The sequence below is a fragment of the Cebus imitator genome, unplaced genomic scaffold (assembly GCF_001604975.1).
Source record: "Cebus imitator isolate Cc_AM_T3 unplaced genomic scaffold, Cebus_imitator-1.0 Scaffold42, whole genome shotgun sequence".
NCBI classification, from domain to species: Eukaryota; Metazoa; Chordata; class Mammalia; order Primates; family Cebidae; genus Cebus; species Cebus imitator.
The window spans coordinates 13728632-13800349 of record NW_016107357.1 but is presented as its reverse complement, the minus strand read 5'-3'; the positions used below and the strand labels follow the sequence as shown (position 1 = coordinate 13800349).

The window sequence follows — 71718 nt, the reverse complement described above, 5'->3', positions numbered from 1 at the left end:
TCACATTCTCTTTTAAAGAACAAAAACAAAATTCAACTCTTCTGGCTCTTGGGCACCGTGTGTCACTCAAGTGATGTGGTCCACCAAAGAAATAGTACTCATGCCACACTGCTCTTATGAATTTCATCAGCCACCTTCAAATCACCTAACTCGGTGGCCATTGCACAGATGTCTGCTTTCACAGCACCTGGGTAGATGATTAAAATAACCAGCTCTTTTGTTGGATCAATTTGAAATGTTTTATAAACTTCAAATTACAAATATTATTTCAGTTCATATCTAAGACATTTCCAAAGGCTTTTTCAGTCTTGTTCTTTGTGTAGCTTGTTCAGATGTTCCTGATCCAGGTGTTTCTTGCTTGGTCTGCTTTATTTCTTTTTCTTTACTAAACGCCATGCTTACCAGCTGCTTTTTTGGTGTTTAGCACTATGGGCTGTGGCCCTGAACTCCACCTGCCGACTGGAATCACCTTGATGAGTGGTTCTCAACCCCACGTGCACATTAAGATCTCCTGTCAGGCTTTTAAATATTCTGATGCCCAGGATATTTAATCAATTCCATCAGCACCTCTGTGGTGGAACCTCAGATCCCAAGTTTCAAAAGCTCCCAAGGCGAATTCAGTGGGCAGCCTAGCTTGAGAACCACACAAACCTAGAGAGCTTGGAGGAGAAAGGGTGCCTCTCCTTAGCCTGCCCCTCTGGGTTTTCTTCCACTTGGACTTGCTTCATTGTGTCTATATTATATTATTGAGGATGCACTGTGGAAGGGGTTCTTTTGATACTGAATTGAGTGAGTTTTGTGTGGTTAGGTTGGATTTTAAACTCATTAAGGGCAAAACCCACCTGTCTATTTGTTTAGCAACCTTCAGAGTTCTGGGGTGTCAGGTAAACAAGCCCAGGGAGATTTGTTGACTGTGTTTCTGAATGTCCTTCTTGAAAGGGACAGCTGTGAGTCTACTCTGGTGGCAAGTGGCTGGGAGGTATCATCAAGTAAGAGTTGTGAATTGATAAAGGGTAAAGCGTTGTGGCTAGCAGCACTTTCCATTTCCCTCCGGAGGTCTCCGAGCACCCAGAGTCACCTGAGGGACTGGAGTCACCAGGAGGGACAGGCAGGAACCAAAGGTAGTTAGAATTTGTGACATCAACTATTCTTTCAACCCCCACATCTCAGAATTTCATGATCTCTTTTACATGTGAGAAATGCCAAAAGCCTGACCCTTAAAGTCTCATGTTAATGCCTGTTTTAGGCCAATCTTCTGGGAGGGAGCTGGCTGGCCTGCAGTCTCTCCCCGTCCTCCCTGACCCAGTCTCACACTGGATTCAGGGAATTCTCTCTGTGGCCATCTGGGAGTAAGCTTGATGATTGTTGCAGGTCTAACAGAAGACTCCTCTGTGGGATTCATAAAACATTATGATGTGGACCCTAAGAGCAGGCTCCTTACTAAACTGTAAGCAGAGAGCAGCGCTTGAGAAGGGTCTCATAGGATCTTGCAGTTGAAATCACAAAATGACTCTTCAGATATTCGTAGCACCTGGGAAGATGAATAAAATAGCAAGCTATTTTGTTGGATCAATTTGAAATGTTTTATAAACTTCAAATTACAAATATTATTTCAGTTAATACCTAAGACATTTCCAAAGGCTTTTTCAGTCTTGTTCTTTGTGTAAGTTGTTCAGATGTCCCTGATCCAGGCCTTTCTTGCTTGGCCCACTTCATTTCTTTTTCTTTAATTAAATGCCATGCTTACCAGCTGCTTTTTAAAACTTTGTTTTGACGGAATTTCCTTTGTTTCAAATAGTTTCTCATACTCGATGTCAACTCTGCTTGTTGCAGACATGGTGATGAGATAACTCTGCAGAGAATCCTCTCAGTATTCTAGGGAAATACTTGATTATTTGGGACTGGTTCACTTCACTGAGCAGTTCCACGACATAGAAAGATCCTCTGAGGCGCTTTCATTTCAGTTTTTTCACTTACAAAAGGCAACTTCTTTTACATCCCACCCTAAGCCCATGGTGTGAAGTCCATGAAGTTCTGACCTGGTTGGATGTGCCTGGGGAGCGGCTTGGAGGGGAGGCTGTGGGAGGGGAGGCTGGAGCCTGGCACGGCTCCACCACTCTTCAACCCACAGCTGGGATTTCTATTTAAACTATTTATGGCGAGGGTTCCATAAATAGTTTGAATTGAAAAAAATAGTCTGCAGAGCTCAAGCAAATTTTACACATAATTTTTATAGATACTGTTTAGGGAAAAACTCTCAAACCATGTTTTTCCTCTGTTCTCACACAAAAACAACAGCCATCATCAACACTGACGACTTCTGTGGCCCCAGAATATGTGGGGATTTCTCCCTGTGAGAAAGCAGCTCTGCAGTGGACACTAGCTGGGTGTCTCCTAGTCCACTTCTGACACTACCCGGAGAGGGTGTCAGATCCTACACGTTGAAGGTTGAGGCCCACACGTCTGGGCTTCCCGAACTTCTGACCGACTGACTTCTACAGAGGTGCCGTGATTCCCTCTTTGGGGTCAATTAATTTACTAAAGCAGCTTACAGATTCCAGGGAAACATGTTTACTGTTGATTATGAAGGATATTTTAAAGGATACAAATAAACAGCCAGATGAAGAGATGCATAGGGCCAGGTCTGGAAAGGTCCTGAGCACAGGATCTTCCATCCCTGTGAAGTTGGGCTGTGCCATTCTCCAGGCATGTGGATGAATTCTTCTTCACCTTCCAATCTACCTCCACATGTTCAGCTCTCCAGAAGCTCTGTGAACTGTGTTCTCTGGGCCTTTTATAGAGCGTCATTGGTTGTCCATGATTGAAGCTTGGACAGCTGTGCAGAAATGTGACGGGTCAGAAAGGGCGTTATATAAACCTGGCAAGGCCTGTGTGCTCAGAGTCTTCTTGGCCTCTCTGTGTTGCATTCCATTCTCCAGAATATGGGACAGGAAGAGCCCTTTTTGGAATGAGGGTCTAATGACCCACAATCAGATTCGAGTCTTGCCTTGGCCAGGTGAAAGGAGGACAGGAGAAGGTCAGAGAGAGATTCTGTTTCATGAGACCTGCTTCTGAGGCTTGAAGTGCCTCAGCACTGCTACACACGTTATAGGAGTTATAAGCCTGAAATTGTGGATGAATATCTATCTATCTATCATCTATCTCTCTATCATCTATCATCTATCTATCATCTATCTATCATCTATCTATCAATCTATCATCTATCTATCAAGTCATATCATAAGTAATAAAATAATAAAATTTGAATATATTTAATATTTAAATGATAAAATAATATATATATGTAAAATCATAATATCAGATACAGTCAAATTGCTTTGCTTTCCAAAAAAAGCTGTTCCAATTTGCACTTTTAACAATACCGTTTTGCCACATGATCACTATTGCTGGGTCTTCCATTGTTTCTGATTTTTCTAGTCTCAGGGGTGAAAAAATTATATCTTGACCAGGCCTGGTGTCTCATGCCTGTAATCCCAGCACTTTGGGAGGCCAAGGTAGATGGATCACGAGGTCAAGAGATCAAGACCATCCTGGCCAAAATGGTGAAACCCCGTCTCTACTAAAAAATACAAAAATTAGCTGGGCATAGTGGCACACACCTGTAGTCCCAGCTACTTGAACCCAGGAGGTAGAGGCTGCAGTGAGCCAAGATCGCACCACTGTACTCTAGCCTGGTGACAGAGCGAGACTTCATCTCAAATAATAATAATAATATCTTGTTCTTATTTGAACTTACATTTCTATTAACAGTGAAGAATAAGAATCTTTTTTATGTTTATTGGTCATTTATATTTGGTATGTCATCATTAGTTAATTCGCAAAAATTAGCACTGACTTGAAATACCATTTTTGCCAGATACTGCATCTCCATACATAAATGGAGTACTTCTGGATTTGTCTGTTCTTACAGTGATACCATACTGTTTGGTGTCCTGGAGAGATACATTGTTCTGACATCTGAGAAGCCAAGTCCTCCTGTCTTTACTTTCTTCTTGTCTTTTATAGTTTTGTGTTGGCATGCTAGTCTTGCCCATTTTCTTTTCAGGTAAAGTTTTAAATCTCCATTGGAATTTTGATTGAGACTGTATTTAAGATACAGATTAATTTCAGAAAACAAAGTGAACCTTATTTAGTAATATGGTATATCTTTCTGATCGTTCAGTTTTTTTTTAATGTCCTTTGGTAACATTTTACCATTTTGTAAATTTCTTAATGAGGTTATTTCTAAGTATTTTATAGTTTTGTTGTGATTGTGAACAGAACCATTTCTTCTGTCAAATTTTCCAGTTGGTTACTTTCAGTGTACAGGAAGTTATTTTTTAAGATTTATCCCATTCTGGGCACTTCTACTGAACTCTGTTATTAACATAATAATATTTCAATTAATTATCTGATTTCCTGGTGGAAAGAAGGGACATATCTAAAAATTGTGACAGTTTTGACTTTTTTTCCCAATGTTTATAACTCCATTCTTTTATTTAGTGGACTGGCTGAACGTTACAGGTTGGCATCTGTATCAGCACCGCACTGCTGCTATAACAAATTACAACACACTTGGTGATTGAAAGCAGTATACATTCAGTATATTTCAGTCCCAGAGGTCAGGGGTCCTAAATGGACTTCAGCAGACTACAGTCATGGTGTCTTCAAGGCTGTGCTCCTGGAGGCTCTGAGGGGAGAATTTGTTCCTTTTCTAGAGGCTGCTTACATTCCTGTGGCCCCTTTCATCTTCAAAGCCAGCAGTCGTGCATCTTCAAATCTCTCTGACTTGATCACAGGGTTCTGCCTTCATCGTTCACGTTCTTTTGATTACATTGGACCCACCCAGATAATCTCCTCATTTTAAGATCCTCAATTTAATCACATCTACAGAATTCCTTTTGCCTTGGAAGGTAATCTACTCACAGGTTTCAGGGATTAGGACATGGGCATCTTTGAGGGCCATTATTCTGCCTACCACAGCATCCTCGGCTTAATTCAGGCATTAATTGGAATGAGTCTAATATTTTAGCATTGAAAATGGGATTTGGCACCATTGCACACGTTTACCTATATAACAAACCTGCACATCCTACACATGCACCATGGAACTTAAAATTAATTTTTAAAATGGGGTTTGGTTTAGGTTTCTATGAAACCACTATTATGAATGCAGGGGGTTTCCTTCTTTTCCTAGCTTGCTAATGCTTTATCAAGAAAGGATGCTGAATTTGTATAGAATTGGGGGGTCATAAATCAGATGATATTACTCTCCTTTAATCTATGAATGTTGTGTTACATTGGTAGATTTCCTCATGTTGAAACACCCTACAATTCCGAGATAAACTCTACTTGGTCATGATATATTACTATTTTTGTACAGTGATGGATTCAATTTGCTAATCTTTTACTTAGTATGATTATATTCATGTGCAAAGTAAGAATGGCTCATAATTGTGTGTGTTTGCCTATGTGCTCTATGGTTGTATAATTTTAAAATGAGGAGTATGCCCTTAGGTGTATTATAGGAGACCCAACAAGTCATTGTTACATAGTTAATGTTAAAGGACATCAGGTGATGGTGGACTCTGACTCTCCAGGTAGGTCTTAAAGATACGCTGCCTCAGGCCGGGCACAGTGGCTCACACCTGTAATCCCACCACTTTGAGAAGCCAAGTCGAGATCATGAAGTTGAGAGATCAAGACCATCCTAGCCAACGTGGTAAAACTACTAAAAATACGAAAGTTAGCTGGGCATGGTGGCGTGTGCCTGTAGTTCTAGCTACTCACTAGGCTGAAGCAAGAAAATCACTTGAAGCCAGGTGGCGAATGTTTCAGTGAACCGAGATTGCACCACTGCACTCCAGCCTGGCAACAGAGCAAGACTCTGTCTAAAAAAACAAAAAACAAAACAAAACAAAAACCCTTTACTTGATTGATTTTGGGGGGAAATATCTTAACTTTACAAAAAGTGACACAGATTTGATGGATAGTCTTCAAGAAAGAAAAATATATGCATGCAAAATTAGGGAGAATGAGTACGTGAAAATTATCTTAAATGAGATGCCAAATGCAAGTCAGCAACAGACTACCTTTATATAAATTGTCTGTAAATAAAATGTCGATATGTTATGGAGATGAAATGGGTTCACACGGATGTGACAAGAAAACACTAATTTTTTTAGATTTAAGGTTTGAGATATACCTTCTTGGAAGAACTGTGTCTCCCACTGAAGAAAGCCATCCAGATATAATGATATGTTTTAATGGAAAGTCAAAATAGTTTCACCGACTGCAAAGCTACAAGATGGCTTGATGACTGTCTTCAAATATGTGAACGGTGATGAGGCAGATCCTAGCTGATGTTCCATCCATAGAGGTTAGGAGAAGGTGGCTGCATTTTACAGAAGCAACAGGTTTGTTTGTAAAAGAAAATTTACTGACTCAGAGTAGTGTACACTTCCAAGAGGATAGAAAATTTAAAGCAAATTTGATCTTGAAAAGCGATAGGGAAACAAGCCAGACCGAAGTGTGCTCTGCCAAGCTCTGGCATGCTGCCTTGTGGCGGGAGGTCACTGTTGTGGTCTGAGGTCACTCCATCTACCATCGATCCACTCCTCCCACCCATGGCATGCTGAGGAAATATTCTCTTCCGAAATCCAAGACGTCATCCCAACTTTTCCTCCTGAGCTTCCACTGGAGATGAGGCCCCAGACTGGGGCCAGCTGTCATGTCACAGAGGATCATCTTGTAAAGGAAATTAAGGTCCATTTGCCAGACTGAGGAAACTCAGAAATCAGAATCTAAGGGAGAAATAAAGTAAAGAGGATGCAAGATCTGACCTAGGAGATTAAAATCAGGTTATCAAGCTAAAAATCACAATCTCAGAACATGAGAAAAAGACCTACACTTAAAGCATAGGGGTAAAAAAATGATAGCCTAGAAAAGGAGCAGAAGTTTCTGGGACCTTAAATTCTAATGCAGTGTGGCAAGGCCCCTCCCACCCGGGCCTGGTGTGTAGGCTGTCCTCCAGGTTCCAGCTCCCTCTTCTCTGAAATGTCTTAGCATCTTTAGGAGACCCCAGTTTCTCTGGTCCCTTGAGTCCAAACCTCAGAACCAAGAGAGCTTGATCAGAATATGGACCCCAAGCTCCATCACAAACCATGGGCTCTCTAGATCTTGGATTTGGAAATCTGTGATTTTGAACACAGAAAGAAATACCTAGTAAGACCCTTACCAAACCTCTAAATACACCTGGCAGTAGTTGATCTTATGAGTGAACACAGAAAGAAATTGATGATAATGAGGGCAAGAGACAAGTATCAGAGCCAAGATTTAAGCTTAGGTTTGGAACTTCTGGCTCCCCTCCCTCCAACCCTGTGGGGCCATATGCTGCCTCTCAGCGCAGCACCTGAACTCTAGAGGAAGTGAAGCGCCTTGGAGCTATTTGGGGGACATCATATGTTCTTAACCGAGTGTTCTTTCCTAATGTTCTTTACCAGGTAGGAGAGAGCTGGGATCCCAACCAGGGGTTGTCTTGATTTTAGAGCCAGTGGAGTAACTTCCTGGATGGAGAGTTCATGAAAAGCAGTATTAATATACTCTCAGTTCAGGATCTGTGCAGAGTATATACACCAATTAGAAGAGTGAGATGGGGGTGAGTTCAAGAACTATACTCACAGCATTTTCGGTATTGCTGCTCAACGGAAGCTTTCAAAGGAATAAATTCATTCTCACACAGCTCTGAGTAGGCCTTTAAGAAGATGGCTCCAGTTACACATTTTAAAAGCAACTCCATGTTTGCTAGAGACGTCTGGAGGCAGCTGTGGGTTTTCTCCTGGTTTTCTTCAGTGTGGCATAAAATACTGAGTATTTGTTCCCACTCATCTTATTCTCTTTCTCAACTTTTCTGGCCCATTTATTCTCATATGAAAGGGTTGTAATAATTACATCATGCGTCCATGAGAATGAGAGGAACCTGTGGAATGGAAAGCACGCAGTAACTCACAAGTCACTATTACAAATGTAGAGCGTCCCCAGGTGCGGTGGCCCACACCTATAATCCTAGCACTTTGGGAGGCCGAGGCGGGCAGATTGCCAGACCAGCCTGGGCAACATAGTGAAACCCTGTCTCTACTAAAATACAAAAAATTAGCTGGGCATGGTGGCATGTGCCTGTAGTCCCAGCCACTCAGAGGCTGAGCCAGGAGAATTGCTTGAACCCGGGAGTCAGAGGTTGCAGTGAGCCGAGATCGTGCCACTGCACTCAAGCCTGGGATACAGAGCAAGACTCCATCTCTAAAAAAATAAAAATAAAAATAAAGAAATAAATGTAAGGCGTCTCCTTCTGCTTCACTTTTAGTTGCTCAGAGATGGTGCTACTCATCTAGGACATTGTGGTGTTTTTTGACTTTGCGTGTGTGTGTGTGTGTGTGTGTAAGAGAACAGGGCATCTCTATGTTGCCCAAGCCAAAGGACAACATTAGTACAACAAAGTACAACTTACTTGAACTCCCCACATTAGCCTTCTGCATAGCAGAAACTATAGGCATGTGCCACTGTACACACCTTTGGATCATTATTTTTGTTTGGGGAACTGCAGCAGGAGAGTGTGATCAGGAGCATGGGACTGACCGTGAAGCCAGCATGTGGTTACGAGGTTCCACAGAGAGGAATAAGGCACACATGAAGAGAGCTTGCTGCAGTCCCCAAGGTGGAGATGCTGTCCGAGCCTGGGACAGTGGCTTAGGTAGATGGGCATACACACACTCACTGAGTATTTCTATTACTAATCAGTAAACACAGGAAACCCAGCCTGCAAATCACACTTAATTGTTTACATATGCTCTGCAAGCATTTCATTTATGGCGATGCACAGCAGCAGACGGCGCTTCACAATGCTAATCTGTATATAACATAGTATGTACAGGTCTGTTTGGAAATTAACTAAAATTAACAAATCAGTCTTTGTGCTGGGGATCCCCCGTGAGTCCTGCAGAAACTATCCCCACATTAAAGCTGTTTCTCTCTGAATCCTAAGGTTCATTAAGACACGATTCAAGATAAGGACCCCATTGTCCAATACATGAAGCCCTTCTCCTCCAGTGCTATTCTGCCTCCCTGAAAGAGCAGGGTTTCTCAGCAATAGCACAATAGACATTTTGAGCTATATGGTTCTTTGTGGTGGGGGCCGTCCTGGGCATGGTGGAAATGGCCCCAGCCTCCAGCTAGAGAACAGCTACTTCCAGGAAGACTGTAAACAACTGTGCTTCACACTGAGGCTCCAGCCTCCCCTCTACACGGACCACCACCAGCTATGTCACTTCATAGGAAGCTGCGTGAGGAATCAGAAGGACGGCGAGTGATGGATTCATTCTGTGCTGAGTAATGCGGTGATACATCCTACATCGTATACTCTCCAGCTTTCTCCAGTTAAAAAGGAAATGTACTCAAGCTCCTCCTCGTCATCTGAAAGCGTGACATTTTTCTAGCGCTGTTTTAATTTATTACAGTATTTAGCACTTCCATGGAGCCATGGAAGCTGGTGCCAGGTTATCTCAGTGCCATAGTCTTTGGTCTTCTATGTATGGACATGCTCCCCTAACACATGTTTACACATGTGCCAGCTTTCTTCAGGGCCCTGCCTGCACTCTGCCCCTATGTAATCCCACACCACTGACTTCCCAGCTGACTGACTATGATGGGATGACCTGCTTCATTTACATCCTCTGCAGGGGTGGGAGTGGGGGCTGTTTTAATACCCAGGAAGGCCAACCTTGAATGACTCAGATGCAACACTATTTCCCAGTAATAAAAGCCCAGCTCCAGCTGTTGGCCTGAGGGTGGGTGCTTGTCATTTCTCAATAGAGCCTTAAAAAGACGTAGCCCTGTGAAGCTCCAAAACAGAAATGTGCTGCAGGTGTCCTGCAGACCTCTGCTGTCCCTGCTTGGCTTGTCACAGCTCACCAGCTTCCTCATCTTCATTCTCTCCTGGGAAAAAAGCCAGGTAATGAAACACCTTTCTTTTAGGATGCCTTGATCTCTAAGGTGCTGGGGATAATATCGCCCCAATCTAGTGGAGTTCTAACTCAGACTTTATTTTCTACACTGAGAACCATTTCAATAATAGAACAGCATGAAGCACCACAATGTGTCATTTTCTCTGAAAATAGAAATGACAGGGAAATTGTCCATTGTTGGTGGCCTTGGATGGAACTCAAGCCTCTTAGAGAGGCTCCTGTGGAGGCTGCCTTCCTCCTGCTGGTAAGTGAGGGTTGGCATGCAGCTAGGCAAACACTAGGCTGATGCCTGTGATTCCTGGCTCTTCTCTTTTGTCTGCGGATGTTGCTCTGGGTATCTGGGTGTTCATCTCCCTTCTCCACTGTCCCCATCTCTACATCTGGAGAAAGCTTTTTCCCTTATGTTTATTTAAGGCCATTCTGCGCAAGTATCATGCCCCTCGGAATCCTTTCCTGAATAAATGCCACCCATTTTTCAGGAGTTAGCGCTCTCATTTTAGCACTTAGCTCCTATCTGATGCTGAGAACATTTCCAAATGTTTTCCACCGGGACCAGGTAGCACTTATTACCCATGTTTCGAAGCCTCCCCTCTCGAAATCAGCCTTTTTGCAGCCTAACTCTGCTGTCATAAAACAGCCCTCCTGGTGCCACCTAGGCAGTTGCTAAAGCTCACAGCCCCAGGAAGCTTTAGATAGCTTCTTGGATCCCTTTCTGGAAGGTTCCAGGGTCCTGTAGGCCACAGCACTCCGAACCCCACTTGACCAGCCCTTGGCTGCTCCCGTTTCCCATAGTCTGCTCTGACACCGTGAAGCCCCAGCGGCCTCTTTCTCAGGGGAGTCCTAGATATTAACGATAGTGGTACATTTCACATTGAAAGGCTAAAATAGCAATCAGTGGAACTATTTCCCTGATGTACAGGTCTAAAGCGCTGTGTTGAATCAGAAGCCTTGCTCAGTGAGCCAACTCATTAAATCCTTAGGAGCAGCAGTCCTCAGAGACTCCCTTCACACACATGCCCTGCTCATCCTGTCCCAGGCTGGCCCTGTCAGGGATGCTGGTTCTTGTACCTGCCTCGTAACTACCTCTCAGGGATGTGAGAGGCAGCTGCAAAAGAGAATATTTATAGAAAGAAAACAAAGGAAAGAAAGGACTGTTCTCCCTCTCCTCAGAATGCAGGATGAGTTGCTTTCCCAAAGCTACACCCCAGATTCATCCAAAATTTAAAGGCCCCAGGCTCTGGGAGATTTCCCTTGGGTGATACCACTATTCTCCGTCCCGGCAATGCTCAGTGACGTGTGGGAAATGGAAGAGAGGCAGGAAAACCTAGAAACGTGAACATTCGGATAATCTTGAAAGATCCTTTAAAATATATATACATATACATATATATATATATATATGTATGTATGTGTGTGTGTAGAACTATAACTTTTATATAATTGAGTGTTGGCCAGCTATGAAAGACAATGAAATTGAATTGTTTTATTGTAAATTGTACTTTAAGTTCTAGGATACATATGCAGAATGTGCAGATATTGCTACTTAGGTATACACGTGCCATGGTGGTTTGCTGCACCCATCAGCTCGCCATCTACATTAGGTATTTCTCGTAATGCTGTCCCTCTCCTGTGCCCCACTCCCTCACAGGCCCTGGTGTGTGGTATTTCTGTCCCTGTGTCCATGTGTTCTCATTGATCAACTCCCGCTTATGAATGAGAATATGCAGTGTCTGGTTTTCTGTTCCTGTGTTAGTTTGCTGAGAATGATGGTTTCCAGCTTCATCCATGTCCCTGCAAAGGACATGAACTCATCCTTTTTTATGGCTGCATAGTATTCCATGGTATGTACATGTGCAACATTTTCTTTATCCAGTCTATCATTGATGGGCATTTGGGTTGGTTTCAGGTTTTTGCTGTTGTAAATAGTGCTGCAGTAGACATACATGCGCATATGTCTTTATAGTAGAATGATTTATAATACTTTGGGTTTTTTCCCCAGTAATGGTGCTGGGTCAAATGGTATTTCTGGTTCTAGATCCTTGAGGGATTGCCACACTGTCTTCCACAAAGGTTGAACTAATTTACACTCCCACCAACAGTGTAAAAGCATTCCTATTTCTCCACATCCTCTCCAGTATCTGTTATTTCCTGACTTTTTAATGATCCCTATTCTAACTGGCGTGAGATGGTATCTCGATGTGGTTTTGATTTGCATTTCTCTAATGACCAGTGATGATGAGCATTTTTTCATGTTTGTTGACCACATAAATGTCTTCTTTTGAGAAGTGTCTGTTCATATCCTTCACCTACTTTTTGATAGGGGGAGGGTTTCTTGTAAATTTAAGTTCCTTATAGATTCTAGATATTAGCCCTTTGTTAGATGGATAGATTGCAAAAATTTTCTCCCATTCTGTAGGTTACCTCTTCACTCTGATAATAGCTTCTTTTGCTATACAGAAGCTCTTTTGTTTAATTAGATTCTATTTGTCAATTTCGGTTTTTGTTGCCATTGCTTTTGATGATTTAGTTATGAAGGCTTTGCCCATGCCTGTGTCCTGAATGGTATTGCCTAGGTTTTCTTCTAGAGATTTTAAGGTTTTAGGTCTTACATTTAAGTCTTTAATTAATCTTGAGTTAATTTTTGTATAAGGTGTAAGGAAGAAGCCCAGTTTCAATTATCTGCATATGGCTAGCCAGTTTCCCCAACACCATTTATTAAATAGGGAATCCTTCCCCCATTGCTTGTTTTTGTCAGGTTTGTCAAAGATCAGATGGTTGTAGATGTGTGGAGTTATTTCTGAGGCCTCTGTTTTGTTCCATTGGTCTACATCTCTGTTTTGGTACCAGTACTATGCTGTTTTGGTTACCGTAGCCTTGTAGCATAGTTTGAAGTCAGGTAGCGTGATGCCTCCAGCTTTGTTCTTTTTGCTTAGGATTGTCTTGGCTATACAGGCTCTTTTTTGGTTCCATATGAACTTTAAAGTAGTTTTTTTCTAATTCTATGAAGAAAGTCAACAGTAGCTTGATGAGGATAGCACTGAATCTGTAAATTACTTTGGGCAGTATGGCCATTTTCATGATATTGACTTTTCCTATCCATGAGCATGGAATGTTTTTCCATTTGTTTGTGTCCTCTCTTATTTCCTTGAGCAGTGGTTTATAGTTCTCCTTGAAGAGGTCCTTTACATCCCTTGTAAGTTGTATTCTTCTGTATTTTATTCTCTTTGTAGCAATTGTGAGTGGGAGTCACTTGTGATTTGGCTCTCTATTATTGGTGTATATGAATGCTTGTGATTTTCGCACATCAACTTTGTATCCTGAGACTTTGCTGAAGTTGCTTAATCTTTCATTTTATGCCTTTTCTGCCTCTTTCTCTCTTCATTAAAAAAAGGAAAATGCATGTTCTCTGAGAACCAAAGTGATCCATTTGATGTTTCATTTACTTTTATTTCCTCTCTTCATATTGTGGTTGAATCCAACTTTCCTTAGAAATAACACAGTCCCAAAATGATATACAGAAATACAAAGAAGAATAACAAAGACTCCTGCATTATTCCACAGTTAGCATCATCATCTCTGGAGAGCTGGTAGTCTCTGGGGGATTATTGGGGTAGATGAGCCTGTGTTTTAGCGCTCTTTCACTGGACACAAAGACCAATTCTGACCTGGAATTCTAGTGTCACATTCAGTGATCCAGTACTTCGGTGGCTCTTAAAATGGTTAAAGACAACTCCCATGCCATGACACTAAACAGTAGCACTTATGAGGGTCCAAACATGAGCTGTGGGGGCAGGCATTTGGTGTACTGGGGTAAGTCCCGTTATCTTCCTTTTCTTGCTCGATCAGCCTAAATATTAAGATAATTCTTGGACAAATTGGAGACTGAAACCTTTCTCACAATGACAGGATTCTGAACATTTGTTCAGTGTGAATTAATAGCAGTTAGGACTTTGTTTTGCAGCCTGGATTCTTTCCTATATGGCCTCCATGCCCTCTTCAAAGGTGACTTCAGAGTAACAGCACGTGATGAGTGGGTATTTGCTGACATGGACCTTCTGCATAAAGTTGTTGCTCCAGCTATCAGGATGTCCCTGAAACTTCACCAGGTAAAAATCTATTAAAAAAAAAGTATCACTCACTTACTCAGGAGGCTAAGGTGGGAGGATTGCTTGAGCCCAGGAGTTTAAGACTGCATTGAGCTCTGATTGGACCACTGTGCTCCAACCTGGGTGACAGAGCAAGACCCTGCATCTTGGGGGGAAAAAAGTATCAGCCTGAAACCTTAGGTGAAAAAATGGCCTTTGAAAACTGGTCTCTTTTCTCTGCACAGCACTGTAAGTGGGTTTATTACTTAGGTAACTAAGCATTGAGGCCGTCTAGTTATTCTTGATGTTGGCCACTGGTGATTTGCCCTCAAGAGCTGCCAGGAGGCAGTGATATGCCACTAGAAAGAAAGACAGGTATTGTGCAGAGTCAATGATGTGGCAAAAATGCCCAAGCTATATCTAAAACTATATCTAAAAGTCAGAGGAACCTAAGCCATGAAGCCCTTTTCTAGGCACATTCCATGGGTTAGGGCAACGAGATAGACATGTCCTCTGTGCCAAGCTCAGGATTTGGAAAAAGGACAGGAGAGAGGTAGATGAGAAAAAGGCTTAGCTTTGGAGGTCACTGGCCAGTTGCCATCTGCACGCTTCCTGGGGGTGAGATCCTCTGATCCTTGCCCAGTCCACACCCACACTTCTTCCCACCAGGACCAGTTCACTTGCCCGGACGAGTATGAAGACCCAGCGGTCCTCTATGAGGCCATCCAGTCCTTTGAGAAGAAGGTGGTCATCTGCCACGAGGGTGACCCGGCCTGGCGGGGTGCAGTGCTGTCCAATAAGGAGGAGCTCCTCACCCTGCGGCATGTGGTGGATGAGGGCGCCGATGAGTACAAGGTCCTCATGCTCCACAGAAGCTTCCTGAGCTTCAAGGTGATCAAGGTATGGCGGCCACATTCTCTGGGTCTCCACTAGCTCACGTCTCTCTACCTGAGAAGAAATAAAATGGTGATGGGCACTGACGCAGGAGTCCCTGTGCCAGAGGAATGGTCTGGGAGGAGCACTGGCCGGCAAATGGAGCAGGGCATTGGTACCAGGCTGGGCACTACATTCCCCTGGCAGGATCACCCTCTACCTCACAGAGCCAGCACACAGGCACAGACTGCCAAGAAGACCCACTAGACACACATGGAGGTGGGAGTCAGGATATAGCTTATTTGCAAAGACTTTAATCCTCTAGAATCCACACCTTTCTCTCATAACTCACTTCTGGCTCCAAAGGCTTTGTTCCCAATGGCTCCTCTTTTCATATAGTTTCAAATCACTGAGTGAAAACAAAAATGACTTTCTTTGCATTTTCTCTCTGTTTCCCCATGAAGATGGCATCATATTCTGTCTTGCAGGACGGCTCTTCTGGCTTGACTATGAAAAGAGCTTTACACCAAAGTTTTGTAGTCACAGATACTCAGTCCCAGAGTCCTCTATCACCATAGTTAAAAACCAGTAGACTGGGGCTGGGCATGGTGGCTCACACCTATAATCTCAGCACTTTGGGAGGCTGAGGAGGCGGATCATCTGAAGTCAGGAGTTCAAGACCAGCCTGACCAACACAGAGAAACCCATCTCTACTAAAAATGCAAAATCGGCCGGGCATGGTGGTGCATGTCTGTAATCCCAGCCACTCGGGAGGCTGAGGCAGGAGAATTGTTTGAAAGCGAAACTCTGACACACACACACACACACACACACACACACACACACACACAAAGACTAGAAAACACAGGCCATCTGCCTTTCTTTCTGTTCCCTCTCTGACCTGCAGGTTAACAAAGAATGTGTCCGAGGACTTTGGGCTGGGCAGCAGCAGGAGCTCATATTCCTTCGCAACCGCAATCCGGAGCGTGGCAGCATCCAGAACAATAAGCAGGTCCTGCGGAATTTGATTAACTCTTCCTGCGATCAGCCCTTGGGATACCCTATGTATGTCTCCCCACTAACCACATCCTACCTAGGGACCCATAGGCAGCTGAAGAACGTCTGGGGTGGACCCATCACTTTGGACAGAATTAGGACCTGGTTCTGGACCAAATGGGTAAGGTAAGTCTTTACAACAAAGGCCTCTATCCAGATGCTGGGGGAGGGCATGGGGGATGCAGGGAGCTCTGTACTTCTCGTTCAGATTTCACTGTCAACCACCATTTTCTCATATGATTAAAACTGTTACTCCCAAGTGGTATCGAACAGATCATTTGTTTCAGCAAGCAGTCTCAGATTATGAATCTATGGGAAATCTCATATGGATGAGAATCTCTTTACCCCACATTTGCACAAGCTGAGAACCTGCTTGAGCTCTTACAGGGCTGCCAAGGTTATGAGTCTTCAGCAGTAACTGTTCCACATCTGAACCAGAAGAACATCCCCAACACACACTTCTCATCCAATAAGTCTTACCTGGGCGTAGTGATCAGTTGGAATGAATTCTAAGAAGTTTTGCCCGAATATGACAGAGCTCCTTATCGGGCCTTGGTGCTAAGGGTTCTTATGAAAGGTTGAGACTGAGCCCATTCATCCTGGTGCAGTCTGTTCATTTATTAGATGCTGAGGTTTGGGAACAACAGCCCCTATCCCCACCAGCATCCCAGATGTGCTGCTCATCTGGGGAGCATGGTCTTCGATCCCGATTTAGGCAAGGCCCTGGTGGGGTGTTTAGGGGTATTAGAAATGCATTGGTGAGAATCTTCAAAGGACTTCTCCCTCCCACAGAATGCGGAAGGATTGCAATGCCGGCCAGCACAGTGGCGGCAACATTGAAGATGTGGACGGAGGAGGGGTCCCAGCGACAGGTGGCAACAATGCCCCGAGTGGTGGCAGCCAGGAGAGCAGCGCAGAACAGCCCAGAAAAGGTGGCTTCCAGCACGGGGTGTCATCCTGTGAAGGGACACAGAGAACAGGTGGGTGCACCAGGGGCCTCTGAACTACTGATAAAGTCCTATTTGGTCCCAGTGACCAATGCCCTGAGTTCTGATGTTGTTCTAACCTCTGAGAGCACCTTCTTGCATGGAGACAATAGATGCCAGAAATTTGCAGACTCTTGTAAGTTCTGCTCAGAAAAACAACTCTCCATCTGTTAGATTCAGCTTTTACCATTTATCCATCTGTCCATGACCTTGGCCAGCCATTCATCTGTCTGTCCACCTCTCCAGGGGTCGCTCCATTCCACTCCCTCTCTCACTCTCTGACCGTTTGGTGGTGTGCCTTCTGTGTCTGGCCGTGTTGTAGCTATTGACCCACGTAGTGTCTTCCTCTTCTGCAGGTGTTGTGGGGCACATAGACAAGCCTTCTGCCTTCCCCCTCCTGCTTCTCACTGATTCTCACCTTCCTTCACTTACACTCAACATTTCAGAGCAGAAGAAAAGAGGGGAAGAGGGTGCCCACAGATAGGAACCTAGGAGGTAGCTGCAGCCAAGCCTGGCTGAGTCTAAAGTTTAAAATCATGCTTAAACCAATACACAAATAGTTATGCTCAGCCAGATGGACGAAGTTCCAAAACTCCACTGGTGGTCTGCGCTGGGGAGCGGGTGGCTGGACTAGAAAAGGAGATCCTGAGGGGTGGCAGAGGATGCGTGTCCTGGGAACGTGAGAGAGACAGATGCTCTGCCCCGGTTCCTGCTGGTCCTTGGCTTGGCCTCTGAAGCATGTCAGTAGTTTCACCTTTTGGCCTCAGTTCTTCCTGACCATCCAGAAGTGTTTAATAAGCACCTCTGTGCATGCTTCTCCTGTTAGCTCTGCACCAAATGAGCCAGGAGTTACAGTCCATGACTCCTGGGAGTGCTCAGAGCAGAGAATTGAACAGACAGTAGGATTTCTGCAAACATGGGCAAGATATATGAGAGAGTGAGAGGATAGATGTGTAAACCAAAATGTATTTGAGACAGCTTTCAATTAATTTAGAGGTTTATTTTGCCAAGGTTAAAGATGTGCCCAGGAAAAAGAGACACAAGCAACAGAGCCAACTGCGGCCAGTTTTTCCAAAGAGGGTCTGGGACTTAAGCACTTAAAGGGGAAAGAATGGGCAATAAGGGAAAAACACAGGGGTTGGGGGTAGGTGAATGGGGCATTTTGCAACCACTGCGACCAGCCTTTGAGGCTTTGATCAACCTTCGCTGAATCCACATTTTATACGTAAAAAGAGTGGGTAGAGAAATAGTCAATTGTACATTCTCCTCCAGCTGTGCAAACGTGCATTTTTATATAAAGTAAACATAGAATTGAAGGAGTCATGTATGCCTTTGTCCCAGGTGAGCAGATGGAGGACTCCTAGTCCTGTCTTTGTCCTGCGTTTGTGAAGATAAGCTGTTCATTTACATTGTCGGGGTGAAACTAAACAGAACTGTTTTAGAGTAAAGATCTTGGGGCCCACAGGAATTTCTTTGCAGGCAAATTATGAGGGAGGCAGTTTTCCATGTCTCAGTTTCCAGGCTTGGCTTTTTCCTTTGACATATGAGTTTGGGGAGATTTTATTTTCCTTTCACAGACGCTAGATATGTAGATAGGGACTGATTGATAGAGGACAGAAAGGAAGGTAGGTAGGCAGGTAGGTAGCTAGATAGGTAAATAGACAAAATAATTGGTATCAGCTGCTCAGAATAAAGAAAAAAAGATCCCCCTGCCCCACCCACCCATGCTGTTTACTCTGAAGCCCTGCACGACGCCTGCTGGAGGTCTCCTGTGCAGCTCCCAGGCCTCTCATGTCTCTTTGTTTAGTTAACTTTTCTTATCGCATGAAAAATGTGTTTCAAGATCACGGGAGTGGCTTTCTAGGTGGGGGAAAATGCAAGGTAGTTTCCAAATGGTGAAATATCTAAGCATCTGTTGTTTGCCAGTACTTCCAGGTGACTTCTGTGGACCAGAAAAAGGCCAGAGTCAGGGGGGGTTGGCTGGAGGGTGGGAAGGGTCAGAGACAGGGGTCAGAGGCAGGGATTCCAGAATCGCTTCAAACCTGGTTTCTTGAAGCTTGGCAGAAAAGAAATTGGAGACCAGTGCGGTGGTGCACGCCCATAAACCCAGCACTTTAGGAGATCAAGGTGGGAGGATCACTTGAGGTCAGGAGCTCAAGACCGGCCTGGCCAACATGGTGAAACCCCATCTCTACTAAAAATACAAAAAAACAAAACAAAACAACAAACAACAAACAAATAGCCAGGCATGGTGGTGGGCACTTGTAATCCCAGCTGCTTGGGAGTCTGAAGCAGGAGAATTGCTTGAACACAGGAGCTGGAGGTCACAGTGAGCCGAGATCATGGCACAGCACTCTAGCCTGGGAGACAGCACGATTCCATCTCAGAAAAAGAAATTGAAAACACCTTCTTCCCTTTCTTCCTAGTAAAACAGCACCTGCAACTGGCCTTGCCTGGAAGAGCTGGTGTTCCTTCCCCTCCCTGGAGTCCAGACACCTGAGACAGCGTCCCTGGACTGACCTGCCTAAGGTGTCTGGACTCCAGGGAGGGGAAGGAACGGCAGCTCTTCCAGGCAATATTACAGGAGCAATCACAGCTATCCCTTTTGTGGAAGATGTTAGAGCAGGATCTTTTTTTTTTTTTTTAGTTGGATTTTTAACTTAAAACTTAATAATCAAACTATACAATCAGCATATCAGCATAGTTTAAAGCTCAAATAGGACTTCCTGGATTAAAACAAAAATCATGGTTTCCCCCTTCACCCCCAGCAACACTCCTAATCCCAGAGGTTACTGCTTCCAACTTCTTGCAGCTGCTTTGTATTTCTTGGGCATCTAACCTCCACATATTTAAATGACATGCTTACTCTGGAGCAGGATTTTCTAAGGCCCAAACCAGCTGCTAATATTTCATGAATGCTTCTTAAAACTGCTCCTGCCAAGGCCACCCCTGGGTTTCTACATTTTACAAGTAAAGGAGCATGCCTGGTAAAATACCCCACACCCCACATCCCTTAGCTGCACCTGCAGCCTGAATTTGTCCCAGGCTCTGAGACCAGTTGTTGTCCTGCCAGGGGGATGGAGTGTTGGGAGATACATGAAGCCCTGGGCCAAGCCTCAGCTGCTTTGAACTCACCCATCTTGCTGCCACCTGCTCTTTCTGTGCCCCCAGGTGTATTCACAGCATCCTTGCCGCAGGTGATTATATTTGATAACAGTAACAGTTCTCAGGTGCTACTCTACCAACACCATCCTGAGTACTTTCATGTGCAAATTTACTAGATATTTACCATGGCATCTTAGAGGTTTAGGCGCTTTCACCCTCCTCATCTTGCAGATGAAGAAACTGAGTGTATTAGTCCATTTTCACACTGCTCTAAATATACTACCCGAGACTGGGTAATTTATAAAGAAAGGAGATTTAATTGACTCACAGTTCTGCATGGCTGGGGAGACCTTAGGAAACTTACAATTATGGTGGAAGGTGAAGGGGAAGCAAGGCACATCTTACATGGTGGCAGGAGAGAACAAGAGTGAGGAAGTGCCACACTTTAAAACCACCAGCTGTCATGAGAACTCACTCACTATCACGAGAATAGCCTGGGGGAACCACCCCCACGATCCAATCATCTCACACTAGGTTCCTCCCTGGACACATGGGGATTACAATTAGAGAAGAGATTTGGGTGGGGTCACAGAGCTAAATCACATTATTCTGCCTCTGGTCCTTCCCAGATCTCATGTCCTTTCACATTTCAAAACGAATCATGCCTTCCCAATCATCCCCCAAAGTTAACTCATTCCAACATTAACTCAAAAGTCTAAGTCCAAAGTCTCATTTGAGACAGGCAAGTCCCTTCCACCTATGAGCCTATAAAATCAAAAACAAGTTAGTTACTTCAAAGATACAATGGGGGTACAAGCATTGGGTAAATGTTTCCATTCCAACTGGAAGGAATTGGTCAAAACAAAGAGGCCACAGCCCCATGCAAGACCAAAATCCAGCTGGGCAGTCATTAAATCTCAAAGCTCCAAAATCTCCTTTGATGCCATGTCTCCCATCCAGGTCACACTGATGCAAGAGGTGGGCTTCCAATGCCTTGGGCAGCTCTGCATCTGTGACTCTGCAGGGTACAGTCCCTGTGGCTGCTTTCACAGTATGGGATTGAGTGTTTGCGGCTTTTCCAGGGGCACAGTGTAAGCTGTTGATGTATCTACCTTTCTGGGGTCTGGAGGATGGTGGCCCTCTTCTCACAGCTCCACTGGGCAGTACCCCATTGAGACTCTGAGGGCTCCAACCCCACCTTTCCCTTCCACACTACCCCTAGCAAAGGTTCTCCATGAGAGCTCTGCCCCTGCAGCAGACTTTTGCCTGGACATCAGGCATTTCCATACATCCTCTGAAATCTAAGCAGAGGTTCCTAAAATTCTACCCTTGTCTTCTGTGCACCCTCAGGGCCAACACCACATGGAAGCAGCAAAGGCTTCGAGCTTGCACCCTCTGAAGCAATGGCCCAAGCTGTACCTTGGCCCCTTTTAGCCACACTGGAGTTGGAGTGGACAGGGGAGATGGAACAAGGCCTGCCACCCCCCTCCCAACTTCAAAGAAGAAAAAACCCTCTCTCGGTATCCATCTCTCTTGCTATCTTTTTTTCTGGTCTTTTGTGCAGCTCTGACAACTCACAAAATTGTAAACCTCCACAAAGCAAATCACAGCGATTGTATTTAAACTTAAACCAGTTCACATTGTTCTGTTGAATGATGGCTTCAGCTCAGAATATACCTGTTAGTCTGCTGGGGCTGCCGTAACAAAGTGCTGTGGCACGGGTGGCTTCAACAGCAGGAACCTACTGTCTGCCAGTTCTGGAAGCTGGAAGTCTGAGATGCAGGTGTGGGCAGGCTTGGGTCCTCCTGAGGGCTGGAGGGGATTGGGCTCCAGGACCCTTCCCTAGCTTGCAGTGGTTTATCGGTCGTCTTAGGCACCCCTGGCCTGGAGAAGCACCCCTGAGCTCCAGCTTCATCTTTACATCGTGTTCTCTCTAGGTGCTTGTCTGCATCCACACGTCCCCTTTTCATAAGGACGCTGGTCATCTTAGACTCAGGGCCCATCCTACTCCAGTATGACCTCATCTTCACTAATGACATTTACACCTGAGTCCAAGTAAGGCCCCACCTTGAGGTCCTAGAGGATAGGGCTTCAACAGTGGAATCTTGGGAGGGAACACCATTCAGCCCAGAAAACCTACATACGCCCCACACATGCCCTTCCCCTGCAGGCTGGGCCCTATCTGACCTGCTGTCTCTCTGATGCCTTTTCTCAGCCCTCTCCTGCAGGCCTGCATCCCCAGCACACAGCCCCTTGCTGTCCCTCACCAGTGACCAGCATTCTCCCTCTCAGGGCCCCGCAGCTGATGCTTCCTCTGTCTCAAATGTGCCTCTCCCAGGCTTGCAGCTCCTTCGCTTACCCATGCAGCCTCCCATCAAATCTCAGCTTATCCAAGAGACCCCGGCCAGCCTTCCACACGGCACTCCCCTCCTCCTGCCCCACTTTCTCCTCCCTCCAGTCACTGCCTGAGCACATCCCTTGTATGTGCTCAGAATTCCCCATGAGCTGCTCCCTGCCCGGCACCTGGGACGGTGCAGCCCACAGTGGACGCTCAGCTGGGGAGCCCTGACTTCTGCAGAGCCTGCAACAGGAGCACATATGAAGACTACACCACCCTCTTCCCGCTCTTCCTACATCCTGCCAGGTGAGGGGCTGCTGGCGTGCACAGGAGCCACCTCATTCACATGCTGCCCTGGGGGTGCACACGCCTGCAAGTAAGCCCAAGGTCCACCCTGGAAGCGGACCCTGGGGAAGAGGCCTGTGCAGGCCCCAGATTGGGTCAGGGAATTCTGGAGTCCTGGGGTCCCAGCATATGGCCAGGCAGCAGTGTGTGGGACCTGGCTGACATGCTCCTGTTACCACAGCTTCCTGGCCCTGTGGGGACAGAGATGGCTGCAGGGGGCACCAAGGGAGACTCTAAGGTACTGGGCTGGGTGGCTGCTTAGGTAAGCATGGTACTGGGCTCAGCGGACAAGGGTTGAATGAATGAGTGGATGGTTACCCCTCCTGGCCTCAGCCACTTACACTACAACTTCCCTAGAGGGTAAGGTTGCAAGGCCCTCAGGTCTCAGACTTCCAGCTGTAGCCAGGTTCTATCACAGCCAAGAGCAGTGGAGCCAAGAGCTGCTGATCCTGTTGGCTATCCTGAAATGTGCATTATGACATTGGTGCCCCAATCCCCCTGCCAGATCCCTCCAGGAGGTGACTCAACTATCCGGAAGCCTTCTCCAGGAGACTCAAGACTGAAGGCTCCTGGTGATGCTTGGTGATAGGGCTCTGAAAAGGGGGGCCCTAAAGACAGCTGACAGGCTGAGGGGAGGACCGCACTCATGGTCCCCTTCAGGGTGCTTCCCCACCCTTAGAGCAGCCAGGCTGTCTTCAGATGCAGCCGAGATCCTCAAACAGTCCCTGTGAGGAACACAAGCACTGCAGGGCAGTCACCTGTCCAGACCATTTGGACTGGAGTCCCTGAGGAACCCAGTGAGCTACAGGAAGGTGCCGGGCATGAGGCCCAGTGGGGCGGATGTCAGGGGTCAGCCCTGCCGCCCGCCCTCTCACCCTGTGGCCCTGCCGGAGCTGCCCGGGCATCTCCACACTCAGCCTCTGCCATGGCAGCTGCCTTCAATGAGGGCTCCCGGGCTACTCCTGTAAAGCTCATGAGGAACCCCAAGGCCTACAACATAAGCAAAATGGCCACTCTGGGGAGCCCACCGGGAACAGGGCTGGAGTCCAAACTCGAATTCGAAAGGAGGGAAGGTATGTGTATGTTTGCTTCACACTAGCATCTGGGGCCCCAGGAAAGCCTCAGGCAGCAGGGAATTCTGGAGACACCCTGAGCATAGCAGGATCTCCTGGAAGAAATCTAGAGAGGCCCAAAATAGGCATGGGAAAGGGATAACTTGCCTACCCCACACTCTGTCCTTGTCCCCTGGAAAAGGTAAATGTCACCTTTGTTCTACTCCCACTGTGTTGGAAGCTGCAGTGGGGCACTTGCCAGCTTCCACTGTGGTTCACAACACTTGCTGCCTCCCCATGGGCGGTGGAAGGTCAGGAGCCACAGTCCCATCTCCATGTCCCTTGATGGTTAGCAACTCGCCGCACACGTACACTCCTGGGCCTCAGGTTGGAGCCCTTGGCCTTGGAAAAGGAAGGTACAGGTAGGTGTGAACTCCCTGAGGGCTCCCACACCATGGCACCCTTGGCACTTGATGAACAGCAGATGCTAGAAGATGCCCATGGCGTAAATGAGAGAGGAGCTGCACCCATAGGCTTGCCTCCTGCACCCGACCACGCCCCTGATTCTGACCTCCTTCATGGATGCAGATGATGTGGGCATGTGGGTCTCCAGCCCTGACTGGGACTGGGAGCACAAAGCTTTCATTCACCTTAAGACACTGCACCTGAGACCCAGTGTGCAGGAGGCCCCTGGGGTTCCCAGGAGAGCAAGCCCAAGAAGGAGGCTACCACTGTGGGAGGGGCAGCTCTGCCTGGCTGGGCCACCTCTGCCTGGGACACTTTAGGGAAACCACCTACCTGCCATTCCCAACAGGCCATCGTTCCCTTTGGGGATGTGAGGATAACTGGATTTGATTTCAGTCTGTGGCCTCCTTCTCACCCTCCTCCCAGTTAAGTAAAACAAGCATGCCCATCCAAGTTGAGACGCGCAGCTCCCAGAAAGGAAGCCAGAGACCTGGTTGGCCAATGCAGGGGCATTAGAGGCCATTCTCCAGCTACAGAGAGGACACCCCTGATCCCAGGTCTTCGTACTTGACCTGGAACAATGGAAAAATCAGCTTCCAATTTTCCTAACCTTTAGCTTGCCCTCCAGTCTACATTGAGGCCCCTTGGGCCCATTGACAGGTGCTTGCCTATGGGTCTCAGCCTCTAGTCAAAGTATTGGTTAATTTTTTGAAATGCTTCTAATTGCCAAGTTTAAGAAACACCGTACTCACCCTGAACTTTCTGGGACTCACTGGATTTCTAATCAGGCTTTTGGCATCAGGTCAGTTTTTCAGATTTTTCCCGTGTATCCTTTACTTACATGTTAGTGTGCTGGGTGCTGAGCTTATAGAAGTGATACAGGGTCCTTTGCTGCAGAAAGGGCACAGGGTGGCGATCACCGTGCATCAGACAGTGACAACACAGTGTGCTGAGTGCCATTCGAGAGGTGGTCGGGGGCCTCTCAGAGTGGAGGACCTGCCTCTCTGGAAAGGGCACAACAGAGACCCTTAGCCAAGTAGCAAAGGGTGAGCAGTTTTGAAGGGCGAATTTGAACCACATTCTAACAAGGGTCTGTTTCACTCACCAGGTCGCCAAGACTCAACTCCCATAACTGGGGACCAACTGCCCCACCCTTCCTTGGTCCCTGCCTCAGTTCTGGCCAGGTATCCCAATCCTGAGCCCTTGCTAGATGCCCGGAGGACTGGGGTCCCTCCTGCCTGAGACCCCACAAGCAGAACTCCTCTCCCCAGGCTGGCCACGCTGTGCATCTGCTGCTGTTGGTGCACATAGCACTTTGCACCCAGCTGACAGGCGCCACTATGCCAGCCTCATCTAGGGCCTGACAGCCTGCAGTCATCTTGCTGAAGTAAAAAGTATATGTCATTGCTGGAAGGGGAGCTGGCCTAGCAGTGGAGGCTGGTGACCTACTTACTGATGAGCAGTTAGGAGTTCATAACTAATCCGAATCCCGGATTGGAGAGGGAGGCTGTCTTCTCATGTTCCTAAGGAGCTGCACCACCACCTTTCAGAGAATATCAGACAAAGGTATTAAGTGCCACGATAATAAACCAAGAAAAGCGATTTATACATAAGCTATTTCCATTCAGGTTCTAGAGAGGTTTTCCCTAGAAACATTCATAACTTGGTAATACAGTAATTTGCAAAATAAGTTAAATTGTGAAATAATGATCCTGTGTAGCACAATGCATTTAGTATGGTTTGCTTACTTAGTGCTGTTCCATTTGCAAAATTAATTAAAAAAAAAAAAAGCAATGAGAAAATCAAAAGCAATGAAGTTGTGTGGCAGGGGAGGGAGTGTCTGTCTTGCACAGACTATAGCAGGCCATTTCCCTTTGACACACAGTGGATTATTTGTCCCTTTGTTCCCGGAATTCTCTGGGAAGTTCCCCACCAAGTATGGGTGGTCTTCTACTGAGCATCACAATCACTGACTTGTGGATGAATGTGGACTATTTTTGGACAGTGATCTGCTTTTACAATATAAATCACAAACAGACCTCTGGCCTTGCCAGATGCTGAATAAACTAACAAATCGCCATCCCTCTTTCTCATTCTGATTCGTCAGGGTCCCTTTCCTCCTTTTTTCTCTGTAAGAGCAACATATTCAACTACCTAGCCGGGACCTTTCAGGCAGGCCCAGATGCAGCCCTCCTGCGGCAGAGGTGGATGGGCCCTGTGCCAGGAGGTGAGCACACTCCTCCCAAAGAGGGCAGCCCCATCCTGTGGAAGCCCACAGCACTGTGGGGTGAGCGCTCCATACTCTCGGCACACAGCAGGAGAAAGTGAGACAGGAGCACCAGTGCCCTCTGCAAATGGGCACTCAACCATCACAGCATCCAAACTGGCATTATGGTCAACATGAGGCAGAAAGGCCCCTTCAGCCTAGGCCACGGTGGGATGGGGTGAGGCTGGAAGAACCCTGGAATCCCCATTGTCACGTTTATCGCTAATGAATTGCCTCTCACATGATGTGTCAGTTCTGGGTTCTCCTGTAGGCGGCCATACCTGCCTCAGAATCACCAGATGCACAATGAATAACTCGGGCATTTGGGGTGAGGTGAACACGAGGCAATGCATTGGGTGTCCTTTCTGATACTTATGCCTCAGCCCCTTCTATTTGACTTGATTTAATGCCTAACTGTAGCAGCTGCAGGAGACATACGTCCCCATGAGGCCATTGGTAGAACTGTGACATCATTAGCTGCTCCCATCAAAATAATATTTCAAAATTAGCCCCTCGTGATCATGGATGCTCAAGTTAACCCAGTGTTCTAGCCAGCACATTTTTTTTTTAGACTGCTTAGACTGCAGTGCTGACCAACACGCCACACAGGTGGATCAGGCACAGAGGACCCCGCGAAGTTGGCCTGCTTCCAGAAGCATGGACAGAACCACATCTTTAGGGGTAGTCCAGTCCCTTTTGTCAAAAATGGCCTTGTCTAGACAACTTTCAGCTCATTTCCAGACTCTGCTGCGGAGAGGGGCAATACTGTGACACCCAGTCATCCAGTGGCACCAACATCATGATGGGCCCCTTGCCCAGGGCTGCCAGCCAGGCTGGGGTGGCAGGGCCCCTGAGGGGCGAGGCGGTGGGTGAAGGGGCTGGGCGAGAAAAGCATGGGAACCAAGGCCCAGGCCTGGCCAGTAGCGTGTGGGCCTGTGAGGAAAGGCTGTCCTGGAAAACAGAGCCCATGGCATGAGCTCCAGCTCTCCTCGCCTTTTTTCTTTCTTCATGGCAAATAAAAATCACAGAACCCTCCATGTTTTCCTTTATCGCCACTGATCAGATGAGCATAGGAACCACAGCCTTGAGCCAGGATCACATTTGGTTCTACTTTATGAGGCCAAGTTCCATTGCTGGCATCGTACTGGTTTGCCTGGACCAAGTGCCTTCTAGGGACGAGGGACTTTTCGGTGCTAGAACCAGCAATGTCTTGGCAAACTGGGCAGATCTGTCCCCCTGGCTGCAGCTAGTCACACCGTGCCCCGACCCCAGCCCCCACCCTTGGGTGCCCTTCAGTTCTCAAGACCTGGACTTGGCAGGAGGGAGCGGGTGAGGCAGTGGTCAGGCTTCCAGCTCTTGTCCCAGCCTTGCAGGTGGTGCCCTGAGGAAGGTTCCCCAGGCCCAGGCAGAGCAGGCCACCTGCTTCACCACACAGGCATCAATGTTCATGACCCCCCGTTACAACTCTATGTTCTGCTTTCTTTTAAAGGCAGGAGGAAAGGCAGGAGCCAGTCCATGCAGGCGCACTCGGCACTAAGCCAAAGGCCACCCATGCTGAGCTCATCTGGCCCGATCTTAGAGAGCCGCCAGCCATTCCTCCAGACGTCCACCTCTGTGCACGAGCTGGCCCAGAGGCTCTCGGGCAGCCGGCTCTCCCTGCACACCTCAGCCACGTCCCTGCACTCTCAGCCCCCACCCGTCACCACCACAGGTCACCTGAGCGTCCGCGAACGGGCCGAGGCCCTCATCAGGTCCAGCCTGGGCTCCTCCACCAGCTCCACCCTGAGCTTCCTCTTCGGCAAGAGGAGCTTTTCCAGCGCACTTGTCATTTCTGGACTCTCTGCTGCAGAGGGGGGCAATACCAGTGACACCCAGTCATCCAGCAGCGTCAATATCGTGATGGGCCCCTCAGCCAGGGCTGCCAGCCAGGCCACTCGGGTAAGGGGCTGGGCAGGGCTCCCCAGGATGAGCTGGGGTGGTGGCATGGGCTTCTGGCCTGAGCGTGGTCCCCACCCTTCTGCCTGCAGAACCCCATCCCCTCCTCTGTGGGGCTCCCAGAATGACAAAGGACAGTGATTAGACACGAAGTGGCTTAGCTGCTCTAGGAAGCAGACAAGATACAGAGCACACGTCCTGTAAATGATAATACCCAGGCAGGCACTGAAAGGAGTCACCAGATGCAGAGGTTCAGCAGAACTGTGGCCACTAGCCCTGCACCTGGGAGTGAGGGAGAACGCTCTCCATTCATCCATATGGTGGGACTCTTTTTACATGATTTCTGGCTTGAGGGAGAGGAAAGGGTAGCTGTCAATGCTGGAGTTAGATCATCATCGCTTCTCAGCCGAGATTTAACTTTAAAGCTGCTGAGACAGCCCACTGCTTCTAGGTATTTCAATACTAGATAAGGAGAGTTTTAAGGACGTCACCCAAATAAGCTGTTACTTGTCCAGAATCCCAAGGCAGCTGATGTGAAATGAATTCTTAAGCTTCATCAGCGAGAAAAAGGTAAATGCCTGGCAGTTCTCCTTTGTAACCCAGTAGACAGGGAAAATCGATGGTGTCAAGGCAAGACTGGGTTGGATTTGGAGATTTCCCCCGCTCCTTTTGAGTGTTCAGGTTTTCCTGCCTGTAGCTCATGCTTTCCATCACACACCAGGGTTGCAGCAGCTTGGCCTCTGGTTCTGGGTGTGGTTATTTGCAGGTGGAGAAAGGGGGCCGCACCTGAACATTCCTCTGTCGCCCTCCCTCTCCTTCATGGGAAAAGCTCTCCACACAAGTGCCTTCCTGCCAGGGGAAGCCAAGACTGGGTTGGCCACCCTATGAAAAGCCAGAGGATTGCAGCCGTGGGTGCCATCTTTCATGGAGGGGGAGATTGATGGGCTTTCCTGGAACCCCCAGGCCATTCTGGCCAAGAGGAAAGAGCTGATTACTGCAGGAATTTGACCTACATTTAGATAACTAAAAGAAAAAATCTCCCCTCCCTTTTCTTTATTTCTTCAATATAAGTTCATAAAATATCACCCTTCTCCCTGTCCCAATCTGTGTTAAAGTCACAGTCTGTGAGTGCAGTTCTGGGATTCTGTCAAATTCTCCTTCCTGCTCTCCAAAATGGGCAGTTGAGTCATTGGGACCACATGCCTTCAGAATAGAACAGCCTCTGTGTCCTACTGGGGTCAAGCCCGCTGGAACTCAGCATTCATGACAGGGGCTAAGTGTGCATGAAGTCACATTGACCACAACTGGAAATCCAGGCGCACTAATGCCCTTTCCTCCCGGGCCGCTCTTTCCAGCATAGTCATCCAGAAAGACCAGCATGCAGAGGCCCTGTGTCCCAGACACGGCATCAGCTGATGTCCTGTCCTCAGAGGCCACCGTGCTGGCACCGTCATTTGACCTGACGTTAGAACTTGACCTCAAGGTTGGACAGCACCAGCCTTTAGTTCCCACAGCATGGGGTGGGGGGTGCCAATTAAAAGTGGGTAGTGAACATCTGCTGAGCAGTTTGCTGCTTTTCTTTCTTCTCTTTGGAAGCACCTCTCCGAGCCATGTGAGCCCACCGACACCACCGAGCAGGGGCAGGTTCGTGACCGACGTCTGGCTGAGGCTGTGGCGGAGACTCTCAGGGTGGTCTGCAGGAGAGCAAGCCAGGAGGACATGGGCCTGGACGACACAGCCTCGCAGCAAAGTGCGTCAGACGAGCAGTGACAGGCGTGCAGCTGGTGGGGGGCGGGGGGAGGTCGGCGCCCCCACAGCTCCCACCTGTGTGTGCTGCTCTCCCCAAATCACAACCACCCAACACGGCGATCCATGAGGGGCTCCTCCTGTGGAAAAGGAGAGCTGTTCCAAAACACAGAACTTACCTCAGGTTTTTGAAAAAAACAAAAACACAACTCACATGATGGGGAAACAGCGAAGAAGCCACACGGCAGCTCCTCCCCGAGGCACGGCGCCGCCCAGAGCAACATGCCGTGGACGGCACCACACACGCTCCGGAATCTGCAATCTCAAACAAAAGCCATTTACTATCTTAAAACAACTAGAGTAAACAGAGCCAGGAAATGAATGCCCTGAAGAAAATAAGACAACTGCATGCTACATCACTGGCACTTTATACATTACTGTTACCGCAAAAAAGAAATGAACAGCAGCACATCTGACGCCATCAGCTGGGCAGATGCATTAGGCTTAAATCTAAGTGTCAAGAAAACCCTATTTCTTTATCATATTTATGCAGCTGTTAAGCATAATATGGTGGCAGTTTCACAAGAACCGTGATCATGCATGCAGTCATGTCTCAAGTATTTTGTGAAAAGCCAGGATATGTTCGGATGTGAGTTTAGAAATCAAGTCCATCTGGTGCATGGAAAGCCACCCGAGTCACATGACGCTCCTCACTGTAGTCTACGCAATTTGTGGGCCGCCAGCGCACTGTGGGCTTCACAGGGACAAGTGCTTGTTCTCCAAGCCCCGCAACCCTGACTGTCACAGAACACTCGCGCACACCTTTGTTTTTGAAATTAAAATGTTTATAGTTATTCTTGTGTCCAGTGTTTTGAGTTCTGTTGAAACTTCTCATTTCTAAAAGTGTATCTTTTATGGTGAGAATGACATTTGGGTAAATTCTGAGACAACTTTTCCCATCTTCAAAAACCCCAGGAACCTGTATCCTTGCTGGGGTGGAGGTCCCGAAATGGAGTCCATAGAGTATCACTGGCCTGTGAACCATCCCTTTTGAAAAGATCATATTTAGAAATACTCAATTTCTTTTTTGTGAGACAGTCCCCTCGCATCGCCCAGGCTGGAGTGCAGTGGTGCTATCTCAGCTTACTGCAACCTTTGCCTCCCAGGCTCAGGCGATTCTTCTGCCTCGGCCTCCCGAGCAGCTGGGATTACAGGCATGTACTGCCACACCCAGCTAATTTTTGTATTTTTAGTAGAGACTGGGTTTCATCGTATTGACCAGGCTGGTCTCGAACTCCTGACCTCGTGATCCGCCCACCTCAGCCTCCCAAAGTGCTGGGATTACAGCCATGAGCCACTGCGCCCGGCCAGAAATATTCAATTTTAAATAGTCACACAAATTTCTTCAAAGTCTTTAGGATTTGGAAATTTGAGGCGAAGGTTGGGGGAAGGGTAGTATAGAGAATCCCTTATCTCTTGGAAGTAAATTGTAATGCTTTTATAATTTTTTTTTGTAAAATAAGAATCAGCAATTAGTAACAGTAAGTGGGCTCCATAATCTGAGACAGAATGCTATTATTTTCAGATCAGCACTCCCTAGAGGTGCAAACTTTAATTTAAATGTAGTTGTATGTCTAATAGGAAGCTGATAGAGCCTTGCTGCAGTTCTTTAAGGTAGCCAAATTAAACTGGGCTGGCAGCTCCTGTAATACACTGGGGCAACTTTACAGCCAGGCCCCAAGGGCTAAACGGCAGGCCTGGAGCTGTGAGTGCGGCCTCCCCATGCGGGTGACTCCTGTGGAGTTAGGAAAACCACAGTGCCTGGCAGCCATCAGCCAGGAGCATGACTGGTCACTCCTTAGGCACTGAGGTAGGAAACACAGAAAGCATTCCCCAAAAAGGGGAATTGCCCCAAAGAGCTAGAAACCCAGGCTGGACAGACATGGCTGTGCAGACGAGAAAGCCAGAGCACCCTGGGCACTCCTCCATCCTGTTTCTCTGGGGAGGTTCCTGAGGTACTTCTTCAACTGCTACTCTGTTCATTGCTTATCCCAGTTCACGGGTTCTCAGTGACATCTTTTGTGGGGAGGAAGGAGAATGAAAGTGACACAGTGTATCTACAACATTAAGGCCACATTAATCAGATGAGAGTGCAGTGCCATTCCGCACTGAGTGGGCGTCTCGAGTGTGCCAACTGGGGCGCAGGTGCGCACACTCACATCCGCAGGCGAATGCGTGCACAGAGGGAAGGTGGCAGCATCGGAGTCACCCTAGGATTCTTGGGGGCTGTTTGACCAGCATCAACAATGTAGCCATACCTCTTTTTCTTTTTTACTGTGGTACACAACTTTTATATTTACAACTCATGAACTTGTTAATCTGGCCCTTCATCTAGTCAGCTGTGTATCAAAAAGGATTTCCTTCAAAATGTTATATTCTAAGCCCCATTTAGAGGAGGCATCCCTAATTTGACATTTCTTGCTAGAGTTGTTCGCGTTATGCCAGTATATAGCTAAAGAGTTATTTGGACACAGAACAAAATGGTTTCTCCTCTAAAGATAATATAAAAACCATAGTGCTTGGTTTTATATGACTTGTCTGGCTAATTTGACATTATTGATTCTAAATAATGTTGAAATTATCTGGCAAGTAGTTTGTTAAAATCCTGTGATACTTCAACTTCTCTTTACCCATAAAATGTGCAATGCAATGCCTGTTTACTTAGCTCGCCACCTCCAGCCTCATCCACTGTGCTGTTTTGTTCCAAGTCACTATGCTACACAAGCATCCATCATTACACACACAGGTGCGATACACAGATACAGCAACCTTCTATGAATACCAAAATTGGCAGCAAAAGAAGGAGAAGTAAGTCTATTTCACGTTTTCCAGGCAACCAGTGTTCCCACCCACTTGATAATTGGAGGGATCCCTCCCGGTTGGGGGTGATAATCAGAGAAGATACTCTATCCATTTAAAAGGCCACCCATCTCCCTGCCTGTGCTTACCCTCACTCAGAGGTAAGAAGAAACAACTTTTAAAGTATTGTGTGTTAAGCGTATGATCTGCTAAGGGGGAAAAGGAAAGTACGATTTAGTAAATCATTCTTCAAATCAGTCCTGATTCATCCCATCCGACCTTGTTGTTCTAGCTGAGATTCTTCATACAAGAAATACACGTTAATTCTGTGCTTTTCAAAGTGAATTCCTCCTTGAGACTCACATCCAACCATCTGTTAGATATTTTGCTTTGTTTGAATAGGAGGCATTTCAAACTCAGGTATAAGAGAATCCCTGGCTTCAATCTGTCCTGCCGCTGCCCCGCCGTCCCCCACCATCCGACCAGAGCTCCTCACCTCAGCCGTGGCACCCACAGGGAGGCAGGACTCAGCTCTGCTCCTCTCATCCTGGCTGCGTGGAGGACGGTCACGTGGAGTTCTGCCACGGCACCTCTTCTTCCTTTAGATCTCAGCATGACACCGTTCTACAGGCTGTGCGCATTGCCCCTGAGTTCTAGTTATTTGTGAATTGATCTTATCCATCATTAAATTTCATTGTTTTACAATACAGGGATTGCATCTGACACCTCCATAGGTGCTCCATGATCATTCTGTTTGACTAATACAATAATCATTTCAGGACCTCGCCACAAGAGACACTAAATGTTCTTTGGATTCACCACAGTTTATCACAGCTAAATGTCAACTCTGAGGTCTGGAGGCATATAATGCACTAAAAATGCTAAAGCTCAAGAAGAACGCAGCAGGGCATGATGAAAGAGTGAACTCTGGAGCCACGCAGACGTGGGCTCAAATCCCCTTTTTCACCACTATCACTGCGCTCTTGAACAAACACTCCAACCTTGTCTCTTTACCATTAAACAGAAAGTGTGCATAAGCTCCCACAGCCCCAAGTGCTAGGGGCTGAATCTGTTCCACACAAGTGGATACTTTCAAGTAGGCAGAGATACCCCCACCCCACATAAGCACAATTGCCTTCAGCAATAAGCCCTTCCGACTAGCTCTTTAACTTTGAAATAACCTTCACCGGCTAAGACAAAATCAAAGTCTACAAAATAGACACGACTGAAATACTGAGCTCCTAGAAACAAGCACAAGAATAAACATGGCCCTTGGTATTTCAGATGCATGAGGGGTGCTTATAAATGCAGAACGCCCTCCCGGAGGTGCCAGGAAAGGCTCCATCTCAATGGGGTCTCACCCCAGCTGGGGCAGACCAGCTCCACCAGGCCTGGGTGTACATTGATGACATTTCCCAGCCTGTCTCCCTTTTTTAGTTCTCCTGAGGGCTGTGCTACTTTCACAGATTCCTGGCCAGGATCAAGTTCCCAGGCCTTTGTGGGAAGCCTCTACCCATCTCAGAGGCCGTGCCCCTCCTGGCCCATTGAGGCATGTAGCCCACACCAGTGTTCAGTAACTCTCTTGTCCCGGTGATGGTGGCTGGAAGTCACAGCCAGTCTACCAGACGTCCTGAGCTTGGAACGCAGTCTCGCTGAACAGCCCGGCCAGGCAGAGACGGAGGAAAGAGAGGCCCACTTCCTCCTCCTGGGCAAGTGGCCCTTTTTGAGGGATTAGGTCATGATCTATCAGGGCTTCCTGTTGTGGTCCCTCCAAGGCTAGGCAAGTCCAAGTCAAGCTTCACAAAGCTACCTTGGAAGAAAAGCCCTGAGGAGACAGACACCAACGTAAGAGCCAGTCCTGGGCTGTGCACCATTCTGTGTTGATGCGAGCACTTCACGCCCCATTCACTGTGTCCCAGTGCCCGGCCCAGGGTGCCTCACCCCGCATGCCCAACTTACTCACAGTTAGATAGAAGGCACACTGCCACTTACACCGGTGGGTCTGTAGTCAATGCTGTTTAAAGAAATCCTGGAAATTCATAGATCTTCACCAAAATGACCAAAAAAAAGTGAACTGTTTATCACTCCAGTACTATCTACCACTTGGGGGGAGGTTTTTATCCTCTATGAATTCTGGGGTTTCAGTGGTCTTTAGCCTTATTTTTACAGTACCCCTGCTATGGGCTGAACCCTTCATTTCTACACCATTATTCTTGATAAGCCCAGCCCTCGGCACTGGGTACGCTCCACAGTTGTGTGGAGTGGCTGAAGGTTTCCTTCCGTGGTGTGGCATCACTCTCCTGAGATGACCACCACTCCCTGCTTTTCTGGAAGGGGAACTAGGCATAGAAAGATTCAAAATTGCTCCCATGTTAACTTAGGCAAAGCAGTGCTCTTATGCAAACCCGTGAGCTGAGCTCTTGTCATTTGGCCGGCTGAATATCAGAGGCTATCAACACTTCTAAAGGATGTGTGTTCCTCCCACACAATGCCTCCTGTCTGTAACCGTCAGGTTTATTTTTACATTTATTAAGCAATAAGCAAACAAACAGAGTTGGGGGAGATGACCTAAAATGATTTTCTTTTGGAATTTTTCTTTAAATCAAGTAACTGTTATCACTTTAAGTTGCATGAGACTGAAGCTGCACCTGGAGAAGAATTTAATTTTCATGACATGCAAAACTGATCAGGCAGTGAACGCCTTCCTCCACCTTCCCCTCAACACATTTATAAACTTCGATGGGGGCAAATTCCATCCAATACTCTGAAAACTATTTCTCATCTCCTAATTTACCCAAATCATGTGCATGACTGCAAGAGGAAATAAACAGAAATCTTTAAGCATAAATAAGCCACAACGGATTGTTAATCTTGTATAGACAATCCAGCATTAAGGCTAATTTGATCTTTTAAACATTTTATGGAAAACAGCTGTTGAGTTTTCTCTAGAAAAGCCCACAAGGTTCCATAACCCCAAAGGCATACAGCCTCGACAGGCAGGGCTCCATCGGGCTCCTCGTGAACTGGGCACTCCTTCACGGGCAGAAAAGCAGAATGCGACTTCACTTCCTGCTGCTCTGCACACACGTCACAATATCTGGCAGAAGGTGGTTTCTGTTTTCCTTGGTGACCTGGGGAAAGAAGTGAGAGACAGGCTTCAGAGCTCCTTTCCTCTTCTTCAATCTTGTGCTGGGTAACTCTCTAGAACAAAAGCCTGGAAAGCTGGGAGAGGGTGAGGCATGTTGCGTGTCCCAGCGAGGAGGCCTGACCATGGGGAGAGCTGTGAACTGAGCCCTGCGAGGCACACCAGGACAGACGATGGGAATGCAGGACCGGGCAGGACCCCTGAGCATGACCTGACTTGATCAGAAGGAACTGAACTGTCAAAGTGAAGTAAGGAGGTGCGCCTGTGAGCCAGCTGGGCTCAGAAGAGCAGCCAGCACAGCAGCAGTGAAGCACCCAGAATTCTGGGATGCTCGGTCATCTACTCACCTCTCCACAAACTTCAAGTGCTCATTTGAAAGATGGGGAAGTGAGAGAGGCAGAGAAGTGAAGGTGCCTCCGTATAGACTGTTATTCAGGCCTCCTGACCGCAATGTGTGTTCTCCATCACTCACACCATTACAAAAACAAAAAAGCAACAGAGTTCACCCAAGCTTTGCCCGATGATCTGCTGTTTATTTTTCTTTCACTACCACACCATCCTGAGTGCCCCAGGGTGAAGGCAGGGCCATCTCTGCTCCTATCACGGTGACTTCCTGCTTGGCCCATGTAATACCTATCCACTCAACACAAGCTGATGGGGTGGAAGGGCAAGCAGGAGTCAGGCCCAGAGACGCGAATAGAGAAGTGCCATAGGTAAGGACCCTGATTCGTGGAGCTCTCAGACCAGGACAGGACAGGTATGAACAAGAGCAATGAAGGAGTCTGAGGGGGGGCAGGCAGGAACAGGGGCATATGTGTGGGTCAGGGGCGGGAAAAGTTTCCAGGGGTCCTTATGCTTGGGTGTAATTTCAACAGGTGAACCATGGAGAAGGAACTGAGCCGAGATTCCCGGTAAGAGGGGGGAGTGCATCTGGAAGCCTTCTGTGGTTCAGGGTGTTGTATCTGAAGAGGGGGCTTGGCACACAGTAGGTGTCAATACATATCCGAGGAGATGCAGAGCGAGCAGACCTCGTCACTTCTGGTTCCTGGCACCCGCTCACCCTTCTTGGAAGAGTGCTCTGATTGTCTCTGGGAGGCTGCACGGTCTAGGAAACTTGCCCCCAGCTAGTGAGTGGGCAAGCCAGACCCTGGTGACTTCTCTGAGATCTGCACCCCAAGAGGAGTGAGTTCATGCAGCAAGTGCCTGAAGCTGACACCCATTTCTACTAGTTCTGGCTGTGTCAATCCCAGGACAGCTCTGGATCCACTTGAAACGAGGACAGTCAGCTTTTCCGTTGGCTTCATGGGATACCTTCAATGGCTCCAAGGCTTTTTGTTGCTGTTTTCCCTTAAATTAGCCAAAGTCTATTTCTGTTGTTTGCAATCAAGGAATCCACCTGAGGTAGAAAGGGGAAAACACAGGTGGGCACCTCGGGGCTCTTTTCTTCCACTCTGAATTCAGCAGGGATTGCAGTAGCTTCTGCCTCCAGCCAGACTGTGAGAGTGGACTGTGATCCACAGCTGGAGAATTTTCTCTGGTCTTTTATTATACAGTATGGTGACCACAGCGTAAATAACCTGGTGCTGTATATCTAAAGATAGCTAGAGGAGAAGATTTTGAATGTCATCACCATAAAATATGATTATTTAAAGTGACAGATATGGAAATTACCCTGATGTGATCATTATACAATGTATATATGCATTGAAACATCACACTGTACTCCGTAAATATGTACAATTATTAAATCAATTACAAATTAAAAATTAATTTAAAAATTAATGAGCAGAATGCAAACACTCCAATATTAATATTTTCATACTCCCTTTGATTTCCCTGAGATTATTTCTGAAAATTATGCAGTAAGGTGTTGATGTGAAACCCTCTACAGTATTCAGTTATGATATTCCCAGTATGAGGAAGACACACTCCCAAATGCAAGAACAAAAATCACGGCACCTGCCAACCTCAGTAGTCTTTGCCTTACTTGAAATTCTAGTCTACTTTTTTACTCAACAGCCAGAATTTTGGTTGCAGAAAATCTTTCATGAGAGGCTAATTAGAAGAGGGAACTGGGAGCTGGGAACAGGTAAAGGAAATAAAGAAGACTGCAGAAAGAAAAAGTAACCCCAACCATTCTTTCTGTCTGCACTGGAGTCTTAAGAGAAAGAAAGGAAGGTGACTGGACCTGAACCCTGGCCCCTGCCCAGTGGCTGTAGAGGGCCCTTGGTAAGAATTTATCCTGGGCACAGTGAAGACAAAACTGTGAGCTCCATGGGATCAGGGGCCACATCTCATTTATCCTGTGACCTCCAGATCCAATCCCTTGCTTATTAGGAATGTTGGGAGCCATTCCAAAAGTTTCAAGGAAATAGATTTGGTTTTGTTTTGCTTTCTTGCACATAGTTATATACTAAGGCATTTCTTCCCCTGCCTGTTCCATCCATGTTTTCAGGTTTGGGGCTGTTAAAGTCAGAACATAAGCAGGACCTGGTATCTGGTATTACATCTGTGCCCAGCACATCAGTCAAGTACTGTCTCTTACAGTACCTAGACCAACCAGATGGAAAGACAAACTGGCAATATCATCAACCCATCTTCTTATTTAAAAAATCAAGAAGCAGGAAGGGGAGACTGAGCAGGGCATACAGACACAGGTCATATTCTCACTCATAGGCAGGTGTTGAACAATGAGAACACATGGACACAGGGAGGGGAGCACTACACACTGGGGTCAGTTGGGGGGAAATAGGGGAGGGACGGTGGGGGGTGGGGAGCTGGGGAGAGATAGCAAGGGGAGAGATGCCGGATGTAGGTGATGGGGAGGAAGGCAGCAAATCACACTGCCACGTGTGTACCTATGCAACAATCTTGCATGTTCTTCACATGTACCCCAAAATCTAAAATGCAATAAAATAAATAAATGGGAAAAAAAAAAAACAAAAAAACAAGTTAGAAGGCAGTGAGATAGCACTGAAATAGCCTGGAAGACCAGATAATATCCACTCACTGCTGCCAAGAACAAGTGCATCCCATGGTCTAAACAAGAGACTTAATCATACTATGAAGCCGCCAGCTTGAAAAAGATCTAAAGGTGATGATCACATTACCAATGTTATAACACTTACTAGAAGGCAGCAAAATCAATCAGTGACACACTCACTGGGATACAGTGGGATAAAACTCAATGGCATACAATGGTAATAACCTCTTAGGGTTCTGAAAAACAAATTATTGAAGAACCTATAAGTCAACTGCTATGGTTTGAATATGTCCCCCAAAGTTCATGTGCTGGAAACTTAACCCTCATGCAAATACAGGTGGGACCTTTAAGAGGTGATTAGGTCATGAGGGCTGTCCCCATGAATGGATTCATGCCATTATAGTGGGAATGAGTGAGTTATGGCAGGACTGGGTTACTGATAAAACGATGTTTGGTTCTCCCTCTTTTGTTCACTGCTAAAACTCCAGTGGATAGGACAGTACCTAATATACAATGGGTGCTCAATATTTACTGAATAGATGAATGAAAATATTCCATAGCCAATTTCCTTTACTGATGCTTTAGTAGATAATAGGAGGTGCCAAAGATTCTATCAGTGAGATTTTATTTTCCTTATCAGGCACTGTTCTTTCTTTTCTTTTTTTTCAACTATTTTTTTTTTTTAACACATCAGAGAATGTTATTGTTTTGCTTCAACTGTCAAACACAATTCTTGAAAACTCAACAGAAGAATAAAAGCCCACTATACTCACTCAGTTTTACTCTTTCCATAGTTCGTTCTTCCTTCCTGACGTTTCAGGACTCCTTTTACCATTTCCTTTCTGATAACAGAACTTCCTTTGGCCATTCTTTTAGATTGGTCTATTACAACAAATTCTCTTAGTTTTCCTTCATCTGCGAATGTCTTATAGAATTATGAGTTGACAGTTTTTTCAACACTTAGAAAATGTATCACCTCCTTCTGGCCTTCATGGTTTCTGCTGAGAAATCTGCTGTCCCTCATTGTTTTTATCCTAGAGGTAAGGGGCTGCTTTCCTTTCACTGCTTTCAAGACTTGAATTTTCAGAAGTTTGACTATGGTATGTCTTTGCCTGAATTTGAGTTTATCCTTTTGGGGTTCACTGAAAATGTATGTTTACTTATTTTGCCATATATGACAAAAATGCAGCCATTACTTCTTCAAACACCTCTTCAGCCCCATGCTCCTCTCCTGGTGCTACAATGACATGGATGTCACATCTTTTGTTATAGTCCCACGGGTCCCAGAAACTCTGTTCATTTCTTTTTTAAAAAAAATGTCTGCTCTGTCAGGTAGTTTCTATTGTTCTACCTTCAAGTTCACTGATTTTTTTCTTCTGTCATCTCTATTCTGATGAGCCTATTCGGTGACTTTTTAATTTCACTATTGTATTTTACAGTTCTAAAATTTTCATTTGATTCTTCTGTCTTCTAGATTTTTGCTGAAACTTTCCAGTTCTTTGCTGAGACCATTTTTCATTTGTTTCATGTGTGTCTGTAATTTTCTAAAGCATTTTTATGATGGTTGTTTTCAAATCCTTGCCCTATAATGCCACTATCTGAGTCACCTGGCTGTTGAGATCTGCGGATTGCCTTTCCTCACTCAGGTTTAGGTATTCCTGATTCTTGGCATGACAAATGATTTTCAGCTGTGTCTGTGTGTTGTTCCTTTGGTCCTTAGGTTCCTAGCCAATCTGCCTTTTTCTCTTCACCAAGGTTTTCGGCTGCAATTAGCAGGAAAAATAAACACAAGTGTGTCTATTCCATCTTGTCTAAAACTGGAAGTGTTCTTAGGTATTTTTGGAAAATACTCTGTTCACCCAACATTATGAAGAACAGTAAGTCTAGATAACATTACTAATGTGTGTGGTATATTTCCCCCATATCATGAGTTCAGTATCATCTTCACACTGTGCATGTTCAGTTGGTAGCAAGGGGAGGCTGCCTGTGACCGCTTTTCGTAGCTCATCTTCTTACCTAGAATGTTCTTTCTTCTTTTTCCCATTTCCTCCTTCAAGAACCCACTCAAGAACCACTTCCTTTGGACACCTCTCCCCACCACCACTGCTCATTCAGATCTCTCCCTTCCCTGCCCCTAGATTTTTATTGCCCCATGCTCTGTTTTTCTTGAGGCCAGAGATCATGCCTCACATGTGCCCAAACCACAGACTAAGTGCTGAATGTGAAGAACACTCAAAAATGGATTTGGATACTTTACTGCATATGAGCAATGGAAAGAACCCACAACTATATCTAATCGAACTCCTAAGTTTGCAGATAAAGAAAATGAGTTTCTTGGCCAGGCACAGTGGCTCATGCCTGTAATCCCAACACTTTGGGAGGCTGAGGCAGGCAGATTGTTTCAGCTCACGAGTTTGAGATCACCCTGGGCGACATGGTGAAACCCTGTCTCTCCAAAAAAATGCAAAAAAATGAGCCAGGTGTGGTGGCACATGACTGTAGTCCCAGCTTCTTGGGAGGCTGAGGTGGAGGAAGGCTTGAGCCTAGGGGCAGAGGATGCAGTGAACCAAGAGCATGCCACTACACTCCAGCCTGGGCAACAGAGCCTGACCTTGTCTCTCTCTCAAAAAAAAATTCTTTTTCTAAATTAGTGGTGCATGTTGGTGCATGCCTGTAGTCCCAGCTACTTGGGGGCTGAGGCAGAAGGATCTCCTGAGCCCAGGAGTTCAAGGTCAGCCTGACCAACATGGTGAAACTCTCAAAAAAAAAAAAAAAAGAAAGAAACAAAATGAGGTTCTTGATTTATAAAACTGTAACAGGCCAGGCACAGTGGCTTTCACCTGTAATCCCAGCACAGATTATTCTGGGCAACAGAGCAAGACTCTGCCCACCCCCTCCCAAAATAATTAAGTTAAATAAAAAAATAAAATAAAACTGGAACAGAGGAACCATACAAAGTCAAACAACAAAAAATAACAGGGTATGCCAGTCCCTATCTCTTACATAATTAACTCAAAGCTAGTCATTTTATTTACAGATCATTAGATGCAATGATTAACTTGCCTGGAGAAAAATTTTGAGTCTGAGAGAGGAAGAAATGTGGTATGAGCCAAAGACACAAAGTTTATTTCTGGGCATCACAGTCAGCTCCCTTCAATCCTTCCTTAGGACTTTCAGATTAGATTAGTTTGCAGAGCTAGGCTATCGCTGGAGTCTAACATTAGCAATTTCCCAGTCTTCCAGCCTAGAAGCTATCTGACTCGAAAACTAATTTTTTTTTTCATGATCTTTCACTATTCATTGCTCTATTTCCATGGAAACTCTACAATCACAAACAAAACTTCTAATGTGGAGGCCACGTTAAGTAAGGGAAGACAACATGAAACTCTGAAGAACCCCACAAACTTTTCAGGGCTCTCAAATGTCACCTCCTTGAAGAGACCTTCCCTGATCACCTTTGCTACTCCTGCCCCCAACTACCACATTGCCTGGTTTCTTTACTTTTGCCTTTACCAGTAACTGCTATATTTGTCTGTTCACATTTTTGGTATCCAGCTCCTCCACTAGAATGTAAGCTTCATGAGAGCAGGGACTTGGTCAGTCTCATTCACCACAGTATCCGAAGACATTATGATACCGGCATATAGTAGGTGCTCAATCGCAATTGACCAAATGAATGAATAAATAACTCAATGAAGGAGTGCACACATTTTTCCAAGTCTGGCTGGTCTAACCCTAATGGCTGTTTACCACCACACTCCAGAATATTTTGGTGGCAAGCAAAACCATGCAGATATTGCCACTGGGGCCAGTGGGCCAAGGTAACATTTTACTCAGTGATTAAAATGATCATGATGTAAGGTGCTCACAGGTACTCACTCTCCACTCCCCCTGATAGGAGGGGTCCTGCCTGCCTGACTCGTTCACTTGGCACTTGCAGGGCCAGGAAGCTTTTAAACTGAGGAGGGGGAGTGAGGCATGTGAGCAGAGCTCAGCCAAGAGCACAGCTATCACTGACTCAAAGAAACTAAGGGCAAGGGCGGGGGAGGGGCAATATCTGACTGAGAGGAAAACAGAGGGACAATGGGGAAAGAAAGGCAAGTATTTAGACAAAGTGCCAGCAATGCCACAAGTCCCTTATGATTGGCTCAGAAGCTCCACTGGCTGACAAGCCCCAGCCCCTCATCTCTCACATGTGGTTGACAGCAGTGCTCCTCAAAGTGCCGGGGACCTTAAAAACCATGTGAGAACTTGCCAAAACACAGATCATGGGCCATTCCGCAGAGTTTGATTCCTTGGACCAGGGCAAGGCCCCCTCCCAGGTGACACCCATGCTGCCATTCTGCAACCTCACAGTGAGTAGCAGACCCTCCGGCTGCACTGGCTAATGCAGCAGCCACACGAGGCCACAGAGCACCTCACATGTGGCCAGTGTGATGGAGAAACTGAATGTCTAATTCAATTTAAATTTAATTATTTATATGATTAAATAATTCAATTTAAATTTGATTAAATTTATTGAATATAAATAGCCAAATGTGGCTAGTTGCTACTGTTCTGAACAATGCAGATGGTAATTTCCCTTGCTATGGGAAGTTCGAAAGGACAGTACTGCTCTTCAGCATCTGGAGGCTGTGCCTCCAGCTCCATCCACAGCCTCTTCTCCCCAAAAGCAGAAGTGGGTCAGGTTTAAAAGAGAAACCTTTAAAACAAAACAAAAAATATTTGCCCCTGTATCCCAACCTGACCTATCAATCTGAGAGGAATTAGAACAAGCACCTTAGATCAGACAGTTCTGATGCCAGAGAGGTCCTGGTGTCTGGTGGGAGAGATGGAAGTAAAAAACAGCCCCAATAGCTGAGACCGTCAGGAGGCTCCCCCATAAGCAAGTTTGTTTTTTCATCAAGTAGAGGTATAACTTAAGTTCTATACATTTCTAGAAAATTAGACTCACCTATATTTCAGCATGGGAGGGAAAAAATGGTCACTCAAAACCAACAATATATTTTGGAGCCATCTGCTATTTTAGATCATCTGCTCCATTTCCACAGGTCATGGAGGACTGGCTGTACTCACATTAAACACCTTCACGTCATTTCTGTTTCTGATTTCTTCGACAAGGGCCAGTGGCTTTCCTTTAGGAACTGGGATTGTGCCAAGGATTATAGTCCCCGGGATAGACAGTGTCTGACGAACAGCGTGAATGAACGGCTGACTGAAGAGCTCCATCTTCCCAATCTCATCGATGATGCACACTCTTTGCCCTGGGCCACTGTTGGAGTTGGCCTGAAAATGACAAAGACATTCACGGGGACACCAGAGTCACATTAATAAAAGGGCCCATGGGTTCCACTCCCCACTCACTCACCAACCAGGTAAAAAAGACAGACACCTTTTCACTGATTTCAAAAAGTGACATACCATCCCACAGACCACCCCTGGTACTGTGCAGGAGGGGATTGCACAAGGGTGTGTGTCCCAGGAGCTAGGAATCATTGGGACTCTTGGAGGCTGGCCACCACGCCCATTACAAGTGGGATTTTCAAGAAAGTAATGGGTCATGAGAAAAAGAATCTGAGGTCTAAAGCATGCAATCGTACTTACTTTGCTCCCCCTTTAGCCAAGACTCATTTCCTTTTAATTTTCACTTTTTTCCATCAACCCTTATGGACCAATTATGAAATACACAAGCAGCTGCCTATAGCAGTTATCTCCTCCCCGGCAAGCAGGGAATTTCACCATGGCTCAAAATGGAAAAAGAGGCCATTATTATCAACAAGGGCTCCCACACTTGCTTTCTCATTTCTTTTAAACCTTAGGTATTTGGGTGCCACTTAATTTCTGGCTGTATATATATAAAGCTTGGTCTCTGTCTTGGACTCCTTCTCTTGAATCACTTGCTCTGGGGGAAGAGAGGTACTATGCTGTGAGGATACTCAGGCAGCTGACACTGAGGTCCATATGGTGAGGCACTGAGGCCTCATGCCGATAGCTAAGAGGAACTGAGCCTGCCAGCAACCACATGAACAAGCTTAGAGGCAGGGCCCTCCCAGTCAAGCCTCAGATGACCATAGCCCCAGACAACAGCTTGACTGCAACCTCAGAGCCCCACCCAACAGCTGGACTGCAACTTGAGCCCCACCCAACAGCTGGACTGCAACCTCAGAGCCCCACCCAACAGCTGGACTGCAACTTAGAGCCCCACCCAACAGCTGGACTGCAACCTCAGAGCCCCACCCAACAGCTGAACTACAACTTAAGAGCCCCACCCAACAGCTTGACTGCAACCTCAGAGCCCCACCCAACAGCTGAACTACAACTTAGAGCCCCACCCAACAGCTGGACTGCAACCTCAGAGCCCCACCCAACAGCTGGACTGCAACTTGAGCCCCACCCAACAGCTGGACTGCAACCTCAGAACACCAGCTAAGCTGTACCTGGATTCCTGATCCTCAGATACTGTGTACAATAATGTGTTTCTTGTTTTAAGCTGCTAAATTTTGAGATAGCTTGTTTCATAGCCACTATAACCAATACACATGTCCTCTATAGAAAGCCTTCCTAGAGAAAGCTGATAGGACTTTGGTTGATTATTCCATGGGAGGGACACAATAGAACACTTAATACACTTCAATGAATGGTGAATGGCAAAAACACCTTACATGTTTGTATACATGATTATTTTGAAAACTGCATGTAAAGCTGATTTACAAAATACTCTTCACTACAGTTCTAACTCCTTAAATAATGACAGCAATACAGTCCCAGAGGGCATCTCTGAGTTAAACTGGATTTTGTTCAAATTCCAAAAGCCAAAGCAGCGTATGGTACAGTGTGGCCAGTGGTAGGGATCAGTGGCAGCCAGGGCAGCCAGTGACAGACGGGGCTGTGGACCCACATCCTAAAGGCCTTTGATGGCCCACCCAAGGGTGGGAGTTTTCTCCCGTGGCTGAAAGAGTCTAAGCCAGGGAGGATTTCAAGTTGTGCTAGAAAGACTGCTGGCTGTGGACTCAGGAGCACGTTAGACTTTTTTTTCAATAGACAATATAAGATGGTGGGTGTCTAAACCCCATTTGTGGCTGCACAGAAGCAGCAGGGCACAGAAGCAGTAGAGTAGCTTTTAGGTAAGCAGTACTCTATTTTCCTACTGCATATTGTACGCTTATGAAATATTTTTCCACTCATTTTATTAGTTAAAAGATCAACAAGGAGTCCATTGTAATCACCCAAAAGAGGTCTGAACAATCACCACACTTCTGTGTTTCTGACACGCTTCATTTTTGCCTCTCGATTAAGTTGATCTGTACACATGCCTGGTCTCCCCACTTAGGGCCGGTACATGGTTGTCCTCATCTGCATCCTTCCTGGGGAACTCACCAATGTCCCAGAACAGAGAGGTGGGGAGCTGAAGGGGCAATGTCACCCTTCACTAATGGGGTCGGGGAGAAGGGGAGAGCATCTATGAAGTCACTACTTATTTCAAGTCTTTCCTCTAAAAACGAAAGCCAAATTTGGAAAAAATAAAACAGCTATCAACCACCTGTCTATGATAATAAAAAAAGATAACTGCACAGAAGGTTTCTGTCTTCCTGGGAGCATGCCACCCCAACTGGCCTGACTGTTCCCAAGTGCTGTGGACATTTCGCTGCCCCCAGAGATGATGAGTAATTGTGGATGTCATCCCTCTGGAGGCTATCATCTAAAAGCCAAATAAAACCTATCCTGGCACCTCAAAATGACAGTTTTGCAAGTTGCCAAATCAGACAAGAAGTGATATGAAAGAATGTGTGTATACAGGCACATGCATTTACTTGACTGTATACATGAGGGTAGTAAAATGCACGTGGCCACGTGTAAATACACAGGTACTGGTAGAAAGTGCATGGCTCTTCCACAACCAGCCTTCTTGCAATTCTCTAGAACATTCACCAGTGAAAGCTCATCGACATTTATTTAAGTTTCAGCACAAAAATATTTGGACACACAAGCATACATTACCTTCTACCAATTGGAAATCCTCATTTTAGAACCTTAGCTTATATAAAATCCTCATTCTGTCCAGAATTAGGGAATTTTATAATTCAGAAACTTCAGGAAGCTCAAAAATAAGTCTGTGATTTTTAATTAAAAATGCAAGTTATTCATACTCAGTTGAGAGAAAGATGTCAGATGCTGAGCCACTCTGAAGCCTGTAGACACTCAGCTTGCTTTTCTAAATAGCACATGATCGTATACTCAAGGTCTTAAAAAAAGAACCACTGTAATGTTTAATATGGTTTTATTTCTATATAAATTCAAGCAACTGTAGAGGGAAACACAGAAATAAGTAAGTAAACAAACACTCACCCCCTTTACACTGTTCTAAATTGACAGAGACAAAGACTTAGAGCACTAGGGACCCAGGTTTGAAGATGGTCAGGAACAACCCCCCAACCCCACACCCCGTGATGGGAGAGTCCTAATGAGCTCCCAGAGAAACTCCACCTGCAGCTGCTGCAGTAAGGAGTGTGTAAAAACTGTAGGTGGCTCTCAGCCACGTGGTCACAATCACGACGCACACACCACCTGGAGTGTACACACCATTTAGGGCGCACCCTTTCCTCCCTCACAGCCTCTCCGCAGAAGACAACTCAAGCAGCACTGCCTCCTAGGGCCACACTTCCGTCCTGTGTAACACACTAGCCTTCCTGGTCATACCCCCAACACGCTTTCATTTCAGCTGATTATAAATGTTCAGCCACAAAGCACACTTTTAGTTCCCCTGTTCTGGGAGAGAAGATATTTCCTTAGATAGAGTCCTAAAATTGACCAGGGATAAGATAAGCTATGAATAATTTTATAACTTTAACTAACTTTGGTTATATTCAGCTGGTTTGCTTTCCAGAAGCAATTTAAATTGTCTTAGAGTAACAAAATATCTTCATATCAATTATATCAGAGACCTGAAAATAGTGTGATTTTGGGGGAGGGGTCCTTTGTTTATTTTTATATGCACTTTTAAAAATACCACGAGCATATAAACATAAAATAATCAATGTCATTTAACCAAAATACTTGAACGAGAGCAAGCTAATCAAAGTGGTCTTTGCCTTATTCTGAATTATTTGCGTAATAAATATTTCTAGTGGTATTAAGGTTAATTTTAGGAGGACTGTTTGGTTTGTTTTATTTTAATATCAGACACACAGACTAACTCCTGAGCTCACCCGTCTGGGATAGCAAGTATTGCAAGTCATGAGAGTGAATAAGGAGTGTCTGTCAGAAGTTAGGCAGCAAAACCGCAGCCCTTCCCCCAAACAGCAGCACGTTCTGGGGAAGCAGAAAGACAAATGGTGGTAACAGCAGCCATCTCTGAGTCAGCCCACAGTTCCTCGCCCACTGAAGTTATTAGCTAAAAGTGCAGGGCTCCAGTCAGATTTTACGTGTGTTTATTCTAAGCCTTCAAGTTTCATAATCCCTTTGCTGTCTGGTGGTATATGGACTGTGAGTCTCCAGGGCACAGCCAGGACAAGGTGTCTAGACTACCCGATGGCGCCTGGTAACCCAGCCCTTCCCCAGCCAGGCATACTCTGGGCAGAAGCTGCTCCTCCGGGCATGCCAGAGATCCTCACCCCAGTGTCCAGATAGACTAGTTCTGAGGCTTTTCCTGGATATCCTTTCCTACATGGCCTCTCAGGACTCATGTGGGCTTACTCACATGGTCACTGACTGAAGAGCATTTGAATGGTGCCCGTGGGGTTTTCCAAGCTATCTTGGGACTGAAACAATACCTACTGGCTGAAAGTCAGTCCAGTGGGATGGAGAGCCCAGTGCTACTTGTCCTCCTCCTGCTCTGAGCACTTGGGACTGCCCTGGACAATTGGGCTCCTGGGACTCCATGACAGATTACGACCCCATTCTGGCCCCCAGCAACCTGGCAAACACAAGCCAAATTGTGATGGGAGGCGCCTCCCAAGGTACTGCCATTCATCACTTCAATTAACTCCTCCAGAACATAATCACAGCTACTGCTCTGTTGAGCACCCCTAGGAGCCAGGCGCCAAGGTACCTTACAAGCAATGCATTCGGTCCTCCCAGCAACTTCACATAGCAGGAATCAGCATCTGTTTTACAGATGAGGCAATGAAATTAGGCATTAAGAGATTTACTCAAAAATCACTGAGAGCACAGTGACAGAACTGGAGTCAAACCAGAGATCACTTGAATTCAAAGCTCTCTTCCACACCCTGAGCGCAATACGCCTACACACTTTCGTCTAGGAAATAAAGAACAGCGTCAAGGAAACCTAACCATGAAGAAATTGCTTTCCTCTCCAATAAGAAGAAATAGCACTCTGGTGTTTAGGGATCTACAGAGGCATAGGCACACAACTTCAATTTATTTGGAGTAATCATATTGCTCTAAATTATTCAAAAAGAACTCATATTTTGGGTCTGAGAAAAACATCACCAAAATCTTTTCATCAAGTATGGATAGCGAATGGCCCACTGCAGTAGCAGATATGACGGAGGGTAAAGGGGCCTCTCTCCTCCACCAGGAGCACATCCCTGTGCAGCTAGAAGAGCTATGACCAGGTGTCCTCATATGTCCACCTTCCTGTCATTTCTTTATCACCTGACAGTGTTTACAAAAACCAAATAAAAAAAAAAATTTCACTTGCTTAGTTTAAAAAAAATTTCATCAATACTTAAACTTTTGTTTGGTATCTTTGATATCTGATATCCTTTTCATTAGAAACTGCCCAGAGGAGAAAAAACTGATTGTTTTTGCTATAATAAAATGGTGATAGCTTGTTTTTCTAATGGAGGTAACGGGATAAATAGATAACTGGATACAAATAGAAGTATAGCTTAGAGTAGGAAAAAACTCAACTATTATGGCTTTTTCTTAGTTTGGTTTCAATGTATAGTAATTTTATGTTTGTTAATTACTGCTCACCTTACTAGAGAAAGTATTTTAAAAGAGAGTAGTTAAATTTGCTTGCCAATTAAGGCCTCAAGAGAAAATTATTTTTATCTTAAGATGATCTAATAAAGTTTAGATAAAATTAGAATTGGCTAGGGGAAATCTGATGAGGAGGATGTGCATGGTCTCACAGTGTCTCCCCACTCACTGCTCATTAGTGCCAAAGGGGAAAAAAAATAGCAACTATACAGTAGAGAAATAAGACAATTCCTTGATCAGGTAATCAAAATTAATATCACTAAGCATCACATGCCTCCAGATGTGGATGGAGGCATGTGATGCTTAGTGACATTACTCGAGAAGAATGCATCATCATTTATGGAGTATTCTAGCTGACTTTAGTCACGAGGAAACATCAGAAAAACTCCAAAAGAGGAGTGTTCTATTAAACTGGAACTGGAACTATATTCTTTACAAATGTCAAAGTCCTGGAAGACAAAGAGAGACTGTGGAAATGTTCCAGATTAACGGAGGCTCTGGAGATGTGACAACTTAACGTACCACCTGACCCTAGACTGGATGTTGAACTGGAGGAAAAGAAATGTTACAAAGAATATTAAGTCAATTGATGATACTAATGATAGTTTACTAATGATAGATCAAAGTAACTTTAACACTAATGATAAAGTATTTTTTTCAATATAAGATTTACAGAGCTTGATAACTACATTGATTATGTAAAAGCATATCCTTATTTTCAGGAAAAATGTATTGAACATTTAGGAGTAAAGTACCTTGATGATCGCAACATATTCTCAAATGGTCACCCCCTTCCAGCTTATATATTTATACACACACTCTCTCACACATGGAGAGAGAATAAGCAAACAAGCCAAATGATAAACATAGGTGACTGTGGATAATGAGAGTATACAGGTGTTCTTGTACTACTCTCGTAAGTTTCTCTGAGAGTAAAATTTTGTCCAAATGAAGTTAAAAAATATTATCAGTACAAAACACACGCATACACACACACACACACACACACACACACACACACACACCCCCATGTACTTTCTCAGTACCAGATTCAAGAAAACAACCAACTCACCCCATATGAACTTCCTCCTAATGGAGTGTGGAGTTTTAGACTGATATGCATGGGAGACAAGAGAGAAGAAAGTGCTAGAAATGGGACAAAGTGGGGGAGGAAAAGGGAAAAAGGCAACAGTTTATACAAACACAACCACAGTCCAGCTTAAGGAGCATGCAACTCTGTGTTTCTTGAGAGTGGGCTGTAAGAAAGGCATGAAGGTATCATAACGCAGGGCAAAAGCCTGCTTAGCATCTAAATCCACAGAATCTCACCAAGACCAGCAATCAGAAATAATAAAGCCTCAGTCTCTGCCTAGTAGAAATAATGAAGATTTGCCATGAAAAATCTTGCAAAATGAACTGCAGAGTCAACCTCATACTGAATTTTCAATTCATTTTCTTATGTCAATTCACTGCAGGAATGTCTTTACTGACAATTTAAAAACTGATTTTCTGTTTGCACCATGTAGCTTTTAATTTCCCTGGCTTATCCTGCATTACATACTTGTGATACATGAGGTAGAGAAACAGAAGCTGAAAGAGAACAAAGAATCAAATGCTACAGTTGCCAACAGCAATGAAGGAAATTCTAGCAATGCTGAGGCGCTTGTCAATCTTTCAAGAATGGATCCTGACTAGAACTTGGTTTTTCTGCATTCTTTCTAAAGCTAAGTGGCCTGAAACACTAAGGAACACTTCCAGATCAACAGTCTAAAAAACAAAAACAAAATACTTTTCCCTAGACAGGAATCCTCTCACCTTCAAAGGAAGCTTCTAAGATTTTCCAAAACAGAGTCTATTTCAGAATCAAAAGTAGATCCTGCTCTCAAAAACAAATACACTTTAAAGCCTTATTTTACTCAAAACAGGAAAATACAAGGTTCGACTATGTTGGTTTTCACTGAGTGTTCTAGCTTACTATTCCTTCCACAGATCTTTGTAAAAATTGACACTGTTCACCTGGAAAACAAGGCTTCAAGTAGATGTCCTTTGTTCTTGAAAACATCATAATCTATTGTCATCATTTTGTGTGAGTAGGAGATATTTTGAAAACCAATAAAATGTTAAATCTTACATTGCATCAAATTTTAATAAAGCATTCAGGGTAGCTATCAAAAATGTCATTATGTAAAAGCCCAGCATTATCTTATCAGCCTTGATCATTAGAAAACAGAAAAAACAATCCTAACTCTAGTAGCACCAGAAAACAGGAGAGCCCTATGAATAACCTCACCAATAAAAATTTTAAAGAAATTAATGAAGAAAGAGAAACATGATTTTGGCTATGGAGAAGGAAGATTATCTGAAAAATTAAAATAGGCTTTATGTCAAAATAGCTATAGTTCCAATCACTCCATAGAAGACATTTTTTTAATGGATAGTAAAAGTCTTGATTATAGTTTGCTCCAGCTCTACCACTTATACAATCAGTGTGTCCCTGAGCAAGTAACTTTCTACTCTATGCCTCCGTTTGCTCATCTGTAGAATAGGAATATAGTGATAGTGTTCTGAGGACTAAATGATTTCATGCCTGGCACTTAGTTTCCACTCAATAATAGTTTACTGCTGCTAGTGCCACCATTACTAGAGTTTCTGAACAAGATCATTTTTGCAGAAGAAAAACATAAACAATTACCATGGTAATTAAAATACTATGATACTGACACAAGGATCAAACAGATCAATGGAAGAGAACAGATAACGCTGAAACACTTCACACACACACACACACACACACACACACACACACACAAGAGTTTTAATATAATTAAGCATAAAATACTAATTATAAATGGGTTATTTAACAAACAGTTTTAGTAAACTGGCTAAATATCTGGAAAAAAATCAGTTGGGAACCTCATTGTATATTACATTCAAGATAAATCCAAATGGATTGAAAACATAAATGTTAAAAAAAAAAGGATGCAGAAAAAGAAATATCTAGGTAAAATTAAAAGATCTATATAAATTTGGAATAGGGACAAACTTTTCTCTGTGTTGAAGGAAAGAAATCACCAAACTGAAGTGACAAACTGAGAAAAACAGAATCAATAATATAAAAAGGCTATCTGCTTTATAAAAGATCTATTTAAGCCCAAAGTAAAGAAATGGGAAGAGCGATAGATGAACAATTTAAATTAAGGAAAACTTAATGAACAACTGAAAAACTCTTAACCCCATTCATTAGTAACTGTAAAATGCAAATTAAAGCAAAGCAGTGTGTATTATATTGAAAATAAGTTCAGTGCTCAGGGCTGGCAAAATGCAGCAAGACGAGCACACTCACACCCTGGCAGTGGGGCACAAAGTCAACACAGCACTAACAAGATCTTGAAAGTTCACACCCCGCCAGCTCATATTTCCCCTTTTAGACTCTCCCTAAGGAAATAATCACGCCTAGAGAAAAAGACTCAAGTACAAAGGGTGCTTTGTTGCAAGGTTATTTACAATGGTGATACAGAACCTGAATGCCCAACACTGAGGGAGTAATAATTAAATCAAAGATGAAAACTCATAACATGAAATAGGATGAAACTATTAAAATCTCCCAGTTTTGAAGATTATCATGTTGTGAGAACATTCCCATGTCCCTCAATCACATTAAGGGAAACAAACACCAAACCTATGAAACTATACATAACATTTCCCCTGATCTTGAATGACTGAATAAACAAACTAGGTAAACAAAAGGAGCAGAAACAAAATATGCTAACATTGGCTAACTTGGTGATAAGATTATGAGTTATTCGCATTGTATTTTTAATTTTTATTTTACATTTTTTGTAATTTTTTACCATGAATATCTAGAACTTGAATACTCAAGAAAATAATAAATGTTGACAAATAAGGAAAGAGTTAACTCATGGAATGAAAAAAATTAACCGTCAACCCCACTAAAGGCTTTCTAAAAACCTTCCTGAGTCTAGAACGCTTACCACGTATGCTCTATTTTTCTTTATTTCTCATGAGCAACCATGATGCCCAGGCGCCATTCCTGCCTAAAGAAACATAACCAGAGCAGTTCCACAAGGTGGACCTGGGTTGTGCCTGGGCCTCCTGAGCCTTTCCCTCACCTCGAGTTGCCCTTCAGCTCCTGACCATTCTTTTTTTTTTTTTTTTTTTTTTTGAGATGGAGTCTTGCTCTGTTGCCCAGGCTGGAATGCGATGTCACCACCTTGGCTCACTACAACTTCTGTCTCTCAGGTTCAAGTGATTCTCCTGCCTCAGCCTCCTGAGTAGCTGGGACTATAGGCACGTGCCACCATCCCTAGCTGATTTTTTTTTTTCAGTAGATACTGGGTTTCACCATATTGGCCAGGCTGGTCTCGAACTCCTGGCTTCAAGTGATCCACCTGCCTCAACCTCCCAAAGAGATGGAATTACAGGTGTGGGCCACTATGACAGGTCCCACCCATATTCTCACTACTCCACCTGTAAACAGGCATAGCCCTGCTTGGCCTAATCAGAAAAGTACTTTTTTTCTTATTTTTTTTTTTAGTATTAAAACACAGACACACACATCTCAAACTTTTACTCATACATAGTGAAACTGCTTACACACGATAAATATTTCTTATTATCAGAGTTTATGTTTTCATAGATCCCAGGCTCTATGAACTAACACTGTGCCCCTTTATAAAGAGTTTCTAAAGCTTCCAGTTTACTTGGTTGTTTTCATTGCCAGTAACAAAAATGATCTCTTTATACTCTCCAGTTTTGTTGCCTAATTATTTTAATATTTCTTTTTTTTAATGTAAAGACAAAGACCAATTCCTTCTCCTTTTTTCATTCCAGTAAAATATATATGATGAGAGAAAAATTTCTGCTCCAGAAAAGAAATCCATGACCCTGACTGGATAAGAATCCTGTATTAGTCCATTTTCACACTGCTATAAAGACACTACGTAGACTGGGTAATTTATAAATAAAAGAGGTTTAATTTGCTCATAGTTCCGCATGATTGGGGAGGCCTCAGGAAACTTAAAATCATGGTGGAAGGTGAAGGGGAAGCAAGGATCTTCTTCACGTGGTGGCAGGAGAAAGCGTGCAGGGAAAACTGCCACTTTTGAAACCACTGGATCTCATGAGAACTCCCTCACTATCAGAAGAATAGCCTGGGGGAAACCACCCCATGATCCAACCTCCTCCCACCAGGACCCTCCCTCCATACATGAGGATTAATTTGTGATGAGATTTGGGTGGGGACACAGAACCAAACCATATCAAATCCCCTGCTAGGAACTTTTTCTACAGGGAATGTGCATGTCTACATTTGGTAATCAGAATATAAAAAGTTGGGAGAATTCTGTATTTCTTCATTTTTTAATTAGAAAACAGATTCATGCTTTGATCTAGTCAGCACATGATCTCTTATATGATCTTGCAGCTAGACACTAAGCACCTGTGCACACTTTTCTCCCAGGATTTGGTCTACTCTGTCTGAGCAGGTTAAGTGAAAAATTCTTTGCATTGACGCAGTCAGTTCCTAAAACCAGAATCTTCACATGGAATTTAATTTCAAGTATTTCACTTGTGTTTTGAACATTTAAGTAGAGAGGAACATATGTGATGGGAAAACTCAAAAGAAAAGTACCATGCTCTCTGCTCCTCCACAACACATTGGCCACAAGAGTCCCCAGCACAGGAACTGAGGGAAAGTTCCAAGAGGAAGGAATTAGGGAAGAAGGAAGTGGGAGGAGGAAATAGGGGATAGGAAGAAAAGGAGAACCTGTTGGGTTCCAAGAGGCACAACCCCCTGCTGAAACAGACCATAAGATACCACCAGCCCTCTGAGATTAGAACAATCCTCAGCAGGCTATAGCTAAAACCTTCAGTAGCCTTTGGGCAACCCTCTGAGATTAGAACGATCCTCAGCAGGCTATAGCTAAAATCTTCAGTAGCCTTTGGGCAACTGCCACTCCATACTCCAGCTGAGCTCTGAATGCCAAGGAACAGAGAGGCAAAGATCTTAGAAGACAGTGTGCTCACCAAAGAAAATGGCAAGAGCCAAGGAGTGTCAGGCTGGCATGTGCGGGAAGTGATTGGACAAGTGTGGCTGAAGAATGGCAAGTTGAGGTCAGAGGTTATTAAGGCCAGGTATCACAGGGTCTTCTCGGCCACTAGAAAGACCTTGGACTCCCTGGTGCCATGGAAACCTCTGGACGGTTTATAATTGGTTTTTGAGACATGTCTGTACCATTTAATTTTCACAAATCAAAGTAGTAAGCCTATAAAAGATTAAATAACACTCACATTCCTTAACATGGTCCACAGAGTCCTGCATCACATGGCCCCCAACTCACCAAATTCACCTTCTTCACCTGCTCTTGCTCCAAGGCTCTGAGGTCTTAATGTATCTGTTCCTGCCATTTAGAATATTATCCCCAGATCTCCCCGCCCTGACACATACAAATACCCTAATACTAACTCTCTCCAGTGCCCTCTCACCTTTTCCTTTCTGTTTAAATGTCATCTTCTCAGAACTCTTTCCTGGTCCATTGCTCTCAAGTCAGTTCTTCCTGTCACTGTCTCTCATAGCACCCTGCTCTTTTCTGTCACAGCATTAATAACGAAGTATAAATTTATTTAGTGTCTACCTTTCCCACTAGACTAACAGTTTTGAGGGAGCAGAAAACATGTCTGCTTTGTTCATGACTGTATACACAGTACTTAATATTTGATAAATAGGTATATAAAACAATACATAATAAAACAAAAATTGGTTCTTTGAAAAGATCATCTAAATTGACAAATGTTTAGACTGACCAAGAAAAATGAGAAGATTTAAATAACTAAAATAATGAAAGAAGTGACAATACCACCAATCTTACAAAATAAAAAGCATTATGGGTGAATATGAACAAATGTATGCCAGCAACTTAGATACTTCAGATGAAATGGACAAATTACTAAAAGGTACAAATTACCACAACTCATTCAACAAAACGTACAAAATCAACAGACCTATAAGAAGAGATTGAATTGGTCATTTAAAAGCTTCTCACCAAGAAAAACCTAGCCCACATGGCTTCTCTAGTGAATTCTATCAATCATTCAAAGAAAAATTAATACCAATCATTCACAAACCCTTCCAAAAATTAGAAGAGAAAGAAACGCTTCCTAACTCACTCTATTAGACCAGTATTAACCTGATACCAAAACTAAACAACAATATCCCAAGAAAAGAAAGCTACAGACTATATCTTTTGTGAATACAGATGCAGAAATCCTCAACAAAATACACCTGCATAAACTCTATACAAAGACACAGTTAACATCATGCATAATGGTGAAAGACTAAATATTTTCTTCCCAAGATTGGGAATAAGACAAGGATATCTACTATCACTACTTTTATTCAATGTTGTAATGGAGGTTCTAGCGGGGGCAATTAGGCAAGCAAATGAAATAAAAGGCATTAAAAGTAGAAAGGAAGAAGTTGTAAGATGTCAATAAAGTTGTTTTTTTCTTTCTTGAAAAAGGTAATATAACGATATAATGTCTTAACTGCTTACAGTACTTGCTAGGCATTTGATAACAACTGGTGATTATGCTTATATAATGATGCTTTTTCTTCCTAAATGTTTGTTGTGCTGTGAAACCAGGTTAAGACATGAATGTGAGAAGACAGAGGAAAGACCTATCTTTGGGAATGTTGGCACCTGGGCATCAAGAGCCTTTCCGAAATAAAATATTTATGTGTACTGAATTTATAGGAATTTACTTGTAGCTCAGAGTGACAGCAAATTATGTTGTTTATCCTTATTAAGACTCAATCACCAGATAACTTTTAAACTGTAAAATGCAAAACTTTAAGAGCAAAAGGCATTCTGTTTCCATGGCTAGCAATTCCCACAGTGCACTAAGAGCAGATGGGTTCAAAAAGCAGAAACCACATACTCACGTTCCTCAAGACAGGGAGCACCAACTGCTCAAAAGAAGTCAGGTCAACCACATACTGCCCAACTCGGCATTCACGTTTTCCAGGTAGAGGTTGTAACCTGAAGGAAAAGACATTGTGTTCTTTGCTGAAAAACTCCAGTATTGATTTCTGGGTTTTAGCTGCTCCACTGAGCCTCTGGCATTCCACATATGCTAAGTCAACCTTAAAAATGACCAACACAAAATGCAGTGGTCTGCAAAGCGGATCAGGTTTTCTCTGCTTTGAACAGACCTACCCTAAGTGTCCACACCTCCAACAATGGGCCTTGTGGTTATGGCAAGGCTATAAGCTCCGAGCAGCTATTGCATCAACAGTCTTTGAAAAGCGGCACTAGAAACAGGACGAAGAATTATAAAGTGCGGAGTTTATAACTTGGTGAATAAGTTTTAAGTAAAATATGACTTTTTTCATGTGATGGTTACATTCTGTTTCCTTTCTCTGAGAAACCCCTAAAGGCCTAAGATTCTTCAGGATAGATGAGATCATTTGGCTCAACTTTGTGCCCAGGGAGAAACTCTCAACCTAAAGGGAAAGCAGATTGGCATCCAAGAACCCAATTGAGTTTTTGCTTTTGGTGAATTTAGCTCTTGTTGAAAAGCTCCCAAAGCACAGGTGGAAGGGGAGCTTAGACAATAAAACAACACAGAAATGAAATATCAGTACCCAACTCTCGATAAAGGCCCTCGGGTGCCGGACAACGTGACCACATCGAATCCTATTCTTCTCCCTCCCTGTCTGACTTCTTCTGTATAAAATCCATCGACAGGCACTCCAGAGGATTTTAAAACCTCACTGGCTTTCTGGATCAGTGTTGTTTTTCCAACCCCTAAAATAAAAGAAAAAAAAAGAAGAAAAGCCCATTAGTAATCACTCCCTCGCTAGAGCACACACAGCACTTGTTGACTCTGAGACAGCAATTAGGGTGGGTAGAGAAATGGGCTGTAAATGCATTTATGAATATTAACTTCAATTTAATTTTGATTGCTCCAGGTGTTAAAATGCTTAATTTCAAGCATAATTCAACAAGCATAATAAAAATAGGAATGATATCTTGAGGTTTATTTTTAAATGTGAAACATTATTAATTTTGCACATACACAATCCCAGAACCAACTGAGTGGTTTCTGATGATATTCTCACGTGCCCTTTGCCTCCTGTGAAATGGTTTACAGTTCTCATTTTTCTGCCCAGGAAGTAACATTGGTCACACCTGAGTCAGGGGCTGGGAATTTAAGATTTCAGCCTTCAAGAGATTACAAATGGACCTACACTTACAGTGGGAAAATCACTTTACTCCTCCTTGGATTTACATTGCTGTATCTCCTGAAAAAGTGTATTAAACACCATTAACATCCCTGTTAATGGTCGCTTTCAAACTTGTTCATAACAGCAAGCCTGTCAGGTCCAACATCATCTTCTCCAGGGTCTCTAAGCATTTCTTCACCTTATCCCCCACACCTTCCCTAATTTGAACCTATGCACCTGCACCCTCTCATCCTCCCCACCTTGACCTTTCCTTTCCATCCAGCCTGGCCAGTTGACTACTCTGATGAACTCATGGGTTTACAAGCACCAACAGGTGCTACCTAATATAGTAATACCAACCACTGACACTATGGAGCCAGACACTGTTCTAGCCCACTTCAGAAGCATTTTCTTGGTTAAGCCCTCATAACCATCCTCTGAGGCAGTTACTATCCTTATGCATATTTTACAGATGAAGAAACTGAACTTTTAAAAATATGAGCCTTGTTCCCAATATGGATTTAAGTAAGTGGCATCATGACTACCCAACTATGGAAGAGAGAGAAAGCTAGCGTGTCTGCAAGTGAGCTATTTTGAGACACTACAGAGTTGTAAATCATGCTATTTCTAGGACTACCTACTCTTTTAACCCTCCTTGACATAAAATATGATCCATTATTCTAACTTAATATATCTAGCTTCACACTTCACATTAAAATAATAGCACCTGGCCTTCTGGAACATGAACAGCAACCCAAGAGGATTCTGGCTATAGTGAGCCACAGTGAGCAGGTGGCTGGTAGGAGAACTGTGTAGAACATAAAATGATGAAATTCTAATCCAGCCCTGGCCCTCAGTAACAACTGCTTTAGGAAAGTCACTGAAGAATCTGTTTAATGCAAGTAATAGCATTGCTGAATGTGTAAGCTGGTACTCCTTTTCTGAAGGGCAATTTCAATATGCCTACTACAGCAACCTGCAGTTCATGACTAGATGTCAACAAAATGTGTACAACAGGACATTCACTGCAATATTTTCTATAATAGCAAAACACTGAAAACAACCTAAATGTTGATTAGTGAGGGAATGTTAACTCACAGCACCGTGTATATAATAACACATAAATACACATGAATACCATGCAACCATTAAAAAATATATTGCTGGCTGGGCACGGTGGCTTACACCTATAATCCCAGCACTTTGGGAGGCTGAGGTGGGTGGATCATAAGTTCAGGAGATCGAGACCATCCTGGCTAATACAGTGAAACCCTGTCTCTACTAAAAATACAAAAACTTAGCCAGGTGTGGTGGCATGCGTCTGCAGACCCAGCTACTCAAGAGGCTGAGGCAGGAGAATTGCATAAACCAAGGCGGCAGAGGTTGCAATGAGCCGAAATCACGCCACGGCACTCCAGCCTGGGTGACAGAGCGAGACTCCATCTCAAAAAAAAAAAAAAAAAAAAAAAAATACACACACACACATATACATATATATATATATTGCTTATGTGTACTTATTACCATGGAAAATAGACCACAGTATATGATAATAATATATGAAAAAAAGCAGGTTAATAGCGGAAACCATTCCATTATGTTTTTTTAAAAAATGGCGAAGTACATATGTGTCTACAGAAAATAATGTCAAGATTACAGAACAAAGATTTACAGAGATGATTTCTATTAAGTTGAAATTCCTTGTAATTGTCGCTTTCTTCCTTAAAACTTTCCTGGTTTTTTAAATTCTTATACTGAATTGGTCTTACTCTTATCCTAACAAAAAAAACAACGCTGTTTTATATTTTGAAAAAGATAAAATGGAGCAATGGTAACTATTCCTGTTCACAAAGGGTATACTGTGGGGACTGCATGTTGTGTAGCACATTGTGCATTAATAAATAGGAAGCATTTGGACCAAGTTCCTTTTGGCTTCTTCAGCTCTAGGAATCTTCTTTCAGTTAATTTTTTCTTCATTAGTTAAGCTGCTACCCCAATACTGTCTGGATAAGAAATGAACCAAATACGTCGAGGTGACAGCTGTATGCCAGGCACAAACAGATCAGAAAGCTCTGGAATTATTTTGGTTCTGGTTCTCCCCTAAGCAGACCCTGAGATAAAGTTCAAGTGCAGGTAGTTTAACTTGGGAAGCCGACAACATGATGAGCTGGTAGGGAAGAAAGTCAGAAGGGAGGGGAAGACACCAGCACGAGGTGTACTATCAAGCAAGTTCCACTGGGGGCAGCTGGAGCTTCATCCCACTGGGGAATCCTAAGGGACAAGTCAGGGCAAGTGGCTCAGTTATCCTGTCTGAGGAGTGAGGAAGTAGGGAATTTATCAACTAACTTTAAGGAATCACAGGTTGAAGGCTACTCCCTGGGCACAGGAATTCCCTGGCTCTTCGGGCCTGCTCTGTGTGCAGGTCAAGTGGGCTCCAGGGACCAGAGAAAGCCCTCCAAGATGAGTCATGGGTACAGACAGTTGGAAATGGGAAAAAATGCTAAGTGCCAGGGGTACTAAGAGGATATGTAACAAAAAGTGAGCTCTTTGAGAGGAGACATTACCTGATGGTCTGAACATGTTAAGAAGACAGAAAGAAACTAGGCAAATAAAAACATCAGATAATAACTCCTATTATTAGGAGTTATTAGGGGGAAAAACATTGTGTGTAAAAGGAAAAAAAAAAGAAAAATTAGAGGGCATGGTGGTGCACACCTGTAGTACTAGCTACTAGGGAGTCTGTAGTGGGAAGACTGTTTGAGCCGGGAGGTGGAAGTTGCAGTGAGCTGAGATTGTACCACTGCACTCCAACCTGGACGACAGAGCGAGACCCTATCCTAGTACAAAGAAAAAGAAGGAGGGGTTAGGTGGCTCCCACTTATAATCCCAGTATTTTGGGAGGCCCAGGTGGGAAGATCACTTGAAGCCAGGAATTGGAGATTAGCCTGGGCAACATAGCAAGAGACAGGTCTCTACAAAAAATTTAAAAATTACTTGGGTATAGTGGTATGCGCTTGTAGTCCCAGCTGTTCAGGAGGTTGAAGCGGGAGGATCACTTAAGTTCAGGAGTTTGAGGATGCAGGGAGCTATAATTGTTTCACTACACTCCAGCGTGGGTGACAGAGCAAGATCCTGTCTCTAAAATAAATAAATAAATGGAAAAATGATACATTATGGCTGGGTGCAGTGGCTCACGCCTGTAATCCCAGCACTTCGGGAGTCCCGAGGCCACCAGATCACCAGGTCAGGAGGTGAAGACCATCCTGGCTAACACAGTAAAATCCTATTTCTACTAAAATTACAAAAAAAAAAAAAAAAATTAGCTGGGCGTGGTGGCACACACCTGTAGTCCCAGCTACTTGGGAGGCTGAGGCAGGAGAATCACTTGAACCTGGAAGGCAGAGGTTGCAGTGAGCTGAGATCACACCACTGTACACCAGCCTGGGACCACAGAGCAAGACTGTCTCAAAAAAAAAAAAAAAGGTTACTACGTGGCTCTGTTGTGATTATCTTTACATAGCCATAATACTATAAACACTCACTAATGAAAATTACATTGTAACTACATGAGGAAGAGGAGGAGAAAAGACAGGTGCGTGGGTTTGAGGACAGGTTTAAGAGAGCCACACTGTAGAATTATTTGAGTCTTTCAGCTAGTTTACAGAAGACTTTGATAAGACGGCAGAAACAAGAATCACCACCAATACAATCAGGGTATCAAGACACCTCCATTATAAAACACACGGATATCTTGGGGTCAGCCTGCTTTGTATCAAACTGCATTCCAAGTTTCAAATAAAGGATTGACAAACCAACTTTCGGAAAACAGTTCTTTGCAATACTTAGGAGTGACTGTGGATAGCAGGCATTTCTCAAACCAGCCTCCTACTCCTCCTCCTCCTCACCGTCTGCTCCCCATTTGCCCTCTCCAATGCCTGATAGAATTCCAAAGTCTGCAATATTAGGTGTAGCCTTTGCTACTTAAGGCTAAACATAAACATTAAAATAAAGTAAAAAAGAATTCTAGATCCAGGGTTACAGTCTTTGATATCTGAGCCCACAATAAACTTCAAAATTAGATTTGCCTTGCAAAGGAGCTGAAGTCCTTTAGCCCACCATTATTTCTTAGCCTGTCTGATGTGACCACCACCTTCCTATCCGTCCTTTTTAGTAATGCTTGATACATGGGTAGCGCCTTCATTTAAAAGCATCTCCTCCTACTCTCTCATCTGACCTCAATACTATCCTATTTCCCAGATGAGAACTCCACAGGCCACAGGTTGAGGGATCTGACAGACATCGCGGGGGGCCGGGGTGGGGGGCGGACAGCGACAGGAACAAGCAAGAGCGTCTGAGAAGGGCTCCTGTAGGTACCAAAGCTTCTCCACCTGTGGCCTCAGCTGTGGAGGGAATTCAAGGGGATGGAAATGGGGATGGGGACGGGGATAGGGGGATGAACTTAGATGGGAAAAAGGTGTTACATCTTCCATTTCGCTATCCTCCAAAGAAAATTTCCCATTTCTTTGCACTATGTAGCAAAGAGCCACAATAAAGAAGTACCTGTGACTGTCACTAGAAATCAAACATCCCCACTTGACATCGCGGTTGCTGCTGATCTCCTGAAACACGGTTTGTGCAGACCACAATGTCAACACTGCAGTAAGGAGTTACCGCTGCCGCTGGCTCCTGCGGTTTCAGCCCTTCATCAAGAAGCCGGTCTAGGACCCCCTCACGAGTGTGTTCTAATCCTTTGGGCCCTTAGTCGTTTAAGTCACGTTTTCCGGGAAGGAGTATAAACGCTTCAGACTACCAAGCCCGCCATTTAAATTGGGAACTTCAGAGGCCGGAACCCTGGAGCCGGGGACTCTCCCCGACAGCACAGGGTCGCCCCCAGCCCGCGCGCCCCCACCCCCTCGACCTCGCAGAGGTGGGGATCCCCGCAGGGTTACCTGGGGACCCCGTTAGGAACACGTGCCGGGCCATGCGGGTGGGCAGGGGTAGGGGTCGCGGTCAGGGTAGCAGTCCGGGTTGGGGTCGCAATCCAGGTCAGATCCGGGCCAGGGTCGCAATTCAGGACCCGCCCACCGCGTGTCGCAGGCCCCGCCCCCCAGCGGTACATCGACCGGAAGCACCGCCCTCAAGCCCACGCATGCGCCCTCTCCCGCGTCCTCAGTCCGCGCCTGCGCACTCAGCCCTGGGCGGTTGTGTATGTGCCCGGGCAGTTCCTAAAAGACAGAGCGGGCTGTGAGGTCTCTAAGTTTCGTCCTGGGTTCTGGGCTTTTGTGAGGTTTTTGCAGAAATAAGTGCGTGAGAACCTCCGTTATTAAACTATTGCTGTTTCAAGTGAGCGCCATCACCCAAGTTCTGCCCTGGACCCCGCACCTAGGAGCTGAAATTGCCCTAGGCTGCAGGGACAGCCCTTTTGTAGAAGGTTTGGGTCCTGGAAGCATTCCTCAAAGCGGGATGCCAAGGTAATAACTCCAACTATGTTCTCAACCATTCCTCAGAGTATGATCAGCTGGGGAGTTTTACACTTGCTCTAATGCCTGGGTTTCACCTGCAGTAATAGGAAGTGTCAGAAGACAAAATTACAAGTTTAGTTTAAAGGTCTAATTGGCGGCCGCGCGCGGTGGCTCACGCCTGTAATCCCAACACTTTGGGAGGCCGAGGCGGGAGGATCATTTGAAGTCACGAATTCTAGACCAGCCTGACCAACATGGCGAAATTCTGTTTCTACTAAAAATACAAAAAAATTAGCTGGGCATGGTGGCGCGTGCCTGTAGTCCCAGCTACTTGGGAGGCTGAGGCAGGAGAATCGCTTGAACCCAGGAGGCAGAGGTTACAGTGAGCTGAGATCATGCCACTGCACTCCAGGCTGGGCAACAGAACGAAACTCTTGTCTTAAAAAAATCTAACTGGCTTATATTTGGGATCTAGAATCGGGAAACATCATTCTATAAGGCAAATAGAGTGTTCCAGTGAGCTGCGCAGAGGAGGTTGGCTTTATGGGCAAAAAAAGGCTGAAGAACAGAACAAACAACTAAGGTGGGTATTTCAAAGTTATTTTCCTTATAGGGTAAAAACAGTTTGGACGTTGTTAGTGTACTGACTCAGGTTGACTAGAATCTCCTGTTTTTTGGGAAAACTGGCCTGTTTCAAAGTTCATTTTGGTTGCATGGCACTTAGCACAAGTGACTTCATTCTGGTTTCATCTTGTCTGCTAGGACCTAGTACAGGAGGTTAGTCCAAAACAATGGTCTCCCATAAATCTTGTTTAACTTGAGTAATTGGTCTTGGGCGAGTCCTGAGCGTCTGTATTTTTTTTCTTCTTTCTAAACTCCAGGAAGTTTCTAAATTGCACTAGGATTGAGAACCACTGGTGTAGGCAGACTTCCCGTCCTCAGCCATGCATAGGAAGCCCAATTTTCCCTCTTTTCCTTCACATTAAAGTGTATACCAAAGCCGGACCCAGCTGGAGGATCTCCTCTGACAAAGAATTAAATAGCTTCTCCGTCTCACTTTACCACTGCAAATGTTCCAGCCAACGAATGCCGTGGCAGTGGCTTTGGGCCATATTTACCTGTAAACTCTTGTAGTCTAACATGTGTACAGCTTGATTTGTGGTCAATCATTCCCCATCCTGGCTGTGAAAGCAATTCAGTGAGTGCTCAACTTAATTGGTTTGTGCCCACACATGGACTTCCTAGTTTCCCTTTAACCTGAGACATATGCCAATCCAATGATTATCTAAAAAACAAAGTCAGATTTGTGAAATATAGCTGTCATCACCATTATTTCTGCAACATTTGTAATGCTATATTATTACAACAATATTTATTATCTCAACTGGTAATATAGGGCCTCTATCTTGATTTATTTTGCACTCCATGCATGTTGAGTACAATGAAAAGCTGATAAAGCAAAGCAAATCCATAGGAGGAGCTTCCAAAGAAAGGGGGGTAAGTATATGTATCTCTTGTATCAAAAATGTTAATTTTAAATGTAAATCATGCAGCATTTTCCATCACTGAAAAGCAGTTTGGATTTGCAAGGCTCACCGGAAGTTGGGTTATTTTGTTTTGATGCTGTGCCTGGAATTCTGGCACCAATTTCAGTAGCTCAAAGATATATGCAATCCAGGTATAGTGAATTGATGTGTCAGAAAACAGAAAAAAAAGACTTCCAAAGTTGAATGTTCTTTATCATGAAAAATGAATTATTTGGATTACATGGGTATCTTCATGTTAGAAAATTCATTGATTTGATGCTTAATTTCTTTCCTCTATTTGTTATTAGGCATCAATAATAACAAATTAGCTTATATCTCTTAGAGATTAACAACAAAAGATGACATAAATGTAAACTGATTTTAAAATAAATAGGATCTTAAAGTACTGTACCATACTGAATCTAACTTGTGCTTCTTATCTAATCAACATCCAATGGATTGATGTTTGTGTCCCCCCAAATTCATATTGTTGAAATCTCAATCCACAAGGTAATGGTATTAAAGGGTGGGGCCTTAGGGAAGCAATTAGGTATTTAGGTCATGAGAGTGGAGCCTTTGTGAATGTGATTAGTGCCCTTACAAAAAGACAGGAGAAAACTTGCTTTCTATCACTCTGCTCTCTGCCTTGTGAAGATACAAGGAGAAGACTGCTGTCAACCAAGATGAGGGCCTTCCCCCAAGAACCTGATCATGATGGCACCTGATCTTAAACTTCCGCCTCCAGAGTTGCAAGGAGTAAATTTTTTCTGTTTCTTTAAGCCACCCATCTGTAGTACTCTCTTATAGTAGCCTGAGCTAACACACAAGATAGAATTACCTAAGGAACAGGTGATTACAATGATTTCTTCTTACAACACCTGGGTGCAGCCTCATTTTTGGCAGGATCCAGTACAATTCTTTATTAAAACAGTTTGTAGATACAACTCTACAGCCTCTACAATCGTAAAATACCCTAAAGTCCAAAAAACACTGTTTATTTTGTTTTCATATCTCCCTTTTCCCAGGACTGTCTTCATTTTTAAACTGCAAGTCCTGTGTCTTAGGAAGCCCTTCAATCCCAAGCAAACCAGGATGGATGGTCATCAAACTGTTAAAGGAATATATGGGAAGTAAACCAAAGGTTTTATGCAGTTAAGATATTTCCTTCTTACAAATAAGGCAAAGGCTAATACTTTGTTGTAATCTGTTGTCTTTTCAGCGGTCTTTATAGAATGACAGTCTAATGCAGTCTAAACCTAAAGTCTGAGCCATTCATACCCTGAGTTCTAATCTCTGTGCAGAACAATGTTCTATCAGTAACCCACTAGGACAGAAGCAGAGATGACTCTACACCCCTCACCCCACCCTTTCCTGCACCGCACACCTGAATGTCCCCCACACCCAGCCACTACTGGCATCCGGTGACATCTTCCTGGCTGGACACAGAACAAGAGTTCTGGCATATTTAGGATACAGTTTCCTAAGTACAGGAAAACTGAAAACAGAACAAAGAAAAAGTGTGGATGTGAAAATAACAAAGTGGAAAGAGAGACCATTGTGTTGTTTGGCCAGGCTACTGTTCATTTAACTGTATGGAAATAGCAGCTAAATTCTACTTTTAGGAACCCCCTCCCTCCCAGGCCCTGTGATTGATAGGAGTGAACCTCCCTCTTCTTCTCATTCTCTAAGGGGAGCATATGACCCAAACCTGGTCAATGAGATCATTTTATCTTCCCAGCCTCAGTGACTGACTCTGAGGAAGCACGTGACCCAAGCTAGGTCTACACCACCTCCACCCCTAGCCATTGAGGATCAAGGACAGCCACCAACCGGCATGACTGAAGCAGTGGGACAAGGGAAAGTGAGAGGGGGTGTGAGAGGCCTCCCCTCCCACTCTCCCCAGGCACCCCTTACTCATCCTCCAGAATGGGCTCAACTGCTACTGCTCTGCAAGGTTTGCGTGGTTATCCAGGCCCAGCCCCTGCCTGTTTGGCCTTCCCTTGCAGCACCCTCATGATTGCTGGCATCTGCCTCTTCTCCTGCCACTCGGTTATGAATTCCTTCAAAGGCAAGACTCTAGGCTGGGCGCAGTGGCTTATGCCTATAATTCCAGCACTTTGGGAGGCTGAGGCAGGCAGATCACTTGAGGTCAGGAGTTCATGATTAGCCTGACCAACATGGTAAAACCCCATCTCTACTAAAAGTACACAAATTAACCGAGTGTGGTGGTGGGTGCCTGTAATCCCAGCTACTCAGGAGGCTGAGGCAGGAAAATCATTCAAATCCAGGAGGTGAAGGTTTCAGTGAGCTGAGATCACACCACTGCACTATAGCCTGGGCAAGAGAGTGAGATTCCACCTCAAAAAAAAAAAAAAAAAAAAAAAAATCTAAAGAATCTTGCGCTATTCATCTCTTTATTCCCAGAATATAGCATGGTACTTACAGCACATTCATCCATCACTGTGTGCCAGGAAATGTTGTATGTTCTGGGGATACAGCAGCAAAGAAGACAGTCTCTGTGCTGGTATAGCTTATATTCTGGTGGGAGACACAAACAGATTGACAAGCACATAAATAAAATGCTGCGGAGTGGTAAGGCCATGGAGGAAAAATAAAAGGATGGGAAATGAAAAGGGAAATGGATGTGCTACTCCATAGAATGTGGTCAGGGAATGTCTCAGGCTATTCCTGATAATATAGCATCTGAGCAGAGAGGTGAAGGAAGCAAGCCCTGCAGGTGTGGGGGAATGGCAGCCTAGAGAGAGGCATTGGCATGTGCTGAGGTCATGACGTAGGACTACGTGGCCTGAGGAGGAACCAGGCAAGCCAGTGTGGCTGGAGCAGAGTAGGAGAGAGATGCATAGGTGATGAGGTCAGAGGGGCTCCAGGGAGCCAGATGGTTCAGGCCTTAGAGGCTGTGGTGAGGACTCGAGCTTTTACTGTAACAGAGCTGGAAAGTCATTAGAGGGTTTTGACCAGAAGAATGGCATTATGTAAATCTTTTTAAAGGATCATCAGGCATGTGTGTAGGAAATAGATGACAAAAAGGCAAGGGTAGAAGCAGGAAGACCAATCTGAATGCTTCTGTAGGATCCAGCTGCTACAGAGATAATGTTTGCACATTTACTGGCACATGCTTACCATAGGTACTTAATGAATGTTTCCTTAAGCCAATGAGTGAATGAATGAATTGTATTCCCATAGACAGCATTGGACTGTTAGGGAAGGCAAAGAGCAGGGGCAGAGCAGCAGAAAAGTCCTACAGGCTTTCCCAGCTTTAAAGGATAGGTGGTCATTGAGGTAACCATCCAGTAATCATCCTCAGGCAATGTCCCCACAGGATAGGCATAAGACTTTGCTTGACCAAGCAAGTTGGGCAGGTCACTCACCTACTAGATGTTCCCCTTCTAATAACAACAACTGTGTATTAGTTGGCACAACATACTACATATTAGAACAGCCAAGCCCCACTGAGAAGCCCCTGGTCACAATTCTGTGGTCCCACATCAAGTACACAGACACTGTCTCATCAACTTCTCTTTACGAAGGTCACCTGAAGTTACAGAGCTGGACTGGGGGAAAGAGTACCAGCTGAAAGAATTGCTGTAAGGGATCCCCAGGGGTGCTGATGGGAGAAGCAGCAATCCTACCTAGTTTGGGCAAACTTCTAGAATGGCGTTCCAAATTTCCTGCCTTTCAATCTGTATGTGCCAGGCATAACTCCCAAGACTGTGAATATAGTAGAAGATTCCTACTCTTGTGATTAGGTTATGTTATATGACCTTAACTTGACTTTAAGATAGAGATCATCCAGGTAGGCCTGACCTTACCATAAATTCTGGGCATTTTCTCTGGCTGGTGCCAGCAGAGGCAATCAGAGATTTGAAGCCTGAAGATTCAACACGTTTTTGCGGACTTAAAGGAGAGAGAGCTATGTGATAAGGGTGCAGATAGACTCTAGGGCTGAGAGGCAACTGATGTCAGCAAGGAAACGAGGACCTCAGTCCGTCAACCACAGACACCTGAATTTAGCAGAGAATAAGGGTGAGCTTGAAACTGAATTTTCCCCTAGATCCCCCAGGTGAGAACTCAGCCATTCTGAGCGGAACACCCAGCCACACCATATCTGGGCTTCCTTCAGAACTGTGACCTGATAAAGGAATAAGTTTTAAGTTGTTATATTAGTGACTTGTGTTAACAAAAGACCATGAAATCTTCAGAGGAAAAAGGGAGAGTTTCATTTTCCATTTTTTTTTTTTTAAAGTGCCAGGAACAGTGGCTCACGCCTGTAATCCCAGCACTTCGAAAGGCCGAGGTGGGTGTATCACGAAGTCAGGAGATCGAGACCATCCTAGCTAACATGGTGAAATTTTTTGTATTTAAAAATACAAAAAATTGGCCGGGTGTGGTGGCACACACCTGTGATCCCAGCTACTTGGGAGGCTGAGACAGGAGAATCGCCTGAACCCAAGAGGCAGAGGTTGCAGTGAGCCGAGGTCGAGCCACTGCACTCCAGCCTGGGCAACAGAGCGAGACTCTGTCTCAAAAAAAAAAAAATACTGTGCAGGTTTGGGGAGGCACAGGCTTTACTCAAGTGACAGCATGCTCTTCCAAGAAGAACAAAGGAAGGATCTGACATCGTCAAAAAAGGTTGCTGCCTCAGTTCTCAGTCAAGTCTGTTTATGCAAATGAAGGATTCAGATTTGCTCAGTTCCAATTGTTGGAAATAGTTGAGGCCTGATTGGGTGGTTTTCAAGCCCCAAACCAGAAGTCTCTGACAGATGTTTCTTCTAAACGTTAGGGTTGGGTGACTTGGGGAGTGGGCATTTGGGCCACACTTTATCTTGGCTTTGGTTACAGGAACCATTCTGGCTCTGGGTTGGAAAGTGGGATATTTTTCAAGAGCTGCCTTTCCAAGAATGAAGGAGTGTGTGACCTCTCTTCTTTCATCCTGCTATAGCCATTTGGTTCTGTTTTATAAATTTGGGTGTCTCTATCAGCCACAGGAAGCCCACATCGTCTGGAGAGTCTGGGGTCTTATTTACAGATTTATTTCACATTGGTGGTGCAATAATAAGAATCTAATACCCCACCCACACAACTGCACCCCCATTGGAGACCTTTCCAAGCCAAGCACAGCCCCAGGCTCTGGCACTTGATGACTATCAATGAATTTGTGAACATGTTTTAAAACTACTACACCTTCAAATAGACCTCCCATGAAGGAAGCACTTTATGTATTTTAACCTGCTGGATTCTTATAAAATTTTCTGGGGTAATTTCC

At 44.7% G+C, this 71718-nt stretch overlaps 2 protein-coding genes and 1 long non-coding RNA gene across 5 annotated transcripts in view; 2 read left to right on the top strand and 1 right to left on the bottom strand.

The window, feature by feature from the left end:
* Positions 1–31125, top strand: part of PCNX2 (pecanex 2) — a 292353-nt gene extending 261228 nt beyond the window's left edge. The window contains exons 29-34 of one of the 2 annotated variants that reach the window (XM_017526554.2): positions 13981–14125; positions 14774–15004; positions 15885–16159; positions 16826–17013; positions 28080–28528; positions 30122–31125. In XM_017526554.2, coding sequence (XP_017382043.1) covers positions 13981–14125; positions 14774–15004; positions 15885–16159; positions 16826–17013; positions 28080–28528; positions 30122–30295 — 1462 coding nt within the window. In that variant the 3' untranslated portion in view covers positions 30296–31125. Of the gene's footprint in view, positions 1–13965; positions 14126–14773; positions 15005–15884; positions 16160–16825; positions 17014–28079; positions 28529–30121 lie in introns of both variants that reach the window. The other variant, XM_017526553.2, reaches the window with a different exon arrangement.
* A 4505-nt stretch (positions 31126–35630) lies between these two features.
* NTPCR (nucleoside-triphosphatase, cancer-related) lies at positions 35631–64609 on the bottom strand. Of its 2 annotated transcripts, XM_017526552.2 has the most exons (5): positions 64396–64609; positions 58865–59027; positions 58163–58259; positions 44335–44544; positions 35631–36261 (listed from the first exon to the last, which is right to left on the bottom strand). In XM_017526552.2, the coding sequence occupies exons 1-5, from the start codon at positions 64427–64429 to the stop codon at positions 36193–36195; spliced, it is 573 nt and encodes a 190-aa protein (XP_017382041.1). In that variant the 5' UTR covers positions 64430–64609; the 3' UTR covers positions 35631–36192. The 2 variants fall into 2 exon arrangements, with proteins under 2 accessions (XP_017382041.1, XP_037593721.1); XM_037737793.1 differs by lacking the exon at positions 44335–44544 and having other exon boundaries at positions 35639–36261; positions 58159–58259.
* Positions 64610–64633: 24 nt separating this feature from the next.
* LOC108302812 lies at positions 64634–68563 on the top strand. The gene is made up of 3 exons (XR_005199826.1): positions 64634–64695; positions 65384–65491; positions 67460–68563. It is a non-coding gene; the product is annotated as an uncharacterized LOC108302812 (long non-coding RNA).
* Positions 68564–71718: the final 3155 nt, after the last annotated feature.

Bases quoted from the DNA above. Each gene is read 5' to 3' on its own strand.
- NTPCR (XM_017526552.2), bottom strand. From the start codon at position 64,429: ATGGCCCGGCACGTGTTCCTAACGGGGTCCCCAG. The intron at 58,260-58,864 runs GTACTGATATTT...CTTTTCCTTCAG, and splicing joins GGGCCTTTATCGAGAGTTGG to GTTACAACCTCTACCTGGAA. The intron at 36,262-44,334 runs GTGAGTACAGCC...TTCTTTCCCCAG, and splicing joins ATGACGTGAAGGTGTTTAAT to GTCACCAAGGAAAACAGAAA.